The sequence below is a fragment of the Dipodomys spectabilis genome, unplaced genomic scaffold (genome assembly GCF_019054845.1).
Source record: "Dipodomys spectabilis isolate Male_0828 unplaced genomic scaffold, ASM1905484v1 ptg000043l, whole genome shotgun sequence".
In the NCBI taxonomy this organism is placed as follows: Eukaryota; Metazoa; Chordata; class Mammalia; order Rodentia; family Heteromyidae; genus Dipodomys; species Dipodomys spectabilis.
In genome coordinates this window covers 28,973,206-29,045,294 of record NW_024870720.1, presented here as the reverse complement: position 1 = coordinate 29,045,294, position 72,089 = coordinate 28,973,206, and the positions used below count along the sequence as shown (strand labels likewise).

The window sequence follows — 72,089 nt, the reverse complement described above, 5'->3', positions numbered from 1 at the left end:
TTCCTTAAAAATTTGTTCTACTTTTGTTTGATGTTCTCTGCCAGAGGTTTTCATCTATCTCCAAAGCATCTCAGAAACTGCCAACTCTTCTCCACTCTGCCTGGATGGATAAATGGACCAATACTTTTGAGAGTCCACTTTACATAATGCTATTTAACCATCTTGCATTAAGCAGGACAAAATACTGCCAGTTGTCTATCTACCCATGGTCTGACCCAGCTGCATTCTTGACTCTCCTTAAGATTATTTTCTCCCATAGCTAAAATAAGCAGAGTAGCAAGTGTTCTCTCTTCTTATAGTTTGGAGTTCAGGCACATCAGGTACATCAGGAAACAGCTCAGTGCAACCAGAGAGGAAAATCACCCAAGGGATGGGGCCATCATTAAGGTGACTTCATGCCTGTAAAGTGAAGACTAGCCAGTTGATCCAGCACCTCGGGTGTGTGTCAGTTGGAGTTCCCAGGGAACAATGGCCTTCACTGTTCAGGCTAAACATGGGAAACAGATTTGTTTTTGTTTTTCCTTATGTCATTTGGGGGTATAAACTATTGTGGCTCTTTTCTTTATTGGAAGACCACAAAGATGGCAGGGAAATCTACGATCCTAAACCCAAATACAGACTCAGACTCTGAACTTCAGTGACATTTTTGTAGTTCTGTTACTATGTTGGTGGCTTTTTTTTTTTTCCCCAAGGAGAGGAGGAGCAGGTTTTCTCTAAGAAGAGGAGGTAGATTTCAGGAAGTTCCCAGAGAGTCATTTGACATTTCTCCCTGGAATGGGGAGGAGGGATGAGATAAGGGAAGGGTGTATGGAATGAAGTACTTAAGACAGCATACACACCCCAAGCATTTGAAACCTTCAATGAGAGTCAGAAAACTGCAGATTTGTCTGCACCAGTCAAAGGCACATACATAATAAAAGTTTCCCAGCATTATATATATGGAATTTTCTCACAATCTGCTCTAACACCATAATGTTCTGAGGCCAAGTAAAAATTAGATTTAATCTGCATAGGCTTTAAATGGCTAACCATTCACCAGTTATGAAAATAGCTACTTGTTGAAACAGAATTTCAAATTAGGATTTATATAATTTGTTCTAGAAATTTAGTAAATATAGGTTTCTTTGTTAGATTAGGGGGTCCTACCCTTTAGTTTATTGCTTAGGAGATCCTGACATAATATTAGATGATTAATGTGATTTAGAATATAAATATGTAGGAAGTATTTGCTTTCCTAATTACTTTTTAATGGCTTCTAATCATTGTTCTGTAAGCTTGTAACCATATTAGTGGGCATAATTTAAATAAAAAAACCCCACATAGTTGGCAATAAAAGAAGCTACAACTTTATCACAGTTTATATAAGTGTTAATATTTTGGAAATGAAAAATGAAAGACACATAGCATTCTTGTTTAATAAAATATAGTTGAATTCCTTAACGTGAGAGAAATTTTGTTTGTTTTGGTATTAAATAGAGTATCTTAGTAAAGTATATTTCCCATTTGTAGTCATAAAATGCCAATTTCAGACAAAGGAAGCATCTAGCTTCTGCCTTTTTTTTTCCATCAGAGATCACAACGGGACAAAAATATCTCAGTAAAAATACAAATATCCCAAGTTCTGGGTGTTCAGAAAATCATTCTATTTAACTTTTTTTTTTCTTTTTTCTTTTTTTTTTAGTATGAAAATACTGAACAGAGGGGTTACAATTACATGGGCAAGATAATGAGTACATTTCTTATCAAGCATTGTAGCCTCCTCCTTTGTTTCCCCTTCCCATCCTTTCCCATTCTCCCCCCACCCCCATCCCCCAACTCAATCCTCCCCCTTCCCCCACACCAAAGTTTTAAAGTTTGTTTTCAACATAATGACTTGTACATCTCATTGTTGCGATGGGTCCACCTGTATCCTTATTTAAATGATTTGTTAAACTCTCATTAAAAAGATGTTAATGCAAGGACTAGTGAATCACAAAAAAGGAAGTCAGAAAACACCATGACAGAGGAAGGCAGGGAAGACATAATGAATACAGATTCTATGTTCTATATTCTCCTCCCACAGTTCTCTTAGACTTTAAGTATGTGCTGCTGCCCATATTCTCATGATTTATGTTTTCTCTCCTTTGTGTAGGTAGAAATGAAGGATTTCATGGTGAGAGTCATCTACCTGTCTCAGTGAGCACTTGGAGGATTGTGCAGGACAGTTACCCAGTCTTTATTGGGCTATGGGATGAGTAATAGGCAAATTATGTTAAGATATTGAGATTAAATATTTGGAATTAGAATGGACTTTGTCACTTGGTTTTAGAAAGTCAATTCTAATTCTTTTACTAGTAATAGATCCAATTGCTATCTTAGAGACAATAAAGTTTTAGTTCTATTGCCATATAACAAATCCAGTCATTAATATAAAAATGTTTAAAATACTAGATTTAGAAACTTAAGGGCATTTACATACTATGTGTAGTATATACACTCCTAAGTTTTCCAGCCTGGTTTTACCCATATTCTTGGTTGAATTCTGAGGGTTAATCAGAATCTTTACTGCAAAATAGTAGGGGTTTAATGTGGAGGAATTTTTTTTGTTTTTTTTTGGGGTGATCCTGGGGCTTGAACTCAGGGGTACTGTCCCTCAGCTTTTTTGTGTTCAAACCTAGTGCTCTACCATTTGAGCCACAATTCCACTTCTGGCTTTTAGGTGGTTAATTGGAGATGATCATTATTGCTCATGATCTTTATTGCTCACACTGACTTTGAACTGTGATGCTCAGATCTTAGCCTCCTGAGATAGCTAGACTTATAGTTATGAACCATTGGTATCTGCTTGGAGGAAATGTTTTAATTGTAATCTTTGGCATGGTAGTAAAAGGAAAAAGTGGAAGCTACAAAACTATCAGAAAGGCAATTTACTAACATATACTTAAGGTTTGGCTAAGGAGAATTTAGAAAAATTATTTCATATATAAAGACAATAATTATTAAGAATATTGGTTAAGAAAGTTCTTCCTGGGCTGGGAAGGTGGCTCAGTGGTAGAGCGCTGGCCTTGCATGCCTGAGGCCCTGGGTTCAATTCCCCAGCACCACATAAGCAAGAAAAAAGCCAGAAGTGGCGCTATGGCTCAAGTGGTAGAGTGCTAGCTTTGAGCTGAAGAGCTGAGGGACAGCACCCAGACCCAGAGTTCAGGCCCCACGACTGGACCCCCAAAAAAAAAGAAAAAAAAAAGAAAGTTCTTCCTAGTTTGTTATAGATGTTTCATACTATAATTGGAGCTACTCAAGAGGCTTAGATCTGAGGTTCATACTTTAAAGCCATCCCAGGCAGGAAAATTCAGGGGACTCTTTAAGTAAAAATGCCTGGGATGCAAGCTCTGGTACTGACACCACAAAGGGAAAAATAAGGCAAGGAAGGAAGGAAGGAAGGAAGGAAGGAAGGAAGGAAGGAAGGAAGGAAGGAAGGAAGGAAGGAAAGAAGGAAGGAGGAAGGAAAAGGAACAGAAAGAGAGACAAGGAAAGAAGGAAGGAAGGATAGAAATAGAAGGAAAAATCAATGAATATTCCTCACCTCAAAATAGAAAAATCCTCACAACATCTACGTTACAAGATTTCTGAATTACGATAGACCAGTGATTGCAGTAACACCATTTGTTTGAATTAGGTTATTTCAGTTATTCATCCTTATTGTACAACAAATGTAGGTTTGGCTATACTGCAGAAGGGACAGATAACTTCCTAGGTTTCCTAATCAATGAGGAGACATATTTGAAACTCTTGGAGGGACCTGCCTGTAGACATACTCAGAGATGCTAAAATTCAGGCTTAGTATGTGACTTAGGGCTTTGATTTTTCCCTCTTGAAGTGAAGCTGTAGATCCACTGTGCTATTAAGTGAGCATAGTGGCAGTCTGTCATACAGAGCATCAGTGCTCAACAAGTATTTCATATGCCTTCTTTATTTCTCAACTTCCATTGAAGTTGAGTTGGAAATTTGAAGCTCAGTTCAGTGGACAGTCAGTGGAAGTGTCCTATGTTAATTGCAGTTGGATGCAGTTAAGATTAAGGAGACCTATCGCTGCTAATGAATGCCCAGGATAGAAAGGAAAGACAGAAGGGAGGCTGGAGCAAGTAGAGGAGTCACCCAAAAAATGTTGATTGACCAACACAGTGTTGTGACATGAGCAAGAGATCTACTGAGATTTTAAAACATTAATCTGAAAACCTGGTCTTAATTACCTGATTAATCAGTGACCTATTATAATCACTAGCTGATGCCTCAAACCAAGGAAAATAGTCATTTTCTTTCAAGGAGAACTCCTACAGAATATAGCATTCATTTAACCACATAGGTTTTTGAACCAGGTGTTATAACACACACACACACACACACACACACACACACACACAAAGGAGTCTAGGGCATGTTCTCTGCTCTACTCTGTAAAATTTCACCATTCAGTTTTCTTACTTGACTTCTTACAAGACCAAAGATGATCACTCTGCTGATCAGACTTTTTGAGGTTGTACCCAGTAGCTTTCGATGACTAAAGAGAATATAGTCAGGGCAGCTTGACTGAACAAAAAAATATGTTAAGTGTTATAAATTCTTCTGTCTTTATCAGAAAATTTATTCTTCCCTACAACTATAATTCTATCCATTGCTAAAATTAGTGGATAAAACTATGTTAGTTCTGATTTTGCTTGAATCTATGCAACAATTAATTGTTCTTTCTGAGGCTTTTTTGTTGTTGTTTGTTCGTATGATCACCCAGTCTTGTGGTTTCCTTGGACTTTTCTAAACATTATCTCAAAGAGTTAGAGATGCTGAAATTTTCATGACAGGGCTGAAGAGAACAACAGCAAAAACTTTCAAGTTTGAGAATTATCTATTTTGTCAGAGACAAATAGACTTTCTGCATATTCTTTTCTCACATGGCACTATATAGCTAATAGCAGTACCATGATATATCAAAATAAGCATCAATTTCCATGCAAAAACTTCTTAGTGTGATGCAATCTATTTATCAACTCTTTCTTTGATTTGCTGTGTTTCTAAATCTTTACTCAGAATGTTCCTGCCTGTGTTAAGGAGTCCTAATATTTCTTCTAATCCTTCCTGTAATAACTATAGTTTCAGGTCTTACACTGGAGTCTTTGATCCATTTTGAATTGATACTGGAGCAAGGTGATAGGATCCCATTTCAGTTTTCTGTATGTGGATATCCAGTTTTCACAGCACCAATTGTTGAAAAGGCTGTCTTCCTTCTAGCCTACGTTCATCTAATATTATGGAATATTAGATGAACTGCAAGTGTATTGGTTTTTCTGGATCTTCTATTCTATTACATTGGTCCTCAGGCCTGTTTTTTTAAATATGCTTTTTATTGTAAAGATACTGAATAGAGGGGTTACAGTTACATCAGTAAGGTAATGAGTAAATTCCTATTGAGCATTGTTACCCCTCCTTTGTCTTCCCCTACCATTCCTTCCTTACCCATCTTCCCAACTCCTCCCTTCCCACCACCAAGTTGTAAAGTTCATTTTCAACATAGGTCTTGTAGATCTCATTGTTACAATGGGTCAACCTGTATCCTTGTAGATCTCACACACACACATATATCACATTTTCTTGATCTCAGGCCTGTTTTTGTGACAGTACCAAGTTGTTTTCATTACTATTCCTCTGTAGTAGAATTTGAAATCTGCAATTGTTATACCTCTGACACTTTTTTCTGGTTAGAATTGTTTTTTTGATTCAGGGATTTTTGTGGTTCCACATAAATTTTTTAGATTGTTTACTCTATCTAGCTGAAGTAGGATATTGGGATTTTGATGAATATTGAATTGAATTTATAGATTGCTTTGGGCAGTATTGCCATTTTCACAATATTAATTTTTCCAATCCAGAAGCATGACAGGTCTTCTTACTTCTTATATCTTCTTTGACTTCCTTCTTCAAATTTTTATAGTTTTCATGGTAGAGATCCTTCACAATCTTGGTTAGTTTAATTCCTAATACTATTCCTAATACTATTGCAAATGGAATTGCTTTCCTGATTTCAGTTTTAATCTTCTCATTGTTGACATACAGAAAAGCTACTGATTTTTGTAGCTTGATTTTATACCCTGATACTTTGCCAAAGTTTTAAGCTTAGGGGTGAAGTCTCTAGGATTCTAACTCTTCTTTTACTATTTAGATTCTCTGTATGTCTTTCTCTTACCTTATTGTTCTTGCTAGAAATTCGAGTACTATATTGAAGAGAAGTGGACAAAGTGACACTTTTGATTGCTGATTTTATACAATATGATTTTAGCTTTTCACCATTAAGTCTAATGTTGGCAATAAGATTGTTATAAACAGCCTTTATTAAGTTGAAAAAACAGCTTACAGTTGGCAGAACATTTTTGCCAGCTATACAACAAACAAGGGCCAATAACCACAGTATAGAGAGAGCTAAAATAATTGAAACCTCAAAGAATCAAATCAATGAATACATGGTAAAAAGAGCTAAAAAGAGACTTCTCAGTAGAAGAAAAATTAGCCACCAGACCCATGAAGAGATGCTTGACATCTCTGGCCATGAAATAAATACAAAATATGGTTAAAAATAACCTGTCATTAAGAATACAAACAATAACAGATGTTGGCATGGATGTGGACAGAAAAAGAACCCTAATACCCTGTTGATGAGAATGTAAACTTGTTCAACCTCTCTGAAAAACAATATGAAGTTTGCTCAAAAAACTTAACATAGAATTACCCTACGGTTATTTATCTAAAAGAACACAAACTACAATACTCTGAAGCCACCTGCACAACCATGTTCATTGCAGCACTATTCACCATAGCGAAAATATGGGATCAGCCCAGATGCCTCTCAATGGACTAACGGATCAAGAAAATGTGATACACAAACACACGTGTGCACACACACACACACACACCCAAGTAGAATTTTTACTCACTTATTGGAAGAACCATGCTGCATCATTTGCAAGTGGAAAAAATTATGGCAAGTGAAATAAGTCAGTTCCAGAAAGACAAAGGGTGCGTGTTTTCTCTCATATGTGGAAGTTAGAATTAACATACAAACATATAAATAAACACTTAAGGGTCATATGCAAATGTACATAAATATACTAACTGAAATATGGCACATTCTAGGAAAAATTCAAATGTTGTAATTTCTTAGAAAGGCTAACTCACAGTTAATATAAACATCAGGAAATGCTGACAAAAGCTGGAGTGGGGTCAAAAGGAGGAGGTCAAATGAATGAAGAGAGAAAAGGGGAGAATACAGTAATAAAATCCAAAGCATATCCCATATAACTAAGAAAATTGAAGAAAGGGTAGGATTGGAAGGGATGAATGAAAATGTTGAAAGGGGTGACATTGATCAACTTCTATAAACTGCTTTATTAAACATCATATATATATATATATATATATATATATAACATTTTAAAAATTAAATACTGACAATGGTATCTGACCTTCTTAGAAACATGTAACAAGAAGTTCCAATATATATACATATTCATTTTAGAAAAGTAAAAAGTTAAATAATTATGCAAATTTGAAGTAGAATATCCAAAGTTCTCTCTAATTTATGGACTGAAAAGTGAACATTTCAATTAAAAATCTATTTAATTTCCTAAGGGACGGAAGTGATCAGAAGTATTCTTGTTCATATTCATGACTATCACAATAAAGGAACCAATTTATCTGGTAGGTATTAAAATTTATGAAGAACACTTGTTTACAATTTTTACCAAGTTAAAAGTACTAGTGACAGGTGCCTTTCTTGTTTTACAGTCCTAAGGGATAAATTAAAGAAAGGATTGGGAAAAGAGGTCCCTACTAACTAGAAAGGTTGTACCATAAGTTAGAGGGTCTCACAGATGCTCAAATTCATTCTGAATTCTCAGGGCTTAAATAGGATTAAATAACCATTAGAAGAAGCTCATATGACAATAATCCTTAAATATGAACAATGTTCAGAGCATTTCTTTGTCTTTTCTCCATCTGTTCTTCACTGTAGGCCACAGAAGAAATTGTCACAACCTTTTCATAGCAAAAGAGCTGCAGAGATGTCTGTTTGTCAGGTAATACAGGCAAAACATTATGCGGATTTGTGTTTTAAACTCAATTTCAGTTCCAGTTCTCTTTCCAAGAGAGGAATTTGTCTTCTGGTACTAGTTAGCATCACCATTTTAGTATTTGAAATGACTTAATTGATTGAAATTGATCACTGCCAAGTCACTAAAACACATTGCTTAATGTTTGGTACATGCAGCAAATGGACACTGACAGGACATTTTGAGACCTAGGATGAACTGAAACCAAGTTTTCATAACTATACTGACACATCTCTGAAATTTCATTAGACACTCTTCCAAAATTCCTGTTAAGTGTGGTGATGGGTGGAATTATTGACCAGAATTCATTACTTGATTTCCTCAGTTCAAATGATCAGAACACAGTACAGAATCCACAGAATTCATGTGGACAAGTGAATTTACTTTAACTTTGAACAATTACATTCAACAATGGCCACAGGAAGTATTGTTCCTCCTAAAATAAAGCAAACATCTCACGGGGAAATCAAGACTAATTCATTATCTCCATAAAGAAAATCAATATAAAGTTTCTGTCCCTTTTATGGTTAGGCAGTAGCATTGTGCTCTCAGAGAACAGTACATTACTGTCATTACTCAAAAGTTCCTTATCAACACTACCTTATGCCCAGTATACAGTATGGCTTATCTGAAACAAATATTTAAATGATCCAACAGCTATAAATGGGTTGAAATAGCTGTAGGAGAATTAAAGATTTAATATGGATTTTAAAACCTATTCTTGAAATAGTATGTTTTAAAACCTTCTCTTTCTATAACTGCCTTGGTACCTGCATAAGTTTATTAAACTCCAAAGGATTGTTTAAGTTAGTTGAGGGTTTTTTTCTTCTCTGTACTGTGTTCTTAACTGGGTTAAGTAACCAGTACAAAGACATACAGTTAGATCCAGGTGCTGGTGGCTCATGCCTATAATTCTAGCTACTCCAGAGCTTGAGATCTAAGGATTGAGGTTCATAGTTAACCTGGGAGTAAAGTCTGAGAGGCTCTTATCTTCAGTGAACCACAAAAGAGCTGTGGCTCAAGTGTAAGAATTCTAGCCTTGAGCAAAAACAAACCCCAGGGACAGCACTGAGGTCCTGAGCTCAAACCCTGGGAACAGCAGAAAAATTAAAGTCATGGTATTAGTAACTCCATCTACAGTTTATTCCGTGGAATTTCACAAAAAATTCTAATTTCAGATTTGTGAAGTTTGGTCCCATCTGCCTTTGAATTCATAGGGAGAATCTTCCAATGCCTGTTTGATCCATTACACAATACCATAATACCAAAGCTTGTTTTAAAGATGTAATGTGTTGAAAAGAGCTAACTGATGTCAGCAGGTTTTCAGATTCCAAGACAGTGAAGTCTAACACATGATCTTAACTACTTAATCATAGAAAAAGAATGTACAACTTTACTTCTGGGGCTATCTTGGTTCACACCATATAAGTCTTTGGGATTTTGGTGAATATTACACAGACTTAGAACTCAGAACTATTTAGTATCTGATTAATGGGAGCAATAAGAAAGAATAAGTTAAGAAAAGTTATGAATATCCTAATGACTAGTACATGATGAAAATGATATGAAATGAGTTTCTGTGGCCACGAAGTAGATTCCATCACAGGATTATTAAATTTTTTAGTGATGTGATTCAGGAGTCTCCCTAAAGGAATACAGTCTTGGGTTGGGGACAATGTGCTTGGGGAAGATACTAAAATTGGAGATTAGATGCTAGGCTATAGGAATCACAATCTAGATTCAGGTGATTGTCCAAACGTGGGCATATCAGATACATGCTGTTTGATTTTGCTTATGTGATAATTTATGTTAATTACTTCCACGAAATCCTTTGGCCCATGTTCCAAAGGTATTGAGCATGAGCTAGATGTAAGCAAGCCTGCCATCTTCTAGAGCATGAAGCTACTATGGAATCTGCCTCAGGATGGTAGCATCTTCAGTTGTACACAGCAGACTTATTCATCACTCAAGCTGGGCAAAGAAGGAAGGACAGACACTGTAGAAGGAAGTAAAAGAGGTTGATATCATCACTAAATATCACAGTAATCCACTTGACTGTCTCAGCCCTACAGGTTGAAGTCATTTACCAGGAAGTGGCTGACTGAGTAGCTTGACCCATTTTTTGGAAAGGCTTTACAAGGATGAAGTTGCAGGTTGTGCTTTTAGCTCTACTATTTCCAATGTTTCAGCATGAAAATGCAACCACCTGGCTATTCTCTAATTCATATCTAGCAATGATAGCAATGATGGTGCTAGCCATGGTAGAAGTTTGGAATTTTGTTAGTTTAGGGTAGATATTATGCTTTTTCCCCCTAGACATATGTATCCATGGTAAAAATTAACAACAATTAATAAAACCTGAATAATTATTAGAATATCTTTTTAATGAAAGTTATTTACACATGTTAATTGTTTATTTCCAGTGTATCTGTTGAATATTTTTAGCCCTTGTGGATTATGAATGACAGACACTGAAGAAAATGAACTGCAAATAACAAGGAGATGACTCTGTTAAAGAAGTGGCCTAGTCTTCCATTTCCTAACAAATGGGGTGGTGTCATTCTTCCTGATGGAAGCAGAGAATTCCATCATATATCTATATCTATATGTATATGTCTATATCTATATATGTCTATATATTTATTTATGTCTATCTAGATATAGATATAGATCATGGAAAAATCATATAAAATGAAGTAAGCCAGACCCAAAGATATATAAGTTCCATGGCTTCCATCATTTGCAATAATTAGTATATTATTATGGATAATTTTATCAGATGAGCAGAAAAGCTCAAAAGCTATGAACATAGGACCATATAAGATGATGCTAAGTGAAATGAACCCCCAAGATATGGGCACAAGAGGTCTTTCTTTGTTGTTGTTGTTTTTAATGTATTATGTGATTTTTTTTTGGTTTCCTTTGTATGTTCTTCCCCCTAAAGCATATCCCCTGTTGTCACTGTACTTGATTTTGGTACCCTGCATCTTGTATATACGTTTGTCTAATTTGGGGATGGGAAGGGGAATAACAAAACGCTGAAAGAAGGACACAGGATGCAACAATGCAACAATGATCCCCACAAGACAGCATATTGGAAAAGAACCTCAGGTTCTTTTTCGGGGGGGGAGGGAGGGATGTGGGAGAGGGAAGGGATAGCGGGAGAACAACAAGGGAAGGGGTAACAATGCTCAACAAGAAATGTGCTCATTGCCTTACTCATATAACAGTAACTCCTCTGTACAGCATCTTTACAATAAAAATTTAAAAATTAAAAAAATATTTTTTAAAAAAAATGGCCTGATTTATGTATTGAATGAGTGTTTATTCCAAGATTCTCTCGTTTCCTTTGGAATGAACCTAACCCGTCACTCACCATTTATTCCATACCAAGAAGGTGACTGAGTACCTTCATTTAACCCTAGGTCACATTGTTTACTATCACTCAGCTTTATAAGCCAATTTGCTTTTCCTGTGGTAGCAAACAACGCCAATGTATCTGCAAATAACTAACCACAAATATTTATTTCTTGTCCATGTCACAGAAGAGCTACAGGCAACCATACTTTTGTTTTACTAGGAAGATCAAACATGTTTTCATATTTATGAGCTCCTTAAGGTTCCTATTGAGCTTCCTGTTCATTCTTTCTACCTATTCTCTAATTTTTTCTTATTAATTTTTGTGTGCTTACAAGTCAACGTTTTTCATTAAGTACATAATAAATTCTTTTAGGTTAAGACTTAACTTTATCCTTCTTTTAAAGTGGTAACTTTGTTACATTATACCTACAAACTGACATGTTGAATTGAAACTCCTTTGTGCAATTACTTAAAGATAATAGTCTTATAAGCTAATGAAAATTAATTAAAAATGTCTTTGAAATACATAATATTTTCTTTTAATGTAACTTAAATTTTTTTGCATGATTTTTATTAGGATTTATTACTTGTACAGAGGCGTGTATAATGTTATTTCTATACATGCATATAATAGTTTGTTCACATTTACCACCTGTATTACTGCATTACTGTTTCTTTCCTCTTCTTTGTTTTACAATTTATAATGGATTTAATTATATTTTCTTGTATAATATTTATTATTATCTTTAAGTAGTTGTATAACCATGTTCATTGCAACCTTATTTACTGCAGCTAAGATTTGGAATCAGCACAGATGCCCATCAATGGACAAATGGATCAAGGAAATGTGGTATGTATATACAATGGAATTCCATTCATCCATCAGAAATAATGATATTGTACCACTAATGAGGAAATGGAAAAAATTGGAAAAATATTAAATGAAGTAAACTAGACCTAAAGGCACACAGGTTGCATGATTTCCCTCATTTGTAGTAACTAGAATGTGCCTATAAATCTATAAGTAAATACAATGGGTGGTAAAAAAGGGGTTACCAATGAATTAAGCAAGTGTAATTGACTTTATGGAGAGCTCAAATAGCATAATTCTTGGGAAAGACTAAGCCAAACCCCAATGAAATAAATACTAGGAAATGGTACTTACAAAAGGGGAAGGGAGGGATAAAAGACGAGAGGTAGAAGAATGAAAAGGGGAAGGGAGGAGAACGCAAAGAGCAATTCACAAACACCACATTGTCACATATTCACAATATCACAAAATTGACTTTTAAAAGTAAGGGAAGGGGCAGGCTGAAGGAGGGTTAAGATGTCGAAGGGATGACACGAATCATGCATACAAATTATGTATACATAAACTGCTTTTTAAATTACAAAACTTCAATATATAACCTAAAAATTAAGAAAAGTGAAGGAACGGGTGGGTTGAGAGGGGTAGGTGAGAATATTGAAAAAAGAGACATCCATCAAGATGGATTCATAAACTGCTTTACCAAATTGTAACTTCTTTGCTTAAAAATAATAAAAGTATTCAAAAAATGAAATCAGGATCTTATACTATCTGGAGGGTTATAGTCTGAAAATAAAGACAAATATACACAGTTAATTTTGTTACTATGACAATTATAGTGAAAGTAATTAACTGCATAAGTCTTTTTAGATAGCAAACATTACTTGGAAAAGAAAGAAAATAAGATAAATTTTGCATTATTAAAGGAATTGATGACATGAAAAAAATAGAAGCATGGGCAAATTGTGCATTCATTCATGGAGCTACACAGTGCAGAGTTTCTAAAATACCAAAGTTGTGTGACTTTATTCATACATACAGTAGGAATTAAGCATGGTAGAAATGAATAGAAAGACAACTCTTTACATGAAAGAAGTGAATGCATCCGATCATATTGTTCATTGTAGCTACTCTTCTGTGTCCCATGAATAACAATGAAATAATGAACATTAAGTGTTCTTCTAGAATTTTCTGTCAGAGAGGATGGTAGGACCAGTATTCCTACAGGAATCTTCCCATGCACCATCTAAGTCTTGGTTCATTGAAAGAAACTGTCTCAACACCTTTCCCAAAGTATCACCTCATGTAGTCAACAGAAGGAGCACACAGAATAAAATCTGAAAAAAAGTAAAGGAAGCTTTGCTTGGGAGATTAAAGGGAAGGCAGTGTGAGATTGGGTGATCAGAAGAATTGGTAAAGCTTCATATAATAGAAGGGAATGCAGACTGGTTTAGTTAGGAATTTTCAGCAGGGCAGACCAATCAGTGGAAATCTGAAATGAGAGTAAGTAGAAAATCCAGATACAAAATGGGAGCAGAGAAGCTAGAAGTGGTTGTTAGGTTACATTGATGTCCTAGTTGGATAGCTGTTAAAGGAACAGATAGCACAATGTTAAACTTTGGAGTGACATCTTGCTTCAATAATTCTTTATTCCTACTTATGACATATAGACAAAAGGACCTATGGTCGAATGATTATATTCCTCATCTGACTGATCGATGCTCCGGCCCCGTCCTGATGCTTCCAGGCTTCATGGTCCAGATGAAAGGAATGCTCACTTTGTGTGTGTCTCCATCTGATACATCTCTTGGAAATGGGGCTGAGATCCTTGTTAATCTCCATACATTGTACTGTGTCAGGTAGCTATAGACAATTATACTATGGCAAGAGCAAGTGAAGAACTTTGAAAGTAAATGTATTAATTGGTAAATTTGTCATTTTATTCATATTAAGTAGAAAGAGGAGGAACTAGTAATGTACAAAAAGTGCAAAATGCACATTTTGGATTCAAATAGTACTAAGTTGAGATCACAAACCTGTCATTAGGGAGGATGTGTCCCATACTTCAATTCCCTAGTTACAGCTATAAATGTTACCTCTTTTGTTACCATGTAACTTAAATAAGATGTTCTACATACAATGACAATGCTTGGGCATTCAAGAGAGTAAATGCTCAAGACCACATGGATATTAAGAGTAATGATAATGAGGAGGTGGATTCTAATGTTTTATGTATGGTAGAATTTGTTTGTGATTGAAATTGATATTCCAATGAAGAAGTATCTGAGCAAATTGTTGAAAGCATGGCTTGGTTTATCTTGACAACTATAATAAAATGTAGGGAAAAAAGAGAAATCATTTTGAAGCAGAATTATTCATAAAAAGGGCAACAAAACCTACAGCCTATAGGCAAAGCTAAGGAAACCTATTTGGGAAGAACATGAATACAGCCTGGTGTCTACCAGATAGAGAAATGAGCACTGGTTAGTAATGCTAGAGAAGACAGGTGCTGTTCATCAAAACAATAGGGAAATTAATCATATGTCTAAGCAATGGAAGATTCCAACAGCATTTTGGAAATTCTCAGGGGCTAGCTTTTCTACCCAGAGTTCAGGAGCCTTGGGGACAGAAAAATTCTAAAGGAAGGACCACCTCATATCTTTGAGTTTTCCCACTTTATCCAGATGCATTCCTTGGCTAGTTCACATCTAACTCCAGTGATCCATTTCTCAGTGTTCACTGGACCTTGCAAAGCTGTAGCAAAGTAGCTGCCTGAACTTAGATATCAAAGGGCAGACCCAGAGAGCCAGAGTGTTCAGAGAGGCAGTCAAAGAAGGAACAGGGTCGTGGCCTAAAGCCATCACTAGAGCAAGGATCAGCTGACCCTTGGCAATGGGATTCTTTTCATGATTCCAAGCCAGTAGAGCCACCAGCATGTGATTTCTGCTGGGGAGTGCCACAGGACATGGCTCCAACTCAAGAACGTTGAAGTAGGCAGCAAAACTTATGGGAATGGGGTTTCTCAAAGGCTGGGGAACCCAACTCAGCACGACAAAGCTGCAGAAGCACCACCCTAGGGAGATGAAATACATTGGACCCAGTGAGTCTGAAAGACAAGTCCCAGGTTAAAGAGATTTCTCAAAATGTGAGATTTAATATTGTTTGCCATGTGGTTTAAGCCTGCTCAAGACCTGTCTTTGTTTCTTCATTCCTATTTCACCCTTTTAGAATGGGAATGTCTGTCCTGTGGGTGTCTCTGTAATGCATTTTGGAAATACATAATATGTCCAGTTTCAAAGGTTTACAGCCAGAGGACAATTTCCCTCAGGCTAAAGTATATCTTCAATCTCATCCATATCTGGTTTAGGTGAAAGTCTACTTTGTACATGAAAGGAAATGACTGTTTGGGAGATGGGAGAAAAATGTTATGGTCTCAGTGCTTGTGTCCTTCTGAAACTTCTATATTGAAATCCTAATTCCCAAGTGAAGTTATTTGGACCTTAAGAAGATGATTGGATCATGAAATAGCCCTCAGGAATGAGATTGGTAGAAGGGATCAAAGATAAACCACTACTTCTCCCTTCTTATGAAAGTGCCAACTGTGACCCAGCAAATCAGAGCCTCCTGAATTTGCCAAAACCTTGATTTTGAACTTCACAGCCTCCAACTCTATGAGAAAAATATTTCCGTTATTCATAAGGCACACTTGCTACATTTGCTAACGTGCCAGAATGGAAAAATACTTTAATTAATAAGATCCAACCCGTTACCTATTTGCTGCAAATTATTTCCTTGTTTTGAATATGACGGTGGGCTGTTTTTGTCAGTGTGCTAGTTTTCTATTACTGTGACCAAATAACTGAGGCAATCAATTTAAAAGGAGACAAGGTTTGTTTTGACTCATGTTTTCAGAGTTTCAGCCCATTATCACTTGGTCTTACTGCTTTGGTGACATAGTATGTCATAACAGCCATGCATGTGTCAGAAAAGGTCTATTCACCCTGTCAGGGCCAAGAGAAGAGGGATGGTGAAGGGTGGGTCTCTATAATCCCTTCAAGGGTAGCCCACAACCCCCTAATACCTATGACAATGTCTTCAACCTAGGCTTCACTTCTTTTATTTTGGGGAGGGGGGGTGTCCAGTCGTGGGCCTGAACTCTGGGCCTGGGCGGTGTCCCTCAGCTCAGCTCAAGGCTAGCACTCTACCACTTGAGCCACAGTGCCACTTCCGCCTTTTTTCTGCTTATGTGGTGCTGAGGAATGGAACCCAGAGCCTCATGCATGCAAGGCAAGCAAGCACTCTACCACTGAGCCACCTTCTCAGCCCCTATTTTGGGCCATATCTCTTCAAACTAAACAAATACAGTGCCTCAAGCCCTAGGAAATCAGAGCCCTTGGTGAGCCATGCCACTCCACCCTCCAGGTCAAATAGTCCTATCACCTGTCTACCTGGAGCTGGAGTAGACTTGTGTACTCTGAGCTACTGAGGCACCTCCCACCACCACCACCTTTCTAGGGGGCAGAGTCATTGCTGAGCTGCTTCCTGACTCAGCAGCATCCTACCACACTTAGGTTTCTGCTGCTATTCACCTCACTTCATTTATCCTGAGATCCTGCCTTCTTACCATCCCAGGGTTGAGACTCACCCATCCATGCTTTCCACCTCATTCCCTAGTGCCTAAGTTGCAGCTTTGAGGTTCTAAATTGTGCTGTGCTATTTTCCCTGAGGCCTAAGCCTCCATATTACCCTGAGCTATGTCCGAACTGTGCTTTGCCCAGCAGAGTCAAAACCACAGCTACATTCTAGACCCCTGGCCCAAACTGCTAAATTAAGACATTCCTCTGGGCAACAGACTCCAGCTTGATGAAAGAACTAAAGTCTATGAATAACCTTGTAGAATGAACCTGAACTTCAAGTTCCTGGTCTTATAGTATTGTTGCAAGCACTCAGCTCCACAGGCACTCTTAACACCTGTAACCCAGATCCTGGAGTCATTGTGGCTGCCTGTGAGCCATGTTAGGCAGGACACCCAAAAGAAATCCCTTTACCTAAGTTCCCTACTCTGAATAAGTCAATGGATCCCTAAAGCCTCTGTCCTAATAACCTATGCAACCAGTGTCACTTCCAGAAACTTCTTCAGCCTACACTATTGAGGCAACTGCTGTCATTGCTTCACTGATTACAATGGAAGAAGACTGTACCATGTGATCACCTGGAATCAAAGCCACAGGAGCACCCTAAGGCCCCTCTGCAGGCACAAGCCCTCTATAAAAGCAAATCTGCAAGGTTGGGAAGGTGTGGTTGTACTAACAGATGTGCAGATGTCAATGTGAGGACATAACAAACAAGAAGAAAAGATGAAAAGATGAAGAATCTACAGGGCTATCCTTCCTGAGTGGAGAGATGTACATTTTCTTATTTCCTTGTTTAATTTCAATTTAATGGACATATCTATGACCAAAATGATCTTCATAAGGGATCGTTCTAAATTCATATACACCTATGTCTATGGCAAACATAGGCACAATGAATTGAAAAAAAAATCTGTTCTAAAAAATAAGCATCTTCAGGAGATGAAGTGCTTGTTTACAATTCGGTTGACATAAACCATTCAGTCATACTGAGTCTTCCAGGAATTCTCATTGTATGCTACAAGCCAATACTTTTTAGAATACTGTACTTATTCCCTGAAAGCAATCATATACTTAATTATGGAAATAAATCACATATAAGTGCTTGGCTATTTGAGAAATCAAATCAAAATAGGTTGGAGACCCATTCATTAATACAGAATAGATATTAATAAATGTGGCAATGTAGTTGTGTATATGTGGTCAGTAGAACTTTAACATTCAATAAAGAACTTTAATGTTCAATAAAACATGAGTTGATGATGCTATTTGCAGGCTCTTGTTTCCATGATTATGTAGAAATAAATAATACTGGATACCTAAGGTGCTATAAGTTTGCATATACTGACGGATAAAATACAGCAATTGAATTTTATGGACATAATTGAATTGTTCACATCTATAGATGCCAAGAGTATGGGGTAAAGGTTTACAAGAGTTGTTTTTTTTTAATGGCTCAGATTTTTATATCCTGTTTGGCCAAAAGAGCCATGCAACACAATCAATGGAAAGTTGACTTAATACTTGTCAACTTACAAGTTGACTTAATAAGAAAAACTACAGAGGAACATATTTGCAACACAAGGATTTGGACATTCTTTATATAATCCTTTGTTGGTTTAGGACCAGCGGTTGGCATTTATAACGTGTGCTAACAATGAATGTTTTCTGCTTATATTATGAAGGAAAGTAAAGGCCAAGGGAAGCAGAGAAAGAGCACCAAGTTCATAAGGAAGAGAAGAATCAAAAGGATTAGCAAAACATTGCAAAGAGTACTTATGACAATGCACACAATTTGCCACTGCACCTGTGGGTACATGCTTTTATAATTCTATGATGTTCATCATCCTGATACTTTAGTCCAACACAACAGGTATGAACTTTATAGTTGCTCTTAGTAGAAAGACAATACTACTATAAATAAGAGCAATAATCAGCCATTAATCTGCTCCACATAAAATTTTCCTTAGGTCTACATTCCCAAAAACTTACATCCATTCTCTCCAGATGCTTGATGTTTAACTCAATAGTATATTCTTCTTGGGTAAACAGTACATGTCTTCTATTCTTTTTTCCGCAACATCCTTCTTCATACTCTATTTCATGTTATGACTACTTCATATTCAGCTTACTACTAAATATTTGGTTTGCTTCATGGCAGATAAGTATTTGTACATGAATCAAATGAACAAATGAATAAACTGTTAAACTATCAATTCCTTTGAAGGTGCTAAGCTTTATCTACTCCTAATCTCCATCTCAAGCCAATATTAAATGTCTATCTCAGTCACAAACCACTTCCAAATTAATTCTAAGTGGCCTCTGTATTGCGCCTCCTCTAATACATAGTAGATTCTCAGCAAACACTATCTTCTATCATTGTTTATTTTTAAAATATACCAAGATGCAGAGAAAAAAATGAGACAGATGCAGGAATGCAATATTATGGTTTAACAACAAAAACTCATATAAAGAATTATATACCTATCACTTTAAGCAGAAACACTGCAAGAGCCTTTATTTCATACTCTAATCCTTTGCTTGCACAGGTACTAAGCACAATGGTGCATGCCTTTTAGCAATTATCCAGGTAAACAGTAACCAAATAACTCAGGTCAGGTGACATATTTAGCCAGCTTGCCTGCCATATCCCCAACACACTGCCTCTGAGAATCCTGGGTGTGAAGCAGAAAGTGGAGCTAGGGAAGCAGAAGACATTTCCACTTGTACTTCTGAGGGATTTAGGTAGAAATCAGTCTTCTGGGTGACAATGCGTATCTAAAATTTCCTTTCCCCTAGGAATAGAATATTTCTCTGAATAAGGCAATACATTTTTATTTCGTATTTGGAGCTAATGGGTATTTGTAGCTCAAATGACAACCTTAACTGAACATGGCATCCTGATTGTGGTTTTGCCAAAGGTTAACTAGAAATGTCAAAGTGTTACAACCTTGTCTATGTTCCTGAATCTTAAGAGAAGTGTGGTGCATCTGAAACAGCATGTATTATTAATATAAGTTGAACTACAACTAAGTGAGTGTATGGATAAATCAGTTTATCAACTTACACAAATACAGAAAACATTTAAATCAGGATCATGGAAACTGGGGATTTCCACATCAGAAACAGAAAGAAAGACCTTCTTCAAATAAGCACTAGTCTTTGTTTTTAGCATCATTATTCAGGAATATTAATATTAATTAGTATATTGCATGATAATTGTTAGAATCCCTGTTTTCTTTTTGCTAGACCTTCAATCACAGGTCATCAATCTTAGACTTTTTTTTTTTCTTTTCCAGTATCTAGAATTGTGATTGGAACCTCTTGGAAATAGTTGAAATCTTCCACTCATATTTCATCTGCAAATATATTTCTATTCTCCAAAGCTTTCCTTCTACATAGATTAGAAGCTCAATGTCAATCCAGGTGTTGTAGTAATGTATAAGTTCTTGGTGCAACAGGTTATAATTGCATACAAGTATGGGCGAAGGAATAAGAATGATTTGTTTTGTTTTCAGATATGCTGGCAAGATAAAGAAATTTGCTGGATTCATTTGAATATTTCTTTTTTGTTGCTTTTTTAGGAGAGTCAGAGAGTTCATAGGTCTATGAAACAATACAGACCAAGGATGGAATGCTTCCCATGCTTGGGAGAAATGCAGTTTCTCTTATCGGTGCTGACTTAGAAATTTTCCTGTTAAAACTGGAAAGGAATCTCATCTTCACTTTGTAGATACTTAGGGAACCCAAGCCAGAGAAAGGAAAGTGCCATTGGAGAAATCCTTGCTCAGGTTCCATTTTGTTTGGAGCATTCTGTTTTTGTTACTGAGCTTTGGTATATTGTGGAAGAGTTTTCACTTTTTCTGTTTTCCTGATACTTGAGGGTGGGGCAGAACCTGCTCCTCATCTCAGTCTAGATGCTTATCCCCAACACTATCTCTTATTTGTGTTGGGCCACAATTGACTTCAAAGGAGACGAGATACAGCCTGGTAGGAAACCAGTAGTTTGTTGCATGCCTTGTGCTGTAGAAATCCCTCAATTTTTACCCTAACAACAAAAATTTCTATGTGATTTTGTAGTGAAACTGGCTTTGAGTTATTCAGTTATATTAATAAGATATCCCTTCCTTTCCTCACCAAGAAAATACATTTCTCCAAATCAGAAATATTGTTCTAATTTTAAATTATATATATGCTTTAATCTCTTATCGTTAATTCACACTGGCATGCACATACATATAATGTGTGCCCAAGAATCAATGACTTCTAACAGATATTGAATTTAATAATTAATTCGGGAAAACAGAGGAAGGAAAAGACGGATTCTTTTTTGCTTTCTAGTACTTAATGGATAATGTAAGCCACAGACAAACTAGTTGTATTCATGGACAGTCAATTGATTTTCTGTATTAATAGGAAACAATTATAAGACATCCACTTCATAGTTACCTGTAGCTAGGATATGCTTTCCTCTGTGTGTGTGTGTGTGTGTGTGTGTGTGTGTGTGTGTGTGTTTGTGTGTGTGTGTATGTGTTCCAATAGTTCAAATCCAAACCCTAGCAGCATAACTAATTACATGAAGTGGTGATATGTGCAGCAAGCTATGTCACTTTATTTGACTAGATGTCCAAAGTTTTTACTTTCTTTTTTCTATTCTTTAGTTGGTGTTACTGATAATTTCCATATATGTTTCACTAAACCACTGTTCAGGGTTTTCTTATTAGTTAAGGCTGTACATTATCCAGGGTGAAACTGCATTATGAATAGTGCACATTGGCATTCCTATGTAACAACAGATGATACTGTTTGGCAAAGGACCACATGTGCTTGGTAAACAATGGTTTGGTCTCTAGAGAGTGTTTCTCCTTCTTTGGGCAATGTCAAACTTCCAGAAACCATTCCAATGCATTCCTCCCTTGTGAGGTTAATTGGTGAACACAGTTTACAATGTTTCAGGGGAATGCTAAGAAACGCAGTTATTTCTCTTTCTCTCTCCACATATTGGCAACCACTTTTACAAAGTATAAAGGAGAAGTCACATGTACAAGAGGAGCAATGATTGAAAGTAACAACCTGGCCAACTTGTCTTTGTGAAGGGTGCCTGAGAGAATCTGATCTATTCTTTGACCAAGAAGGTTATGTAGCCATGTTGTTTCTGCAGCTGTTTGTATCAAGACCTCTACTGATGCTGTATCTAATACAGACCCGATAGTGAAATCATTCCAAATCATTGAAGACTTATATCTGACTCGAGACAGGGCACATGAACTTTAGAAAAGAAAGTATGGGGAAAATAACATGCCATATTAGAAAACATCACTTGGAGAAAAGCTAAATGTGTAGGATCAGCAATGGGCTCTCAGAATTAAAGATCTCCATCTTCCATAAAAAGGACATAAAAGATTCTTTTTGTGTCCTCTTGACCCTTTTTTAATATCTTTTTTTGTGTACCTAGAATTTCTAGATACCTTGGTCTTTGGATGGATCAAATCTTATAACATGTTTTATGACAAACTGGTAACATTTGAAGATTGATACTAGTGTTGAGAAGAAGCATACTTTCCAGTTGGAGTTCCATATGGTTCAACCTTGGGAGCCAGGAGCAATTTGACACTGAAGATTAAAATGTATAATGTGCATATCTCAGATATGGCCTTGGAAACACTCTCAAATAGCAGGGCTAGTGTGAAACTCGCCAGAGTAGATTCTTCACATTTTGATTCACTTTGAGGTATAATGAGCTATCAACTACCACGAGTATGAAAGATACATGTTCTAGTAGCCAGCACTTAGCACTTTTTTGGTATTAGTATTGTTACAAGCATATATATTAACACACTCTGATCTTCAGGATAAATTAGGTACTACTATAACCATTTTCAATATGCAGATAATGATATTGACATTAAGTGACATATGGACAGTGGTTGACCAGAGTTGGAACACAAATAATGCCTTTTACTGTAACCACTTACTTTTTCTTTATGAAGTTTTGTATCCTTTTTGTTCCAGTAAATTTATAATATGGTGAGAAAATGAAACTAGTTGACTAGTGTAACTTCTATGCTATTACTTTGGAATTTAGGCACCTACTAAAATTAACTAAATAAACTAACTAGTGAAACTAAATGAACTAATTAAAGAATTCCTAAACCCAGCCCTAAACTACATATGTCACTTTTGTGTAGTCATCAAAACAAGAAAAATTTAAAGATGCAGGAAAGCCAGGCATGGAGACTCAAGCCTGTCATCCTAGCTATTCTGGAGGTATAGATGGAGGATTATAATTTTTTCTTTGTCATGGGGCTTGAACTCTGGGCCTGGGCACTGTCCCTCAGCTCTTCAGCTCAAGGCAAGCACTCTACCACTTGAGCCACGGTGCCACTTCTAGTTTTCTGGTGGTTTATTGGAGATAATAGTCTCACGGACTTTCCTTGCCTGGGCTGGCTTTGAACCATGATCCTCAGATCTCAGCCTCTTGAGTAGCTAGGATTACAGACTTGAGCCACCAATGCCCGGCTTGTAGGATTATACTATGAGGCCAGACAAGACATAAGAGTTTGTAAGACTCCATCTTACTCAATAGTTGGGTTTGGTGATATATGTCTCTTGTCCCAGCTATGAGAGAAGCACAATGGCTGGGCAGAGTGACATGTATCCTGGACAGAGTGACATGTATTCCTCATGGCCTAGAGAACACAAGTACAAAAATGACATCGTAGGCTGGCTCAGCAGGAAGTAAGATCCTATTTCACAAATAACCCAAACAGAAAAGGGCTGGAGGGTCAAGTGGTATAGTGAATCAAGTCATATAGTGTCTGCCTTGTAAGCATGAAGCCCTGAATTAAATCCTTAATATTACCCAAGTAAATATATAAAAGATGTTCCACATTTGTGTTTGAATAAAAATAGGAATAAGCTTGGACTAGTATACGTGACAAATTGCTAATGGAAGTTAATTCTGGTATAGGTGAATTGGAGATGAGGAATGGAACATTGCTTCAATAGAGTAGATCTCTATGTTATTTAATTTTCCCTCCATGAGCATTTACTTAAAGGAACAATAAAAGATAAAAACATGCCCCCAAGACAATCAATGCATGATATTTTCCAAAAACTGACCTTCTGATGCCACGTGTGTGGCAATAAAATGCAAACGGATATTCCTGAATCTCAATTACTTCTTTGGAGTCCACCTTAAAGAACCTGTACCTTTATTGATGATTGCTTAGAACTCTTCCCAAGACTCTCAACTTCACAACACTGACTAAAGATGCGGCCTGTTCTCTCTCCATACCCATGTTGAACTCCATCCTTCTGAGTAATTTTATAGCAGGGTAAAATCAGCAATTGCCCATACCAGCAGTGACAAAAACGAAAAGGAAACAATAAATCTGCCTCTAGTTAATTTTGGTCAGATGTCTCTCCAAATCTCAGCTTTCAACTAAGTGACTGAACCAGCCCTTCGACAATGGCGTGCTCAGGCAGCAAGGGCTGGTTTGTTGCAGCTCTTTGTACTCTTGTCTTTCTAACTCTGAGTCAAGCGCTCTCATAGGGGTAACTTGAAATCTGCTATTGCAGGGGTACCAGGAAAATCACTACATGCTATCAGTCATGCTCCTCTAGCCAGTCATTAAGTATTTATCTGTACCTTGAAGGTATTCTAAAGCGTTAGTGTGGAAACTTGACCTATATCCAAAGGCATCAAGATCACACCAATTCTCTCAAGAAATTCTTAAGACTTGACCTGGCTCTCTCCCTTTTTATGAAGATGTGATCAGAGGGAAAATGTATCACCCATGAAGATATCTAGGGAAACATATTTTCCAGAATGTGTGGAGATGCTCACCAGAAGACTCTCTAGCCTAATTCTTTTTTTTTTTTTGCCAGTCATGGTGCCTGAGCTCTGGGCCTGGGCACTGTACCTCAGCTCTTCAGCTCAAGGCTAGTGCTCTACCACTTGAGCCACAGCACCATTTCCAGCTTTTTTCTGCTTATGTGGTGCTGAGTAATCGAACTCAGGGCCTCATGCATGCAAGGCAAGCGCTCTACCACTGAGCCACCTTCCTACCCCCTAGCCTAATTCTTATGTTGCAGTTTCCCCTACCACTCCCTAAGAGTCTCTACCTTTAGGGTGACAGAAGGAAGAAAAACATTCATTACCATAATCTACCCAGTAAATGAACTTGTGGGAGAAGAATACCAAAGTATTTAAATTGTCATTAGATTCATCGCTGTGTAATTCAGCACTATCTCTTTTGAGGTTACCAGGGTAGAAGTCTCTTTCAGAGTATTTCTTTCTCCAGCTTTCCATTGTTTTTTGTTCAATATCAAAGAAGCCTGAGGAAATCTGTTTTCTTTTTTTTTTCTTTTTCTTTTTTTTTTGTCGGTCGTGGGGCTTAAATTCTGGGCCTGGGCACTGTCCCTCAGCTCTTCATCTCAAAGCTAGTGCTCTACCACTTGAGTCACAGCACCACTTCCAGTTTTCTGGTGGTTTATTGGAGATAAGTGTTTCTTGGACTTTCCTGCTCAGGCTGGCTTTGAACCGTGATCCTCAGATCTCAGGCTCCTGAGTAGCTAGGATTACAGGCATGAGCCACCTGCTCCCAGCTTAGGAACTCAGTTTTCTAAGAGAAAAAGGTATGAAGTAGGACCATCAACAGACTCTGCTTCTTTTCCTTACTGTGAGTATTTACTGAGAAGTAAACAACTTTGAAACCAGCAATGACAGCCACTATGCCAGCAGTACTTCTTGTCAAACCTGTCTGGGAGCTCAGCCTGAGGGGGTTCCAGCCTCAATGCACCTCTCCACCTAGCACACAGCTGTCATTGACAGCAGTACTCAAATTTTACTCTTCATCCACTTAGTCTGAAAAACCAGAAGGCCTTACTCTAGATTCCTGTGGTGGATAAAGGCAAGGTAATGAAGTTTTTGAGTAAAAACAACTTTTAATTACCTTGCCAGACATGTTCTTTTTATTTTGTATGTTTTTTTATTGTGAAAATACTGTAGAGAGGGGTTACAGTTACATGAGCAATATAATGAGTCCATTTCCTATCAAGCATTACTTTTATAGACAAAGTAACACAGAAATGTTAGGGACCTTAGCCCAGATCAGATACTGAGATTGCAGAGTGATGGCCAGAATCTAGGATTTTCTTACCACAGAGCCTGAGCTGCTTCTCATGACTTAGGTTGGACTTGTTGAAATTTCCATCATCTGTCAATCCCCAGCTTAGAATTCTCTTTGGACCCCAGTTCCTCATTTTCTCCTTATTCCTTGGACCCCCTAGCTGGGTACCACCCTTACCTGTGGTGAGTCATCAACATGCTCTACATAGGTTCAACATACATGTCCTAAAATCACCTGGTATCTTATTCTCTTTTTACTTCCCATTGTAATATGTATTTCTTTAGCTGAATCGATGTCTTCTTTTGCTCTTTTTCCTAGTAGCAGTTAACCTAGTGCTTTATAATTATAGTTATTTCATGAGTATTGACTAAGTACAGTTGAATGAACCAGAGAGAGCTTTTGAGTCAATTTTTAACTCAATGGTTTTCAATTGCATGTCCATAAGACAAACCTAGAAAGCTCATTAACAATATACATGGCCAAAATTCTGGCTCAGTAATTTTAGAGATGGTGACAGGAACTTATGTTTTCAACAAGTGATTCTGAAGCATGAATTAATTCATAATGTCTTTTTCAACCTCTCTGGTGGCAAAATATAGTTGGAGACAATGGAAAAAGATTAAGGGTGTCATTGAACTCAGAGAGCATGGCAAAAAATACTTGGTCCCACCAAGCTGGACCCTTGTTCCATTAACTAAAGTTAGGTTTCAACAACTCAGAGTTCTCAAAAGTACTCAAATTGATGGTAAGGGGAAGGGGTCCAATTTTTCTGTCGAAACTCATTCTCATCAAAAACTCTTTGAGTCCCAGAGTTGAGCTCGAGCTCTCTAGGAGTGAAGGAGGAACAAATAATAGCTTTTTGTTCATTGAATTCAAAGACTAGACAGGCATTTTAGAAAGAAATAGAGTTTACACAGACTTACTATTGCACAGACAATCTGCCACATGGTATGCTCAATTAGTTAATGTTTGTAAAGTGCTTTGATCTTATAAGGCAGTGAGATTATCCCAGGTCTTGTTTACCCAGGGCTTCTCTTCCAAGGGCTCAAAGTGATACATAGGCAGTGAGCCCAGTTCTTTGCTTGCCAATTTAGAGGAGAACACAGATTAATTGGGAAGTACTGGCTGCCTTGGAGCCATGCCAGAAGAGGGTATGGGGTGGGTGGGCTGGTCCTGGAGGTGATCATGTAGATCTTTCTGAAGTTTCAGGAGGCACGATGACCCTCTCTGATCACTTATCAGCTATGTGAGATGCTCTCATATCCATAGTAAACATTTGTTTGTGTCTGTCTCCTGGACTTAACTATGTGTTAGCGAGGCAGAGAAATTGGGTCTTTTAAGGATGAATGACGTGGCCCTTTGCCAACATCTCATATACAACTTAACTCAGCTACCTTTCCCTCTCCCTCATCAACCTCTAGCCAAACTGGTCTTTCTGTTTCTCGTAGTATTCATCATTTTCTTTCTTTTATTTGTATTCGATTTTTGGAGTCTACAAACTTTTTTAGAATAGGGACCTTATTAATCTTTATTTTCCATTGTAACCTGGTTCTTAAACCATTTTAAGTAGATAATACAAGATTATTGACGGAAATTTTTATTGTTTTTGTATCTTATACAGTATTTAATTGATGCTTGTCAAATGAATAAATGTGCAGATGCAAAGCTTACAACATGTTGTTGGTGATTCAGATAAATTCTTTATTCCACTAAATTGTTGTTTGTTCTTGTTCTGTTCACAAAGAGACATGGGATTGAATTAATATACTTAATAATATGTATGTACTAATAACTTACAAAACACATTCTCATATATTACTAAATCTTTTCAACAAAATATTCCTATGTCAAAATGGATATTATTAACTCAGATATCCCTGATAGAGAAGGGTAGATAATTAAAAAAAAACTATTGTATTGCACTCATTAGGATTCTAAAGTTTTTGAAGAACAAGAACTAACTAAAAGGGGACTCAGGATGACAGCTACCACAGGAAATGAAGACTCATCAAAGCTCTAACTGAAAGCAAATTTTCTATTTTACATAAAATTTCTTACTTTTTAAGTGTTAGTACCCTATACTCAACCCTATAGATAAAAAGTTCTATAAATCAAAATTGGCAAGTTGTCTATAATTTTACAACAAAAAACTAACACTTTTGATTTATTGTCGAAGTAGACTTCAAACATAATCTGCTTTTTCTCTTGTACTTTTTCTTACAGTTTTCTCTTCCTCTTACTACAGAGAAAAAGAAATATTTTACATTTTAGTTCGATTAGTGGGAAAACATCGCTGGTTTTTGAACAAATAGCACCTCATTTCCATTTTGCATTGAACCCCACAAAATATGTGATTACCTTTGAGAAGAATTACGGCTAATATAGCTTTATCTGCAACTTAATATTTTGTTTACATCTGCATTTTGTATTTTTACACCTGTGAAGTGTTCATTTTTATGTCTATACAAAGAAAGGAGGTAAACTTCAAAGAAATCTTTGCTACATGTGCTTGATCCTAGCAGATAAAGGATTTGAAATGGAATTTCTGTTTCCTTATGTTCAGAAAAAGAAAGGTTTTAATTATCCCTTTTTTGTCTTATGAATGTTCAAGAGTTTATTGCATTCATCCCACTCTCATTGCAACAACTATTTTGCCGTTTCGCCGACAGAGTTCAAGCCAGGACTGTATGTTCTTCTCAAATGGTGATGGGACCACAGACAAAATTGCTGGAATTGGATGACGCTTGGTCTAGAGTGCCAGCTGATCTAACATACATGAATATGTGTACACATAGAACTGACTGCTCACAGAGCCTCTGATCTGTTTCATTTCTCTCCTCTCTTGCAGCTTCATGAACCTCATAGTATTCATAGAGACAGTGCATCCCACCTGTCTGTGCCAGGCTCGACTTATTGTGTCATGCCCCATAGCCCAGCCCTTTAAATGCCATCTACTCAATAACTCCCAGACTGTGAACTTGATGCACTCCTTAAAAACCACAACTTCTAGCAAAGCCAGGGATATGGGTCCCTAAGCAAAAACAAGCTGAGGCTAGTTAGAAGAGGGCACATTCCCCTGCTTCAACATGTCAATAACTTAAGGGGAATTGCAGAAAAGTTTAGTTAGCAAGGTATAGAGATCAACCTAAACTGTCAAGTTGCCCACAGACTGAAGGGAGACTTAATCATATATTAACATTATAAAGGTCCATCTGCCCACCTGCACACCCTCTTTTTGTCCTCCCACTGCAGGTATACATTTGCATTTATAGCAATTCACTAATTTCAAATACAAAAATCAATATAATAAATGGTTAAAAACCAATGTTAGTAGGCTTCAGTGTATGCACAAAGCCCCAGGATAAGCAGCTACTGAAAAAAAAAGTACTTACAAAAAATTCCTTTTATGATTTATTCCCTGACAGTGTGAGAATATTTCATCAGGGTTGGTAGAAACCACCCTGACAGCATTTCTTGGGGAGGTATGAAGAACATTTTGTGGATCCAGATTAGAAAGGTTTCTGGATAGACAGGTTACGGTTAATTTCTCACACTAATGCAGTATTACTCTTCTAGCTCAGATTTTTCTTGGTAAGCCATTGTCTAAGAGAAGAGTTTCCAGGAGACTTTAAATGCTGATTAAGGAACAGCATTTTGCATCTAGGAAACAGGTTATCCTAATAACACACAGGTAGCTGAAGATGGAAAGCTTAGTTTTGATGTAAAAATGTAATATCTTCCCTGCTGGACAGAAGTTACAGTGCAGCAGAGGGGTGGAGTATAGAGACTAGGGACCTTACCCATGGGAAAATAAGAGGGTGGGTCCCCAAAAGTGATCTTGGGTGGACCTATATCTCTCTCCACATTAGGTTTCAGACATATAATGAGTATGTAAGAATGATTAAGCATCCGTTAATGATGACATTGAGTCTTTAAGAAGGAAAATGATACGATCAGAGGTTTGTTCTAGTAATATTAATCAGGCAATTCTATAAAAGATTAATGAGGAAGAGGAGAAATGAACTGTTGAGATATAGGAAATGCTGGAATTGAAATGTTGCTTAAGCAAGGAATAATTAGGGCTCAACAGTGGCAGTTAGAATTTTTTAAAAAGGAAATCAACCAATTTAATAAATGTCACGTGAGCAGATTCAACTTGATTTCATTCTGTGAAATGCACAGCAATGAGGAACACAACAGTTTCAGGAATAAAGATGATGTGTACTCTTTGGGAAATCCTTGCTGAGATGCCAGCCCAGCACTGAGGTGTCAAAAAGAGGTTGTCAGAATGAGAGGCCATGAGAGTGACGGCGTGATTTCTAAGAGGAGACAGAAGTCCAAGTCTGTGAGGTAAGGTGGGTCACCAGAGAGGATAGGCTGCCCTAAAAAGAGAAAGGATGAAGAGAGGAAGAAAGAGAGACAGAGAGCACAAAGGAGACGTTGTGGAATAAAGAGGTTTTTTCAAAGATGGCTTATGTTCTGAGAGAAAAAAATGAAATAAACCTACACAGGGAAATGATTCCCCAAGAAAGCCTAGACTTAAGGACAAGCAAGTGAGAAAGGAAAGCAGAAGCTTTTTAGAGGTATTCAGCAATATCCTGCTAGTTTCAAAGTACAAAGGAGAGAAGCCAAGGTGTTGCATGTAGAATCAAATGAAGGCTGATCAGAGGCCTTCTTGGGACTAAAACCAAAAGCAAAAACAACAACAAAAGAACTAGTCAGTCTTGGCTTGCTGTCAGTCTTATTCTACTTAGAAACTCGGAGTCATCCAGGCTTTCAAAATAAGTAGTGGTTCTGTTTCTTTTTTCCTTTATAATGTTCGGAGACTGACTGATGGATGCTGTTCTCTCTTGGTCACTATTGGGCAAGCACCTTTTCTCTTTGATCATGTTCTTCTGTAGTTAATTTGATTTTTTGTCCAGATACCCCATCCCTAGCTCACCACAGCAAGTGGGGGCCAGCTGGAACCCATTATCTCTCCTTCTGATGTTTCTACGGTCTTCTCTACCAACCGCTTCCCAGCTTAACCAGTCAAAATCGCACCTAATGCCCCTTCATCTATTTCTAGAGTGACATGGACAGAAATATGGAGAACAAACCTAAAGCTACAAAGCAAGCTTCACCTAAGACCAGCTTCCTACAATCAATACTTAGCTTCTTCATACCCCTATAGCTACTTCAGTTCATCTGATTTTCTCCTCCTTGCCTAAGCTGTAGCATGCCTTAGTCAATAGGACTGACCATAAAAGATCTGACGTAACTATGAGTAGTACAACTTGATTTCAGGGACCAAAGTATGCCTCTTGTGTTTCTCAGAGGAAGTTGTGCCTATTTTGTAAAAGGCCTAAGAGCATTAGTACTAAGTATTCTCAAATGCTGGTGATAGAGTATTCTATGATGGGAAAGAAGTCAAAAGTAGTGCCTGGAAAAGGTACTTGGTAAACTACTTGTGCAGCATGAGATTATGCAACATGATGTACTGGGATTCCATCAGGGATGGTAACTTGCAGGCTACACACCATCTGCTCGAGGACACAGCGTGTAACTGAAAGTGGGGAGAAGGTCACTAAGTCATCTGGAAGCAAGGTCATCTCTGGAGAAGAGATGCCTGCAGCTATCCCATTAACACTTCAGAAGACACCAGACTAATATTTTCAGAGGAAAGCTGTGAAGAGTGCTGGGAGCCAGGGAGATCTATTTCAACATATACTCTTGAAGACAACACAAGTAGATAAATACAAGGGACCACACCTCTAAGAAATTTAACTAGAATGTTGCTACAAAAGCTCTGCGGTGTTACCAGTGAGCCTTTAAGACTTAGCACTCTGTGTGGTCTTTGAGAACATTCTTGTGAACTAAATTCTTTTCCACCTCCACCAACAACTGCAATTTACCACCATGAGCTCTGGAATTAGACTGTCAGAGGCAATGCCTTACTTTGCCATTACTCTTAGCCATAGCATCTTGCCTAAATCACTTAAGTTTTTCATAGCCAAATGTTTCTTTTCTCAAGAGAGGCATAATCACATCTATCCATGAAATTCTAATGACTATTAAATAAGATAATATATGTGTAACCTTTAGAAAAATAGTGCCTGGCAAATGTGTTTATTTTCCACCAATGGAGTCATTTTATTATTCAAATCTGTGAGAAAATAATTAAGTATTGCATTCTGATTTAAACTGACTTCCTTGAGAACCAGCTCAATTCGGTTTTATAATATGTATTGATTATTGCTTACATATATTAATGCATGAAATACCACCTCCTATTGTGATGATTTTCATGTTGTTTCTCAAAATTTTCACCAAATTTTAATCTATGCCTAACCTAGTATGGGACCATAAGAAGGAAGGATGTGTGTTTTATATGATATAACACTTTTATTTGCATGCTTTCAAACCATGTTACTTTTCTTTTTTACTTTACATAGTTACTAATCTCAGAATGTAGGTTCAAATTTCAGTGTTGAGTAATCTTGATAAAATTTCTAACCTTCCCTGGGCCTTACATTTTCGCATTTTACTTCAGGAATAGTATTTATTTCATTGAGTCAATGTAAGAATTAATAAGCTAGTAATGTATGGGGAAGCTGAGAACTGTCCCTAACCTGTGAAGGACCTCAAAAAGTATTTCCTATTGTCATACTATGAAATTGTGTTGTAAACCTTCTAGTTTAGGACTTGGGTGTAGCTGTCAAAATCAGAATCCCTGTTGTCTCTTTGCTGACACCTTCCCTCAATCCTATATTACAACATCCTGTATTCTACCTGAGAGACTGAGAAATCATTCATGTGTATATTAGGAAAACACGAGGAAGTACTACATTATTAGCATCAAGATGCTTTTCATTCAGAATTCACAAAACCCAGTGGATGGGGAATTGGCCTGAGAATCATACCAATAAAACCCTTCTTAAGTCACAACCCAGGTTTTGTATGATCAATAAATTTTTATAAAAGTCATTATGTTAAATCAAGTACTAAACCAATTCCTCCACAACTAAAGTGGAAGAGTTCTGCTTCCTTCACTTTGCCAACGCATGTTACATTGAAATGACTTGTCTCTATGTATGGAGTAGCTTACAACTAAGTAGTTCTGGACATCGGAGGAGAAACACTTATAGAATTTTTCTGTGACGATCTAAATTATGCAAATAGTCATGAGTACTTATACATTTACTAACAAAAAGAAACAACAAGCAGGTTATTCAAGACCACAGTGAGCAAGTACAATAAGTACCAATAAGTGCATGGATCTATGTGCTGAAAATCTGAAGATACGAGTGTAATTCTTTTTCTTTTCTTTTTTTTTTTTTTTTTACCAACTTCTATTATTATATTGGTTAATATATCTGTCAATACTAAAAGTAACACACCTGTCTAAATGCTGCCAAGCTATTTACTCATAAGAAGGGACAAGTTGATGTATGTAAGTGTCTCACATTGCAAGCTGCCTTGTGGACCTTGAGGCAGAGTGCTGGTAATTCTTACTTAAGATATTGGTTTCTTACTTGTAATGCCCATTATCCCTAGTTCATGTTCATCTGTGAACAAAATGTGAACTTGAATCCTCTGGGGTTTTTTTTTGACACAGGTTCAGATGGAGTAGTCAGGGGTGGAGCCTGAGATTCTGTGTTCCAGATGAGTCCCTGGTTCACAGCTACAGGTTGAGTCATCAGTGTTGTAGTTTACAGTTTTTGTTTCACTTGGGTTGGTCAGATTTTCTCTTAACCCATTCCTCCCTCCTAGTCTAGCACTTTACTTTTGTTTCTCCTTCTTCTACTCTGCGACATTCTCCCTGTAGCTCTCTCTACCCAATTCTAGCTCCCTAACTTCAGCCTAATCCTCTAGCATCAGTCCAATTTTTTTTTCTTGTTAATTTAAGACTAGGGTGTGCCCCTATGCCACAGGCAATGTCTATATGTAAATAGGAAGCTTAACTCAGAGACTGCTGTTCTACCTGGAAGAGCTTTTGTTGCCAGTGCAAGGTAATCTCACTAACCAGTGGGGCACTCCCAGAACCAGTTCAAACAGTCCATTTCCATGGAAAGCCATGCTAGATCCCCTAACTACCTCCGGCAGCTCTCCCTTGGAGGAGATGGACAGTGATCCCCAAGAAATCAGTTCCATAAACTTTCCAAAGGGGGATAGCCCCTGGAACATCATTCCTAGGGGAGAATTCATTTTTCCCCCCAATTGAGAAGATAAGAAGCTTCCAATAGGATGGTTTTTATTCACTTTTCTTTTATAGTATTCCATCCTTTCTCTTTAAAAGAGGTTAAAAATGTCAATGTCAAACAGGACCTTATATGTTGTGACCAATAGTGTGTGCTTAGAATGTGTTTGCGCTTAAAACCCTTAATTAACTCAATTAACCCTTAATTAACTCTTCTTCCAAGCAGTTTTTATGGTACTTACTGATTTTTTTTTTGTCCTCTCCCTCTACAAATGAAAACCATATATTGATTAATCATACAGGATACCTGACAAAGATACAGTTTATCCATTTTGCAGTTAATAATGCACATCTGTAACTTAATTAGGTGAAATGATAGACTTTTTGTTTTTTATTCATTTTGGGAACTAGTCATAAAAATACTAAATTCTTTTAGTGGTCTTGAATTAATTTGGAATTGTGGAAGCATTTATTCAAATGAGGAATTTCTTTGAAGTCCATTTCCACACACAAATGGAAGCAGAAATCCCTTGGTGGAATTGGGAGCAAGGGCTATTAAATAAAATCACAGGAGGCCATGGGGAGTAGGGGAATGGGGGGGGGGGGGCACTAAGCTTTGGCACTAAGTCCTAACAGACCAGACTAAAAGTCAAAATGGAGTGAATCAGACTAGAGACCTCATTACTCCACAGAAACCACGTTGTTATCTTATCTTCTAAGACGTCAGGAGGAGGAATTAATAGCCCAGGTTCTCTGGCAGGTCAGTTTTACTAGACATCTTAATCCTGTTTGTCTCTTTTAATTCATACCAAGGGGAAAAGTAAAGTAACCTGTTATTAACAAATCAGGTACTTTTCTGTTGTTCTATCACCCTGTTCTTTTCAAGGAAAGTAACTTTGACACGACCTATCCTTTCTTGGTTCTTTGTTTCTGCTTTCTTCATCCCTTTGCTGCCAATAAAACCAATCTCTTCTGTTCTGTTCACTGAAACATTTAATCTACCTATAGAATGAAATGTGACCTGATTCTAGAATCAAAATTAAGATGAAATTTGTTGTGTTTTTGTCTTTTGCTAGGGCACAGAATCCTACTAAGTTGTTCACATTTCAACTTAGAAGACATTTGGATGCATCTCCTCTTTTTGTGCTTAAAAGTCACTACAATAAAATATTTAAGAAATGGTGCAGATAAATGCTGTCATATCAACATAAGGAACAATAATTCACATACCAAATTTTTGTCTGATAGAAAGCTCTGCCACATAATGACATGAAATATGTGTTGAAATGTTCAAGGAAGCTTTATTTAAGCTAATTTAAGAATGCCAATGGGAGTTGGAAACTGAATGTATAGAAATCCAACCCTCCTTTTATGAAATAGAAATTTAAACTCTAATTACTTCTGCATTTTATTCTCTATCAGGGCATCTGGCATATAGTAGCTACTTAGTGTGTGCTTTTAAATTGAACTACATTTTTTTTTCCCATCTTGGGGCCCAAACTCTGGGCCTGGACACTGTCCCTCGCTCTTCAGTTCAAGGCTAGCGCTCTGCCACTTGAACACAGCACCACTTTTGGCTTTTTCTGCCTATTGTGGTGCTGAGGAATCGAACCCAGGGCCTTATGCATGCAAGGCAAGTACTCTACCACTGAGCCACCTTCCCAGCCCCTGAATTGCACTTTTTACATGGACAACATATAATGTATTCTTAAAAAATTATACTAACTATGAGAAATATCTACTGTCACTTCATGTGAGATTAGGCTGGCAAACAAACAAAAAGGGACACATTTTCTCCAGTCTTTTGTGGAGAGCAGGGAGTCTGACCACAGCAGTGATGTCTTACATTTCTTCACTGTAAATCCCTCTATGCCTCAAGAGGAGCCTAAGAGCCTTAAAGTGACAAACATGGGGAGTGGAAGGACAGGAGGCTTACATACTCAGTTAACTGTGCATTATTTAGCTTTGGTTGGGATCAAGTCTATCAAGCATATAAATAAAACCACCATGGAAAAAGTGTTGTCTAGAATAAAGAGTACCATGATCCCACATCCTTTCCCATCCCACTGTATTTGTTCTTATTTTGCAGTTAGTTTTTGATAGTACTTGGGGTTGAACTAGGCCTCTAGGCCTCACATTTGCTACCATATCAATGGAGTCATGCCTCCAAACCATTTTTCACTGAGTACATTTGATGAAGGGTTTCATTTTATGTCAGGCTGCATTGAGGTATGATTTTTCTAATCATACTATCCTATGTTGCTGAGGATGACATGAATGCATGATTGCACCCAATCGTTGATTGAGCTGGAATCTCAAGAACATTTTTTGGCTTATGCTGTCCTCAAACTAGATTCCCCATCTCCTCCTCCCAAATAGCTAAGATTACAGAATTGAACTATGGTACCTAGCATGATATTTTGCTCTTGTAATATCTATCAATGAAGATTATCTACTGTGAAAAAAAATCTACCACTGGCTATCTATCCCAAAGAAAACTGGTTGTCAAAGAAATGTCTACATTCCCTTACCCATGCAGTATTATCTACAATAGCCAAGGAACAGAATCAATCAAAGTGTCCATCAACAGTTGAATGAATAAAGAAATTATGATGTGCATACATAATGTAGCAGCATTAAACATTATAAAAAAAAGAAAGCCTGCCATTTTAATAATGATTTGTCTCAGAATCTTATGGGGCAAATGCCACAGGAGTTATTACCAGTCTCAATTTTCAAATGAGAAAACTAAAATGTAGGAAAGTGGTATTTAAATTAAATTTGTTTTGTTTTTGTCTTTTGCCAGGGCACAGAATCCTACTAAATTGTTCACATTTCAACTTAGAAGACACTTGGATGCACCTCCTATTTTTATGCTTAAAAATCCTACAATAATATATTTCAGAAATGGTATAGATAAATGCTGTCATATCAAAATAAAGAACAATAATTCACATATCAAATTCTTGGTTGACAAAAAGCTCTGCCACATAATGACATGAAATGTGTGAGGATACATGCAGTCAAAGGCTATTCAGGTGTCATAAGCATGACTTTTCTCAGGAAAACCAGTACATATTTTACTATATTTCTCTAAAGCAACATAGTTGTAGCATACTACATACATACTTTCAAGAAAGCATTCTTTGCTTTACCTGGGCTCAGGAGCCTTCATTCATTTGTGCATTGAAAAATTTATGTATTGGGTGAATACCAAAAGTTCTTTGTGTCCTTGAAAAGACTGTAGGGAAGAATCACAGGTACTTTTCAGGTAAAATAAGGAATTCTAACAGCATACATGGCTTATCAGGAATTGTTATTATTGTTTTGGAAAAGAGTAGAAGAACTTTTACCTCCAGCTTCCTAGAATATGTATCCACAGTTCTAACATCTTTTTTTTTTTTTTTTGCTCAGTCCTGGGGCTTGAACTCTGGGCCTGGGCACTGTCTCTCAGCTCTTCAGCTCAAGGCTAGCGCTCTACCACTTGAGCCACAGTGCCACTTCCAGGTTTTCTGGTAGTTTATTGGAGATAAGAATCTCTTAGACTTTCCTGCCCGGGCTGGCTTTGAACCGTGATCCTCAGTTCTCAGCCTCCTGAGTAGCTAGGATTATAGGTGTGACCCACAAGCATCGGGCCAAGTTCTAACATAAGGCTCCTTACTGTGTAATGGGGTTGACAGATAGTGAGACCATTCAGTCCTCAGTAAAAATGTAAAAGATTTTATTGAGCGAAAAGTACTGATGCACCAGGACTGCACCTGGAGTTGGGATCCCAGGAGGACATCCCTGAGCACCAGTCCACGTTGGTTTTTAAGCATTTTTGGCTAGGGCGTGGAGAGGGGGAGGTTGGGAGTATGCTCAGTAAGGCTGTGGGCTGGTTTTATAAGAAATTCACACCTTCAGTTTAAATTTCCCGCTCAAGGGCAGTGTCAGAATTGGGGGGTGGGAGAGGACTTGGAAGAAAGGACAAAGGGACAAAGCAGAAGCATGGTTACAAAAGCTTAAAATAGCTGGTTAATCTTAAAACTAAGTGTAAATTCCTTTTATGGGATTCAAATTAAACATTGCATTTTCTCCTTATTTTATACACCACATCAAGTGGAAATAAGTAAGCTCATCTTCTACCCAAACGATAATTTCAGTATTAGAAGAAAGCTTACGATCATCCATTTTAAGCCTCTTCATTCTCAGGTGAGGGCCAGGTTAAGTGACACAGGACAGATCAGGAAAGGCAGACAGTGAACAGTGGTCCTGATTCAGCTTTCGTTCCTCGGTCGTTCTAGCATTCCTTTTTGTGATTTTCATCACATTCTTGAGATAGCATTCTTTCCTCTCAGGAAGGGCTCGATCCCTAACAAATAAGTGAAAATTTCACACAGAACAGAGGATACAGAATCACACAGAAAATCTTGGCCTGATCAAGAAGGAACACAAGTTCCTTAAAACTTTTTGTTGACATACTAGCCTTTCCAGTAAGCAAAGACAGAGATGAACTGGGGTTGGTTGGGCACTTTAGCACTCTGTGGTGGTAGTGGTTCAAACCAGGTAGGTCCTGTGAAGTCCTTAGAGAACTTCAGTAAGACAGCCAGCTCATGGAGATTGAACTTGTTTTGCTTCTACATCTATGATTCATCTCTACTTGAATTCTAGGTGATGACCGTTCACCCTACTCGCTTAAAAAACATTATTTATTGTTATGGTAAAGGTATTATACAGAGAAGTTACAGTCCTACTGACTTTTAATTGAAACTTCCTCAGTGAGCCACATCTCTCTAGACTTTGTCCCTAGCACAGACGTGTTGGCTCTAAAAGCCTTGATGGAATGAGTCAGGTTCTTGAAATGATCCTTGGGGGAAGCCCCGCAGGCAAGCTGCCAGGTTACCTAAGTGGCGGATGAACTTCCACTAAGAAAAGCACCTGGAAATTAAATGGATCACTGGTTTCAGGCTATGCTTAGAATCCCACACCACTTTTACTTCATTTACCCTTCCAAACCTGATTTTTGGGAATTTTCAGAGATTTATGCTGACATGCAGAGCACAATGAAGTCATTAGGAGCTAGTAGCCCAGAATAAGGCCCTTGATAATGTCTCTTCCTCCTTATAGGTAGGGGGTCATGGGAGGGTGCACAATAGTATGTGCCACAGCCTACTCAATAATAGATCTGTAATCAGTGAGTGTTTGTTTTTATTAACTGGGATGTATGAATGTTAAATTTATATAAAATGCTTTCCAAGAAAGAGTATATCTATCTAGATAACAAGGTTATTCTTGACTTTACTGTTACAATTATGAAGTGTGATTTTCACCTAATCCTTAGCCCACAAATTGAAGAACCTGTTTGAAAAAAGAAAGAATTAAGGGATTCTTCTGATCTGGGACAAAGGTGTATGAGATAAACTGAGGAGAAATAAGAAAAAAGAGCCCAGTCAAAAGTGTTATATGGCAGTAATTTCTTCTATTTGGGAGGCATTGAACTGAAAGGTTCTTAAGTTGAGGCTAGCCATGACAAAAAGTTGGTGAAACCTCCATTTCAAGAAATTAACTTTTTTTTTTCTGGTAATAGGGCTTGAACTCTGGGCCTGAGTGCTGTCCATACACTTCATAGCACTACTTCTGGCTTTTTTTTTTAAAGTAATTTATTAGAGGTAAGAGTCTCATGGAGTTTCCTATCCAGGTTGACTTCAAACTGTGATCCTCAGATTTTAGCCTCCTGACTACCTAGGATTACCAACAAGAGCCACCTGCACCTGGCAAGAAATAACTTTAGAGTTATATACGTCTATAATCCCAGCTGTGGGAGGCATGAATAGTAGAATCTTGGTTGGAGACCACCCTGGGATAGAGGGGGTAGAACAGAGTACCCTATATGAAAACTAAATCCTAAAGGGTTGGAGGTGTTGCTTAAGTGGTAAAGCACCTATCTACCAAGGCCCTTGAGTTATAACCCTAGGATTGAAAGAAATAAAAAAGAATGGAGAAAGACATTAATGTATATAGAATTTCACAGGCCTTTGTTTTAGGACTCTTATGCTTTGAATTATTTACTCATGCCAGTAACTTTACACAACTTATTGGCATGATTTCAACAACACAGGGAGAAGCTCCTTTATTCTTCTGGAATCCTGCCTATTCTTATCTTACCTGAGTTTCTGCACTATTTCCTCCTTTCCACACAGTACTCTAAACTGCTGAATTGATTCCTATGCTTAGCAGAAGGGTTTTACTATGTTCAAAGGTGTTTTTGTTTATCTACAAACCCAGAGAATTGGAGCAGTCTTTGAGAAGACTAAATCATTTTTGAGATACTTAAGACCATCTAGGGTATTTTAACTCAATCCTGATGCCTAGACTGTTGTGTGATTGATGAGTACATTTCTTTTCTTTTTTTACTTATTTTTATTTTTTATTTTTGTCAGTTGTGGGGATTGGACTCAGGACCTGGGCACTGTCCCTGAGCCTCTTTGTGCTCAAGGCTAGTGCTCTATCACTTGAGCAACAGTATCCCTTCTGGTTTTTGAGTGGTTAATTGGAGATGAGTGTCTCACAGGGACTTTTCTGCCTGGGCTAACTTTGAACCATGATCCTCAGATCTCTCCCTCCTGAGTAGCAAGGATTACAGATATGAGCCACCAGTGCCTTGTGATGAGTACATTTTAAGACATCCCTGGGTACAGTGTAATTATAAACCAAACAGTATGCGTAAATGAGGGATGACTTCATTTATTTTAAAGGGAATTTGTGATTCTAAAGGATTCCACAGTTAAAGATAAAAATCAGAAAACTAGAATGACTAGAAATCACTCTTTTCTCCTCTCTTCAGACCATAACTAAGAATGGGAAAAAGTTACCAACTTACACCAAAGGATTCATTCATTGACAAAAATAGGTTAACCTGGGCTGGAAAAGAGTGGTGGGATTTTAACTTTGTCAGCACTTCTACTTTCTGCCTTCTCAGTTGAAGAAAGGCAAGACTAAAGGTAGATTCAACTGACCCACGCTCCTAGGTAGAAAAATACAAGTTCAGTCTTCTGTCTCACCCTTGTCAAAGAATGAAGCAAGGGCTGTCTAAGCAGCCTTATCTTTCCTGGTCAGTGTCCCCAGTTGCTGGTGATAATGACCCAGTGGATTTTCACCTATTATTAATATATTAGGTAAGTGACTGATTTTACTTTAGAGAGAATCAAGTAAGAGAAGTATCTTCCTTGGATTACTATGGCAAAACACCATGGACAGGGTGATTTAAACAGTAGTCATTAATTTTTCATTGTTCTAGAAGCTGGGAAATTCAAGATCCAGGCACTAGCAGTTGCGTGAGGTCCCAATCCCTAGCCTGAAGACAATTAATGACCACCTTTGCATTGTATCCTCAGCTGGCAGACAGAGAAACCTCTGGTGTTTCTTCCTCTTCTCAGGGCACTAATCTCACCATGAGAACTCCGTTGTCATCTAAATCTAATTATCCCTATCACTTACAATACTGAGGCATATAACATCAACCTGTGAATTTGGACATGTGCACACGCTGTCCAGAAGAAGCCAGAAGCCCAAACCCAGGGGAGAGTCCCTTTACCTCCTTTAAAATGTGGGTGGTGAGTAAGCATTCCTGGCTAACAGGAAGCATGCCCTGCACCACTTACAACCTCCTTTACATTTAGCCAGGTGGCAGTCAAATCAGTACCAACACACCTGGAAACTTCACCTTTGCACTGGCTGTTAATGTCTGTCCTTTATCCTGTGATCTTGTGCCTAAGATAACACCCTGTGCTGCTTTAGGGGCCAGGACTGAGCCAGATTCCTGCATTCCATTTCTAGAACCATTACTTGTAACCTTTTACAAAGTTTTAAAGCTCTGTGTTTTAGTACTTCTGTTTGTGACAGGGAAAGCTAATATTTAGTAGAGTTGTACAGAATAAATGGATTTATGGATAGAAGCTACTTGAAGCTCTTTGGGCACATGACAAGTAAGCTTACTTGAAGTCATTTATTTGCTGAGGCATCTTGGATTCTTTTACTCAGTTTTATGATATATTCCCTAAGTTTTATTTAGAAAGTCCCACATTACATCTCATCGTATTTCTTTCACAATTATCTACAAAATATTTCAGAATTAGTCTTACAATGAGATGCTCTACAACATTAAAAGTTACAGGATAGTAATTCATGACAAGGGAAAGATATATTTATATATAGAGAGATAGATACATATATGAATATGGGTAATTTTTACATGAAGTAAGATGCTTTAAAGCAGTGTGAAAAGTATGATTACATTTTTCTTTGATACCAGATGCATGTCAATAAAATATTTAGGATCATATATTTCAAAATATTGAATGTATGATTTTTTTTCCATTGGCTCAATTGGGAGTAATGTTGACTTTCTTCTTAAATTTCAAAACTGAATATGGTGATGGTTTAGACAAGTATTTCCCAAAGGTGAATGTAATAAAAGCTTGGTCTTTAGCCTGGCACTACTGGTAGGAGGTGAGACTTCAGGAAGTGGTCCTAGGTCATTGGGGGTTGATTCTCCAAGAGGATAATGACAATTAGTTCCTCCTTTTCTCTCTCATTGCTTTCCTGTTGCTGTGGGCAAATGGCTGCCTCTGCCATGGAGTCTCCATCCCGAAGTGACTTGGTACTTGGTCATTGACGCACCTTGGCCCTTGGACATGGAAGCCACAAAAGTCATGCTGTTCTTACATTGGTCCCTCTCACCTTCCAATAACAACCAAATCCCATTTTCTCTGTGAAGCCTTCCTTCTGGTCTGTATTTGGTGGTGACATGCAGAGGACTGAATTTGGTATCCTTTCCATTCATAACACACTATGAATTTGAACTCAGGAAGGGATTTCTGGTGTTGTATTCAGCTATTTGTCACCTTTTCTTTATTACTCAGCAACTATTTTGATGTACTCTGTGTACACTGTTGGGATCTTGTAATGACTAGTTAATATAAGTATATATGACTTGTATTGGTTTACTTCTTACATTTGAGTCAGTAGCACCTTGCCAATTGAACATTTTGAACATCTACCCTTGTTACTCTGAATACATCTCCTTTGTCTCTGTCAGCGGTTTAGTATTTCCCAGTGCACATCCACACTTTGGAAGTTTGCATTATCCAGTGAGAGACAATTAGCAATGCGGAGCTGACTACTGTCACCAGAGTCCCTGTTTAGGGCTACATGTCTCTGTGATGTATTTGTTCTGGGTAAGAGTCTGTTTATTATACTCACTGCCACTACAGTACTGTTTTATTAGGAATTTAGAATCCTTAGTTTGAAGCCCATCATTGGGGTAAGGTTAGTATTCTTCCACAAAAGTATTACAGCAGAAGCAGAAGTGTATCCTGGAGTCTTTGGATAGCAACCAGGCAGCATGCTTTCAGTCATGTGGAACCCTGTCCATGTCCCCAAATGCCACCATACTCTGGGCTGTCCTTTATCATTCAGATTCCCAGGACTCCTGCCCTAGCCAGCCTACCCTCTTGTTCCTAGGGTCTACTCATTTAAAAGCAGCGTCAGGCTAATCTGTAATCAGTTTAAGGATCCCAGTGTTCAAAATCTGTTAACATCCGACCTTATCCAATCTCAACTTTATTTTTCACAAATCTTATAGTCATAAAGTGATATCCTACAGTTGTTTTGATTTCTATTCTCTTCATTCCAAAAAGTGTGAGCATCTTTACATACAGGGCTATCCTGTGTGGATAGGTTTTCTGTACTCACAGAACAACAGTCAGTTGAGAAAATGAATCAGACCTGAAATTGGTCTGTACTCTGCATGCATGTTTGGAGCTTTAGCTATCTGGAAGAATGGCTTTCTTTTCTTTCTTTCTTTTTTTGTTGGTTGTGGGGCTTGAACTGTGGACCTGAGTGCTGTCCCTCAGCACTTCAGCTCAGGGCTAGTTCTCTACCACTTGAGCCACAGTATCACTTCCAGTTTTCTGGTGGTTTATTGGAGATAAGAATCTCACAGACTTTCCTGACCCAGCTGGCTTTGAACCGAGATCCTGAGATCTCAGCCTCCTGAGTAGCTAGGATTCCAGGTGTGAGCCACTGCCGACTGGCCTTGAATGGCTATTTATAATTTTCACTAAAGCAACATATAATCTACCACTAGTTCTAAAAGCATACTTATTACACACTTGTGTTTCAAATTCTGAGAACCCCTTATGCACCTCCTTTCTCTACTTGTGGAAGGTCCTAGATTTTTTTTTGTGTGTTGACTTCTTAGTCACACATTAAACATTATGATTCCTTGTGGTTTTAGATATTACAGATTTCTCTCATTCTATCAAGTGTCTAATTTGTTAATGACATTCTTTTAGCAGAACTTGCTGATTTTGACATAAATTTAAAATGGCCATTTTTCTTTTCTGTTTTTTAAACTATGGGGGTTTGCTTTAATCCTTTCCCACTCCTAATTCCAAGATGACTTCTGTAGGTTATGGTTTCACATTTCACATTTAGATATTTAAACCTTGTGAAATATATCTTTGGATATTTGCATAAGAAAGTCATCTGATTTTACTTTTCTCTACCTTCTAAGACCTTTCTTTGACATATCGACTAAAACTTCATTGTTTTACATTATTTTGTATGTAACTGATTAGTAGAGTATAGATTTTTATGTGATAATGGCAGTCCAGGATGATTTTCAACCAATAATGCTTAAGGCTCAATAAATCAAGAATCCTTATCCACCTTTCAAAATGAGTGTTTCACATGCTATTATTTTCCCACACAAATCTTAGATATTGGTTTTGTGATTTCTGAAAATACTCAGAATTTTTGTTGTCATTTTTTATCGTTAAAAGTAAGGCTTGCTAGAGACCAGAAGCACAACTGTAATCCTAGCTACTTAGGAGACTGAGATCTGAGGATTGTGGTTTTAAGTCAGCCCAGGCAGGGAATCCTGTGAGACTCATCTCCAATTAACCACCAAAAGAACCCAGAAGTGGGGCTCAAGTGGAAGAGTACTAGCCTTGAGCAAAAAAGCTCAAGGACAGTGTCCAGGCCCTGAGTTCAGGCCCCAGGACCAGCACGCACGCACATGTGCGCACACACACACACACACACACACACACACACACACACACACACACACACACACAGAGGATTATTTGGAATAAAAATAATATCTTTACCAGAGTATGAAAGAGAGAAATGCCTCTCTTCATGAGGGATTTCTTTGCTTCTTTTTAAGAAGAGGTCAAAATGTCTCTCCCAATGAAATCTTATATATTTGTCAGTCCCTGTATGTCTTATAGTCGTGTGGTTGACAATTATGATTGTTGTTTTGTTTCTTATATTGATGTTGGGGCAAATTGTTAGAGTTGGTATATTAATTCTATTGGCTTTTCTACATAGACTATTACATTGTCTGAAAACAAAGGCACATTTCGTTCTTTACTACAACACCTTACATATTTTCTGTTAATTTTCTTTCCTAAAAGCTTTGGTCTGAATTTTAACACTTTATGACACTGTAGTATTGACAATAACTATTCTTGCTGTAATCTTGAGAGAAAAATACCAATTAATTAGATACTAAGTTTAAATTTTTCCACAAGTCCTGGGAACAGTTTTTGTTTTCAATTTTGGGAAGCACGCTATCATTTCTGTTTTTAATTCTATTTCAGATTATAAGCGGGTTTGCACATAAATGCTTTTTCTGCCTTTAATATGAAATTTTTTGTGGTCTATTTTATGACATTGTACATTTTGGTGAAGTCCAGAGCTGGTAAGAATGGTAACCATGCTTCATGGAGACTAATTAATTCCTCTTGAATCATCTTCGTGGGTTAGAACTTTTTGATTGTTCTTATTCCAGCTCACCTGGATCAATATTCTTCCTGCAGTTAACAAGAGCTGTTGAATAAAAGGAAAGTGCAGAGCCAGCATGCAATCTAGCAGAGCCAATTTTATATAGAAGAAACGTTACCTGAATAGAATAACTACTCAAGCCCATATTAATTGATTGAAAATTGTGTGTAATTTTATATATTCTTAGCTTCCTTGAGAAGTTATCAATCCATGAGACAGAGCAATGACATTATTGAGTATTTCAAAACCACACAAGTCTCTCCAGTGGCAAAATGCTTTCTATAACAATGATGGTTAAAGAAGAATTGGTATTGCTTGTCTTAAATGCAAGCAATGGATTAGTAGGACTTGACTCCAAGAAGGAATGCTATTATTCCAGGCTAATTCAACTAGCTCTTCACAACCCGTCTTTCTCTTGAGCAACACTTATATGTAGATATTATTTAATTAACTGAACAGCAGCTTTTTCATAAAGTGGAGTTACTATGTCAGCTAAAGAGCGGCATTTAGCCTTATTGTGTATCTGTAAGGTTTATCTGTCTGATATGTCTCCATCTCTGTTTATCATTCACTGAGAGCACACCATAAATTACAGATCAGTCATATTTTGAGAGATAATAAAGTAGGAAACACACTGGAAAATTTTGTGGAAGTAACACAGATATATTGAAAGTGTCATCTTATTTGAGTTTTCAAGATATATACAATATCTTATAAATAAATAGCAGTTAAAACCATGGTAAATTGGTAAGCAAAGTGAACTCTCCAAACCCAACAAACACCTTGACTTTATGAAGTAGAGGAGAGGATAGTTTAAGAGGGACAGCTCTGTAGTCAGAGAACAAACACTGCAATTTACTAGCTGTGTGACATTAGTTAGACAAGATACTTCATCTCCCTCTGGCTATCACTTTACTTATGAAATGTATTACCTTCTAAGGAGATATTTAAGTTTCTATATATAAAACACTTAGGTGAGTCCACAGGATATCAAAGTATTCAATAAACTTTGTTACTATTGTTAAAGTAACTTTTTTTCTCTTTCTGGCAACCTCCAATTACATCATAAACTTTGATTTTAGGGCTAGGCAAGTATGTGGGATAACAAGAAAGTGCCTATAGTCTTCATACTGGTTGTAGGAAGCTCTAATTGTTTAGTGACCACTAGAGAGACATTCTTCAGACTCATTATAACTTTCTTTGATAGTCTTGTGTATTTGTGCAGCTTCATTACCAAATACATTTGGCTAATTCTCAATGTACAATGAATTCTTTCTCTCTCTGAACTTCAGACTTATTGTATCTTTTATTGCATGCATTCAGCACTTCAAACTCAACAGATCTCTAGCTGAACTCAACACACTAACAATGTGATTTTCTTCTTTATGTTCTATCTCAGATGTGAGGTGAGGGCCATATTTTGTTCCATTAACTAGTTGATGGAACTGGTACTTACTGTTTAAATATATATATATATATATATATATATATATATATATATATCTTACAAATTAGAAAAGATAACTTCCCAAAAGAGAGAAGATTATTCTTCAGTTAAGGAAAAGGAAAGTTGTACTTCTCTTATAAAACATTTAATAAGCCATTCCAAAGGATTCTCTATCTTAAATCATGATATCATCAGTCATTTAGCTTTATCAGTCAGGACCTTAAGGATCAATCTAGAGTCATTTCTTATTTCCTATCTCATCATTCTCACTCTTGTTTTTACAATAAAACATCATGGACTGAGTTTTTAATCTGTTGTCTCATTTTTCAGCTTCAGGTACTCATTTTTTCTCTTGGCGTATTTTAACTGCCAGTCATCTGACCTAAATCCCTCCACAACATGCTGGCCTAATGACTTGTCTGGAATGTGAATCTACTCAAGTTTCTGCTCCTGTTGCCTATCTCTAATTGTTTCAGCTATGCTAGAGTATAAGTTAAAGGCCTTGTGACTCTGTCTTCACCACCCCAGATTCCTTAAAGACTCTCTTGACTTAACACTTTAGTTCAATAATTCAATAATACTGAACTAGTTCACTGATGCTTCTCAGGCCTCATCTCTCCAGGAAGTGATCCCTAAATCCTTTAGCTTGCGCAGGGTGAGTTCCCAGGGTCCCAGGATCCCTACTTAACACTTCAAGCTAGTTGCTATGGTTCTGTACTGACAAGATATTCCCCTCATGCCAATAGGTAGTAAATTTCTTCAAGGGATTTTCTGTCCTTTATCCCCAGGACTATACATATATCTTCGGAAACAAAAATGTAGTGAATTCGGCTGAGGAAATTGTATTCCAAAGATGTTTAAACTGAAGTAAATCAAAGGCTCTCAATGTTGGCTTTTTACAGGAAACATGTATGGACTTATTTTAAAATAGAAATATAAGCAGTTCTTCCAGTGAGAAACTTGGGAGTGTGGTTGTCGGGACCACCAATACTCAAGTGAGGGCTTGTGCAGCTGAGGCTGAGAGCCAAGTGGTTGGATGATCACGAGGAAGGGATTTGGTGAGTGGTGTGCCATTCACCAAAAGGTTCTTTAGGCACCTTTCTTTATTAAGATCTGTGGAAGGGTTGTTGATATTATGCCTTTTGTCAAAATATTCTCCTGGATATTATAAAGTGTATGCTGTCTTATACTCAGCTAACCTGACAGTCACCCAGGCAGCAGCCTGTATGGGACCTCACAATTTTAATGGTTTTGAAAGAATACCCACCAAATAACGTATATAGTGTAAAAGAATAGTGGTAGCAAGGGAAAGGAAGACGTGGGTTATAGGTCCTCAGGCACTCATGTCGAGAATCTCAAATGTAAATACTTTCTAGTTCTCTAAAAGTCCAAGTTTAGTAACACTTAAGCCATTCTTGTCAATTTATCTATGGTGATATTGGGTCTTTGATAACAGAGGTCACACCTCATCTTGAATCCAGATGCTTTTCATAACTAACTAGACTGGATAGGAGTCCTATATGGAATAAGAAAGGCTAGTTTGCAGTTATTAATGTAAGTGAGGGTTGTCAGATACTATAACTTTCCCATTAAGAGTCCTTTCTAAAGATGGGTATGGTGCTGCATGCCTATAATCCTAACACTCATGAAGCTGAGGAAGATCAAAAGTTCAAGACCAACCAAGGCTGCAAAGTGAGATCTTATCTCAGTAAACTAACAGAAACTGAGTGCTTCCTAAGGAATATTTTAGAAAGCAATTTCTGTTAAAACGTGGGAGACAGCCATCTTTTCAAATGATCAACCACGTGTTAGCGGAAAAATATCCTGGAGTATCAACATTAATATTCAAACTCTCAGTCTGTTTGATTAAAAAAAGTTTAATGAGCTATAAAATAAATAAAACTTCCATTAAATATTAAATAAATTATTTACAAATTGAAAAAATACTTTTCATCTCCATGCATCTCTTTATGTACGCAAATATGACTTAGCATAAAAGTGACAAAGTTTAACACGATGAGGACTAAACAATGCTGTTTTCTTAAATGGACTGATGTTTGGCTCTTTCGTGGTGGTAACTCAGCTCTGACTCTGTCCTGATACCCTGTGAGGAGACAAAATGTTAGCGGTAAGCACAATTCCAGCATAGCCTTAAGAAAATTCTAAAGAAAACCCAAGAATCAAAGTGTCTATCATCTTTTCTAAGTAACTGAGGAAGTGAAGTTCTTCTTTCTGAATAACTCTCAGTGTGTCCTTCATTTTTTACTTCATTCATTCTTCTTTCCTCTGCAAATTTTCCCCATTCACTCTTTACTTTCATTATCAATGAAATACAATCCACTGGCACCTTACTTACAATATTTATTTTACTCCTTCTAGTATTCTGATTACTTACAATATTTCCTATTAAGCATTAAGTTCCTTGAGGATGGAACTGCTATCTCTATTTCCTTTTAAATACGGAATAATCCATAGCCCATTCTCAAAATTAAACTCAATTTCATACCTAAATAAACTCTAATCAAGTCAGTGTTCATAGAATATTCATCATTAATGACATATTACTCATTTTTATTGAGGTAAGAGTGTACCTTTCAATATTATAGGATATGATCTATCTTTTAAAAGCCATACCTGAATTATATTCATTTATGCTAGTGCTTGTGAATTTCCATTTTCCTGTCGAAGTTTCTTTCGTTCTTCTGCTTCCCCTTCATATTCTCTGGCATATCGTTTTCGAAACCTTAAGAGAACAAGATATTCTACTGTCATCAAAGTTTTATTCACTGATACAGTGATAAAGCTTTTCACAAGTACATAGTGTTTTCTGTGAGTTCCTATACTAATTAAGCCCTCTGTACTTCACAATAAATCAAGACCTAAGCCCAAATATAAAATATTCCTGGTAATCTTTTTTTTGTTACAGGAGCATTATACTAACACATTTCCAGAACACAGATTTAAACATGTATTTAAGATGTAAAATTTCAGGGCTGGGAAGGTGGCTCAGTGGTAGAGTGCTTGCCTTGCATGCATGAGGCCCTGGGTTCAATTCCTCAGTACCACATAAGCAGAAAAAGCTGGAAGTGGCACTTTAGCTCAAGTGGCAGAGCTCTAGGCTTCAGCTGAAGAGCTGAGGGACAGCACCCAGGCCCAGACAGAGTTCAGGCCTCATGACTGACTGGAAGGCCTCAGGCATATCAATATGTATTTTTTCCCTACAGAATTTAATACAGCTTCCATGGACAAATGGAGGAGAAGACAATGGCATATAGTTTTACAATAGAAGTGCTTTGTACTTACAAAAATTGAATTTAAGTGACTAGAACTGTTAAAAACCAGATTACACATTATTTGAACTTCTTTGCTAGTTTTATTTATTGCAGTTTTCTACTTTTCAAATGCAAAAGTTTAAAATAATCTTTTGGTGTTGTAAAGGCAATTCTAATTTTAGGCATTTAGTTATTCTACTAAACATTACCACTAAGAATTTTTCTTGTGATCTCTAGGAAAACAATTTACTTTGGTTGTGAAAATTAATGTGGCTCACACTTTGTGTTTTGATTCAAGAATAAGAATTTGGGGGAAAATGTTCTAAAGAGTTCCGACAGAAATTCCATGTTTTTTGCAAAGGATTAGTTATCTCAAAGTTGAACAGTTAGAAGTTTAACTAGAATGTGTGTCTGTCTCTTAATGTTAAAGGATCATGGTTTTTCTGAGATCTTAAAACCATTTGCATGTCTGGCTTGACCTGTGAGAAGATTGGAATAAATTCTAGAGCAAGCAAAACAAATTTAAACTGAATGTCAAGCTTTTTGTGCCCAAGAAAACAGTATTTATGTACCCTTCTATCATTTGCTGATCTGAATGTAATATAATAGGCAACAATGACAGAAGATAACCCTTGTTTCCTGATGGGCAGTAATGGCAGATCATGTGCACAATCCGGTTGTTAAAATACTTTACCAAGACCTAAAATTAGAATAATGATTCCATTACTTTTCCCAAGCTCTAGTAGCACATGAGTCACCCTAGAGCCATTCATGTCCTCCCCCAACTTCCTTTATTCAGTAACTGCTATTTGACAGACAATGCCATTTTGATGGTAGTAATGCCTACCACCTAGAACAATCTAGTTCTTGCATTCTTTGTTCGTGAAGTGCAATGTGATGTGTTGTTGGGAGCGTAGGGAAGGCACTACAGGAATGAACAATAATAGAGTTGTCTTGGCTTCCTACACCATGCCATTATGGAGGAAATGTTTTGATTTTTAGTAAGTTCCCACACTATAATATTTGCTGATGACAAAATCAGCATAAGCTGTAGCTAAATTAGAACCATGCTAAGAAATTACTAACTCGGAATTTTGCATTATAAAATGAGCACAGACCTATCTGCTTTGACCTGCCCATCTTAAGCTCTTTGTGATTTTTAGTATCAAAGCAGTGCATTTGATACTATGAACCTATTAAGAAGAAAAGCTTAATTTCTGCGTAGCTGGTTAAAGCTTAAAAAACTCACAGAAGGTACCAACACATTGGAGATTCAGCCCTAACAATAAGCAAAAATCACCAATAAATCATCAGTACTTAAATTTTAAAAAGCTTGTTCCAAACAGGTTTTGCATACTATATTTCAATGGTAACCAACGCAAAGTAAATTTTGACTATGTGCTCTTCAAAGACTACAAAGCACCACCACAAGACCACAGGAACTCATCTGAGATACCACATTAGCATGTAATCGAAATTCTAAAACAAAACAAGCTGCCATTATTTTACGGGAAGTAAGTGGCAGCATACTCACTGGACTGTAATGACAACAGCAATGGCAGTAAAGCTCACGGCAGAGATGAAGGCAGCTATGGCTGCAAGTGCGATTTTTGACAAATCACTGTCAACAATGCTCTGAGTCTTCATGGACTTTTCTCCACACCGCTCGCCAAAGTAATCATGATGGCACCTGCAAACAACCCACATTTAAAAATTACAGTTACTGAGAAACAGTCTATGCACTTTAAGGTTATGACTAGAAGTCAGTTAATTCCAACCCTTTCTAAAAAAGTTATGTCATATATTTGTCTTTCAAATTCCGAGACATAGAAGGCATTCTAGTTAAAGATCTATTAGTGTAAGAACAAGTTGAGATTAGTTTGGGTGTGATAGTCCAAGAAGACACACCTTGTCATTCTTTGTGCTTCGTTTATGACAGCTGAGGACTTCAATGACTTGTTAGTCAGTCAGTGGATTGTACTACCATTTACTGTGGTTTTGCAGGGATGGGGGAAGGGATGAGGGAAATTCTATATTTTTTAATGGTTCTATTTTAACTGGTTACATAAGTACATATACAGTCTTGGCCCATAAAGCCTAAGTATTTACCATATGTTCCTTTAATAAAAAATGTGCTAGCACTTGGCTTTCACCTTGAAGATAGGAGGTTTCAGATATGGCAGAGGAAATATGGGAATTTTATTAAACTTTTCAAAACTTACTTGCATGTTACTGCATCCAAGTTCTCTATATATTTGCATTCTCCATGAATGCAGAAATTTTGAAATTCTGCATCACATGGATTTTTCTTCTTTTTGTTTCTTCTATTTTTTCCGTTTTTGCCTCCTTTTTTCTTTCTTTTTGGTTTATGTGAAGACTTTTCACTTTCTGTCTTGTTTTTCTTGGGTTTAACAACCTGTTCAACTGGAGAAAAAAAAGACACAAGATTTACTGTCAATAGTCTCTCTTCATCTTAAAAATCCTGTATATACATGAGACAAAGAAATCATGAGAGTCAGAGCTCATGGGAATAACACTATGCTTGTCTCATTATTGAACAAAACACACACAATCAACTTACATAGAGCATATCTAGGCTGTATCTGAACAACTTCATTATTTTATTGGTTTATGCTCATATTTTGAATTAATTTGTATTATTATTAGTTATTGCTAATAGTAGTTTCATGTCTATGAAAAACCATTAAACATTTCTAATAATTCCTTTTTTTGTGGTGTACCAGTACTGCTCAAGGCTGGCACTCTACCACTTTAGCTACACATTTATTCCCAGAACATTGTTGGTTAATTGGAGATAAGAATCATTCAGATTTGTCTGCTCCGGCTCCTTTCAAACCATGATCTTCAGTGGAGAGCCTCCGGAGTAGCTAGGATTACAAGCATGAGGTACTGGCTCCTAGTGAATTTCTAAGGCAAGCCAACTTTTTGGTAGTGAACTTAATCCAAATCATGGCATTATTATCCATAATGTATGGATGAAGGAACTGAAATTCAGTGAAGATAAGTAATTTGTACCAGAACAAGCAGCTAGAAAATGAAAGTGCAGGGATATCAAAACCTATTGCATTTCCACTAAACTGTCTTTTCTCTTAGATAAGGAAATGTCATCAGTTAAAATGGAAGCTGAGGTATATTTTTTTATTTTATTTATTCATACTGGTCTTGTGTTCACTCTGATAGTTAAGACTTAGTAGATAATACTTGAAGAAGCAAAAAACTAATCTGTAATTTTCAATTTTTTCCAGTCCTTAGTTACAATAAATCATAAATGATATTTTCCTTGGGCTGGTTCTTTGTTGTGGTCTATTTGAGAATAGGTCACCAATATTTATGTTCCATATCTCAGTTTTACTTTGAATGATCAAGCCTACAAAACTTTGTCAAGTTTGCTCACACACTAAAAATGTGAAAGTTTCCATTTAGTGCTGTGCACCAGTCTTTTCATAGGTTTATATATTCAAGTATTTAGCAAACAGAGAACCCAGTGAGAAGAGGGGGAAAAAAATCATAAAGATCATGTGATACCCATTAAATTGAAAGACAGTGAAAGTTAACAAGGGTATCAAAGATAGAACCTCTGTGATCAAGGGAATGACTAACAAATATTATGCATATTTAGAGAGGTTATAATAACAGATATCAAGTTAAAGGTAATGTTGAATAAGTAGACCTAAGATTTTTACATTGTATCTTCTCTGATGAATACACAAAAAGAATAAGTCCTCCAAGAGAAACATTTTAAAATGAATATTTCTGCCCTTCATTGGGTAGATTACAAATCTCAGAGGAAATAAGTCACTACGCTGAAGTGTGGCAGATGTTATATTCACAGATATTTAAAGGAACAGCATGTGTTAAGAATTCAACAAGGATTAGAAAAGATGGGGGCAAATGATAGAAGGAGTGACACATTGATACACTGATAGAGATGACTTGTTATCATAATCTGACTTACTAAACTGTAACCTCTGTACAACTACTTTAAATATATATGTATATTATATATATATATATTTTTTTTTAAGTTCAACAAGTAGTCTCATTATGCTTTATAATGCAATGTTGAGCACTTGCCATTTGCCCAATTGTTAATTTATTGGCCTTCAGAATGATTAATTTTAAAACATCTGTTGTGTGTGTGTGTGTGTTTGTGTGTGTGTGTGTGTGTGTGTGTGTGTGTGTGTTGTGGGTGCTTGGGTGCTGTATCTGAGCAGTTTTTGCTCAAGGCTAGAGCTCTACCTACCACTTAATTGAAGATAAGAATCTCATGGACTTTCCTGACCTCTTCCTTCAAACTTCAACATAATAGAAGAAAAAGAGTGTTATCTTTCTTTGGTATTCTCATTTAAGGAAAATGTCTTTTTTTTTTAAAAGACAAGTAAAGCAAATGTAAAGGAAATGATAAGTACCCTGACAAATGGTAGAGGGAGGGGAGATTTTAAAAAAAAATTAAGATTTTAGCAACATAAAAATCTATAGGCCGAGTCCAGTGCTGGCAGTTCACACCTGTAATCCTAGCTACTCAGGAGGCTGAGATCTGAGGCTCTGAGGCTCAAAGTTCAAAACCATCCTGGACAGGAAAGCTTGTGAGACTGTTATCTCCAATAAGCTACCAGAAAATGGGAAATGACACTGTGGTAGAGCACTAGCCTTGAGCTGAGGAGCAGAGGGACAGCACCCAGGCCCAGAGATCAAGACTCACAATCAAAACCATTAAAAAATCTATAGTATTTTTTTTCTTTAACATTCCTAGAAGGCATGATTAATAGTTTCCCAAGGTTTGGCAATTGAAGGCTAAAGTTCAATTGTGTCCTGACTCATTTTTTCTTTCTGTTTCCTTCTTTGTGTTAAAATGCAGTTGTTTGGGGAAGAGGGAACAAATGCTAAGTTAAACAAGGAGCAGATTGTGACAGTTAATGACTACCTGTGCAGCCAGAATGGAGGTCATGTGGCACAATGGGGAAGAATATAGTATCGGAAATCAACATACTGGAGTTTTAAATCTGTCTTAGCTGCTGCTACCTGTGTGCTACTTTGGGAAGTACCATCTTTTTCAGCATTTATCTTTTACAGTTATAAAAGGAGAACAACTAAGTTGTTAGGAAGATTAGACATAGTGCACCTATTAATGCTCTGGATATAGAGGAACTCTTTAGAACTTATGGTATGTAATTGACATGCATGCAGAAAAACCACTAGAAACATCCATTGGAAGCAGCTTTCAGATAAACCCATATCACAGAGACTCCATTTTCCCTCTGTGGTCTACTCACCTCTGACTGAGTCATCTACAATATAGCCAGATACTTGTGGTTCATTGTCATACTCTTCTGAGTAGTCATCGTCGCTCCCAGAGGACAGTTCACTACCGGAAGGCTTTTCACTCACAGGAGAAATCTCCCTTTCTGAGGACATGTCATGTCTTGAGGAAACCTCAAGTCCATCAGCACTGTGGAAAAACAGTTCCCCTTTCCCAGAGGAGGTCTCGTTGAGGTCCAGTCCAGCAGCATAATGGCCTTCAGAGAAAGAAGAGGCAAGGAAGGTGAACTGTGGTACTTTTCTCAAAGCCAACTAGCTGTGTGAGGTACAAGTGTTTATGTTCTGATATCCAAGCGCTTATTGAACATGTGCCATTGTGTGTGCTTGAGTCATTTATGATAGCAACTTTACATTCTGCCAAGAGTCTTTTACCCAGCTTTCCTTTTCCAGATAGCCTATACTAGTTTCCACATTTAAAAAAGAGAAACAACAAGAACAAAAGACTTGCCTGATGAATCCAACATAATCACTTATCTGGGAATGGCTAAATTTTGCCATCACTTCACATTCAGATTATTTTTGTTCTATCCGGTCCCATCTTGATAAGTTCTACCTATGAGTGACAGATTCTTACCAGGTGTATGTGTTTTAAAAGCTTATGTACATGCAAAGTAAATTGTGGCTGATAATAACAATTACTACAGTAATAACCAGTGATCTTCCACTATTGTTTCTACACAGTTAAGCTGAGCACTATGTAAGACTTTTTGAGTTTCAAGCCCCTACTATCTCTTGATCAACATGGGGAGCGCAACAGGTGGGGTTTTAGTCCGTTGGGACAACTGTGAGTCCTAGTAGAAAGGTAAAAATAAAATCATCTGACCTAGGAGATAGAGAAGTCGAGGCAGCAGGGCACACTGGACCCAGAAACGAGTCACTGATCCTGTGTTTTGTGTGCCTCTGTGTGTGTGTGTGTGTGTGTGTGTGTGTGTGTGTGTGTGAATCTGTCACACTTAAGGCTGAGCTCAAATGCTCCCTGTGGTCCCCATCAGCTAAAAGTACAGGATTCTCGTCTAGTCCCCTGTCTGATCCTCTCTCCCCCCGGGGGAGTCACCGGGCGGCCCGGGGACACACGGTTTGTGTGCAGGTTTTGGCAGAAGCCGCCGCGCCATCCCCAGCAGGTCCTCACCTGAGCAGTGGATCAGGAGCCACAGCACCACGGGCGCCTGAGGCGGCAGCGAACTTCTCATTGGTCCTCCGGATGGCGGTGTCTGGGTCCCTGGAGCCACTCGGACGGACGCAAGCCACAGATGGGAAGAGGAGGGTGATGCGATGCAACCGAGGGGAGAAGAGGGAGCGGGCGCCGGCGTGGAAGCCAAGCCCGGCCCGGCTCGCAGGAGTGGGGCAGCCGGCGCCCTGGGCCACCAGCCTGTGGATCTCGGGTGGTGGCTCGGCTGCAGCCAGCGAGGTGCGCGGAACGTTCCCCAGGCGCGGCGCGCACCTGCCGCTTTATAGACCGGCCCGGGAGGGAGTCACCGCCCGGGACGTCACACTGTGCGGGCCCAGGGCGGAGGCGGGAGTCCCTACCCCAGCCCCACGCGGGGCCCCACCCCCCTCCCTCCCGCCCTCCCTCCTGCCCGCCCTCCTTCCCTCTCTCCTGCATCCACTGCGCCGAGAGGAAATGGAAAGCAGTCTCTGGCTGGGAGGAGAAACCTTGTCCCATTAGAATAGCAGGTTGTGGGAGCCGGGAGCCGACAGCCAAATGCCCCCATTCCACAGCATCGTAAAAGCAACAGACACAGCGCACACCTTTGTGTTTAATTTGGTCGATCTTGGGTTGATTTTAGATTTGCCACAGACAGGGATTAAATTGAAATGTTCTATACTTGAAGAGCAAGAATGGTGTCGCAATGTGACAGTATTTATTTACTTATTTATTCTCTCCCTGTCCTTCTCTGTGTCTCTCTGTCTCTATTCTCCTGTCTCTGTGTCTGTCTCTTGTCTTTCTGTATCTTATTTATTCTCTCTGTCTCTGTGTCTGTCTTTCTCTGTCTGTCTCTTTCCTCTGTTTCTCTCAACACCCAGCCAGTACTGGGGTTTAAACTCAGGGCCTGGATGCTATTCCTTTTTTTTTCTCTAAGGCTGGCATTCTACCACTTGAACCACAGCTCCACTTCTGGCTTTTTTTGTGTGGTAAGTTGGAGGTAAGAATGTCAGGGCGTTTCCTGCTCAGGCTGGCTTCTGATCTCAGCCTCCTGAGTAGCTAGGATTTTAGGTATGAGCCACCAGTGCCATTGTCGCCTGAAGGCTTGAAAGAGAATAAATAATCAAAGTTCCTTAAATGAGGAGAGAGGCTTGTGTGGAGGAGCTGCTTCTGGTAGGATGGGTAGTCTCAGTTAAGGTTCCTTCCCCATCCACTATTGTAAATTGCCAGAATTTCTAACCATCTCCCTCCCATTAATATGGTTGGCCTTCCATCATTGCCATGTTCTGTACTTAGTTTTCTATACACCATCTCAATAATCTAAGGGTCAAACATAAGGCCCCAGCAGACACAAAACCAAGGGAAGCAATTCATAAGTATGATACATCCCAGACGGATTTGATTGATATTTATTTGGCTCTGAAATCTTTCCCCTGCCCTTCTAATAAAGGAATTTGAAAAGAGGGTAGACACCTCATTTCCTGATTGTGCCAGACAAACAGCCTTTTAAGGAATGTTGGTTACAACGCTTTTCTGAGAAAAGCACTGTAGACGCTTATGTTTTCATGGTTTTATCACTGTGAGTAGGCTACATCATTCTATACACTTAGTAGGATGAAGTAAATTAGCCATCAATCGCACCTCTTCTTCGATTAATACTTGCCGCAAGCGAATTATGTATATTTGTAAGGAGTGAGTGTGGTGAAAGAGATTAAATGACGATCACCAGCAGGCAAGTATGTCACACTTGGTATGGGCCAGATACATAGAAAAACTGCTCTAATGCATTAGTTAAGAAGGCCTCAGAGTGCCACCAAACACAGGTTCTGATTAATTTGCCTGTAGGTGTCATGGAGAGTTGCTGGGAAGACAGGTCCCTTGAAGGCTTTCCTAGTAGCAAGATGGAAAGATGGAAAGAACACATGACTCAAGGTGTGAGACAGGTGGGAGCAAAGCTCGGGATGGTGCACCGCCCATTCCAGGGTGAGGTAGGGGCCTGCACTGTCATCTCTTTGTGGCAGATGAAGTGGTTGTGATTCAGAAAGATTCAGAGACTTGCCCACAGATTTTTTTAAGGTGATGGTGGAGATTTCATTTAAGGTACAGGCAGCTGAACTACACTGCTGGGCACTGGTGTGTTCTTTTAGTTGGACAGTAAATAGTGCTTGTATTTATGATGTACAATGTGAGAGTTTGATAATGTGTTTCTATCGTGGCTAACTCAAACTTTTTATTATATGCATTGCCTTCCATTTCACTTTTTATGGAGACATATGTAGGTTGTGCATATTCAGTAATTGCTTAGAATTGTTAGAAATGGCTCCGTTTTCCAATTGTCAATTCAGGAGGAGATAGTCTACATTTTGCAGCACAGAAATTCACAAATGGGGACCCAAGAACATAATTATTAGAATGGGTTTAAAAATCAATCTCCAATTTCTGTTATACACATTTCACCAAATGCCAAATTACTGACTCCAAGACTCTTCTGAGAGTAGGAATAAAAATGCCTAAATTAAATGGGTCACATGAGATAAGCTATGTAAGCAAGTAGCACAAACCCTACCACCTGTGAATGTGCGGTAAATGGTAGCTAGGACGGTGAACCGTGACTCTGCACTGAGCATGTTAAAGAACTGAGTGACTCCTCTAATTGGAGCTACTCGCATAGCAAGTGAAGTAATCTTTCAATATTTTCAATCCATGAACTCTGTACACAATTCACATGAAGACTAGCCATTTAGGGAACTTTAGGGTGCATCATAGAGTGGTATCATCATATGCATCACAGTGCAGCACCCATTTATGTGTCATGGCATTCTGGAATATGGGCATGAGTAGGAAATCAAATCTATATAAATGTAGGACTATATTCTGCTTTGTGAGGCTGAGACAAAGGAACAATTTAAACAAATTTAAATAGCAAAGCTGCTTCCTTCTGACACATTGATAGTTTCTTCATCTACTCTGAAGTTAAGGGAAGCCCTAACCAATCCTTCATGTTAGGGTCTAGTTGGTGTCCTATTTAAAATGTATAGGAAAAAACTCTTTTTTTGCTAAAAGGTATGCTATAGAACAAAAAGTGTTATAATGCATGTGTTCATATACTGTTCTTAAAGTTTTACAAATATGTTTGGGTATTACATCATGATCATTTTTATGTCAATACACAAATCTCTCACTAAACCACTATTAAGGAATTCTTCAATGTATACATAACATTTCCTTCTATTGTTAAATACATTTTAATACATTAGCTGATTTTAGAAATCTATAATATTCTACTTTTCAACGTGATATTTATCCATGTTAAAGAATATTTGTTTTGTTATCATTTATTTTTAAATGGGAGGCCTTAATTGACTGGCAGTTGGGTCACTTGTTACACAAATACACTATTATGTTAATATGGCTAATGCAGACCAAAGACAGGGGTAAGAAATGCAGAAGTTATGATACCACAGAAATAATATGAACTACATTTACACAAAAATGTGAACCTTCTAGGTATTTCATTTTCCCATCAGATGTATTTTGAGAACTAGGCACTAATCTTCACATTGAAGGTAGAACTTTACACTATTTTTAAGAGCCTTATTTTTAAGGGGAAACATAAGATACAGGGAGCTGATAATGGTGGAAGGGTTTGATGTACAGTCAAAGACAGCTCCTACACATAAGGCATTCTTTGTCACTCTAGAAAATAGCAACTGCTGGATAAAATGAAAGTGGGGGAGAATCATCTTATTGAACAACATAGTGTGGTTCCGAGAGAGAGAGAGAGAGAGAGAGAGACAGACAGACAGACAGACAGAGAGAGAGACAGAGAGAGAGAAATGGACATGGAATGAGGTACCGACCAGATGAAGCTCTTCAATTGGATATCAAAAACTGTGTAGGATTTTAAGATATTGTATTTAGAAATTTATTTTACGTGTCATCTTTTGTATACCTCTCTATGCACTACTAGCAAAGAGTTTCCTTGAGCTCTCCGAGGACAAGAATTGGTGGATCAGCATTGCTAGAGGGCATTCCCTAATGTGAATTCCATTCTCCTCCATTGATTCATCAGATTAGGGTGGGGTCCAGACCTGTGTATGTTTTTGTGAGAACTCTCAAGAAAATCTGATGAGCACGCATGATGTGATAAAGAATTACTCCCTTAGGGGATACATAAGTGAGAAAAAAATGAATTTCTGCATTCAGAGAGATAACAAACTAGCGGCCCGAAACACTTTCGTATTTGGAAATTTTGCTGGAACTCCACAGAAAACTTAAATGTGCTGAGCAGGAAAGTGAGCTAAATGAGGTGACACCTATCTTATATTAAAAAAAGAACCTAATGTTACGAAATGATTCAAACACAATTCCTGTTGATGGGGATTGAGTCTATTCATACAAATGTGAATAGGTGAAAAAATTCATGTACTTGTTGAAGAACCAATTTTGTTGTCCATGCAGTATTGCATATCTGTAATCCCAGCATTTAGGAGACAGAGACAAGATCCAGAGTTTAAAGCCTGCCTGGGATACATAATGAAGCTGTCTCAAAAAACAAGGATAAAAATCTAGAACCAGTTTACCACATACATGCACTGAATCTAGAGAAAATCATTGTAAGTTCTTACCAATTTGCTTCTGAAAGCAAAGCCACTGAAGTAGATATCTTCTTACTCTCATACACTGAATTAGGAGGCATATAAATTTTGGTATGCCATTAATTAACTATAGGATATTTTCCATTTCATAAAAAAATCAAAATTCAAAAATAGTTTTTAATCATCAACCAACATAGTAATGAAACAATTGCACCCACATTTTCTGTTCTGTCCAAAAGATAGCTTACTTTCTATTTTACTCCAATTATAACATAATCGATACTGTGTGATGGCCAATTTTTCACGGTTGCCGAACTCTCCTCTATTGCCTCTCTTATTAGTTAAAAAAATCAATAACTGACATATACCAATAAGAATTGTAACAGTGTTAATGATCCATACTTGCTGCCTTTTCTGCATTACAAGTATAAATAATCTCAGTAAACATGCATTTTGGCAGTACTGAGATTTGAACTCAGGGCTTTACATTCACTAAGCAGACTATATTTAAAGCTTTCCATCTGTCCCTTTGTGTTAGTTGTTTCCTAGATAGAATTTTGCTTTATGCCTGGGCCTGCCTTGACTATGAATCCTCCCATTTGTGCTTTCTTACAGCATTGCGAGAATAGGTACACATCATCAAGCCCAGTCATCCGTTGAGTGGGAGTCATATGAACTTCTTTTGTTCCAGTTGGCCTCAAATCACGATCCTCTGATCTCTGCCTGCCAAGTGGCTACATTCATTATAAGCTTAAGCCACCTTGTTTAGCAGTGCTCATGTGGTTTCGGAAAAGCTAAGTTAACGTATATATTTTAATGTACTTTTCCATGAACAAAAGAAGCTTTTGTTTCATAGCTCAATAAGAATAGGAATTTCAAGTTTAAGTTAAAAAAAAAACTACTAATGTGTTCCATGGGCCACTTTCTCTATGGTCTGTCCTAGATTTCCACAGAGGACATTGCCTCTGTATGTCAAACTTTCTAAAGCTTTCTGAACATGTGCAAACCATGAGGCTCAAAGAAGAGAAAGCAGCTGTTAATATGAAAATATGAAGCCATGCGTTGAATTCATGGAAAAGGGGGAAATTAAAAATTATCAGTATGTCTTTTTTTTTTTTTGGTCGGTTGTGGGGCTTAAACTCTAGGCTTGGGCTCTTCAGCTCAAGGTGAGCGCTCTACCACTTGAACCACAGCGCCACTTCCAGTTTTCTAGTTGTTTATTGGAGATAAGAGTCTCACGGACTTTCCTGCCTGGGCTGGCTTTGAACTGTGATCCTCAGATCTCAACTTTCTGAAGAGTTAGGATTATAGGTGTGAGCCACTGGTGCCCAGCTCAGTATGTCTTTTTGAGATCCTAATTTTAATAACTATTTTCTTAAGCTTAGATTTTTGTGATAAAAATGTTAGATATAACTTCAGTTCTATATTTTTTTACTTCTAATGGAATCACAAACTCATTATTTTGGTCACTTTTCAAGATATATGAGACATTTTTTTAAAGTATCAAGTTGCTAGACATTTGGAAATAGTCAAACACTGTTTCTGGTGAATTAAAGGAAATAATAGACTTTTTAACAGCACCATTAGCCCAAGCTAATCCTGATAAGGGTGATAGATAATCCTACTTCTCTAATGTGCCAAACTTTTAAAACTATAAATTTGATCAAATATTACATTTTAAAATGACATTCAGTAGAATTCTTATAAAAATACAAAAATTAGAAACTTTGAAGATATGTATTACCTAAAATTGTATGTTGGAAAAAATTGTACAATAGGCACTTTATAAAGCCATAAGAACTGCCAGAAAGCTAAGGACATTACTGTGTTATGTGTTAAAAGCTGGGCACTAATCTCAACTACCTGGAAGGCTAAGATGGGACAAATCAAAATTTGAGGCCACCTGTAGCCAAAACTTAGCATGATCTCATATCAACCAATAAGCTGAGTATGTTGGTACTCACTAGAATTCCAAGCTACACAGAAAACATAGGAAGATTTCAATCTAAAGTTAGCCCAGGCAAAAAGAAAAAAAATCGACATGAAACTATATCCAAAAAATAAATTTAGGGGCTGGGAAGGTGGCTCAGTGGTAGAGCGCTTGCCTTGCATGCTCGAGGCCCTGGGTTCGATTCCTCAGCACCACATAAGCAAAAAGAAAAAAGCTGGAAGTGGTGCTGTGGCTCAAGTGGTAGAGCGCTAGCCTTGAGCTGAAGAGCTGAGGGACAACGCCCAGGCCCAGAGTTCAGGCCCTATGACAGGACCCCCCCCCCCCAAAAAATAAAAAAATAAATAAATTTAGTAAGATCTGGGACTGTGGCCCAAATGACAGAGCATTTGTTCAGCAAGCATGGTTCAAACCTAGTTCAAACCTAGTACCACCAAAAAAATTCCTATGTTAAATTTTGTTTATAAATCAACCCAATTTGAAAGTCTCTGGAAATACAACTATGCAAAAATTTGCAGATATAATTTTGTAAGATGTAATTTTGTAATTGCAGGTGCAAATTACAAGATACCTTTTTTTTTGTTTATTTTCCAGGTGACAATAGTTCAGTTTGTATAAAAGTGTAGTTTCACTGTTATTTTCTAGGAAGAACCTAAAATTATATGAATATTTCTATATTCACTAATTTTGAGGAGTGACACACAGGATAAAAAGAAAAGGAAGCAATAAAATGAAGAAGAACCTATGAAAGAATGATGACAGTCAACAAAATCCCACTCTTTAAAAGAAAGAAACAAGAAAGTTGTACAGAGATACATTTATTGTTATTAATGAAATTTATATTTATTATATAAAAGTTAAAATCATGTATAAATGGTATGAACATAATGCATTTACAAATATTTATGTACAAATACTATGTACATATGAAGATATATACATAGGAAATTCAGAAAGGGCGTAAAATACTAACAATACTTATCTATTTGTTAAAGAATTAATTGCTTCTCTGTCAATATCAATAAACAAATCATGTATTAGTTGCACTTGGTAAGGTTAAAAAAAAACACTATACAAGAAGATGGTCTCCAAAGTGAACTAATTTCAATGTGGTTTCCTAATTGAATACACCAGCTCTCTTAGTGAAACATCCGTCAGTTCTGTGGAGGAAATAAATCTACTTAGCTCTTGACTTTTTCCACTATTTTTGTGGGGGGGAGGAGGGGAGTACACGTGTACACACATGCACACCAGTCCAAGTGCTTGAACTCAGGACTTGGGCGCTGTCCCTGAGCTGTTTTGCTCAAGGCTAGCACTCTACCACTTGAGCTACAGCTCCACTTCTGGCATATTTTGGTGGTTAATTTGAGATAAGAGTCTCATAGACTTTTCCTGGCTGGGGTTATCTTCAAACCTTAATCCTCAGAAGTCAGCCTGCAGGGTAGCTAGGATTATTTACAGGTGTGAGCCACGGATCGGCAACAGCTGTACTTATATCACAACAATGCTTATGTCATAGATTTTACTCAGTATCTATTTTTAATCTCCTTTTCTAGTAACAAACTCCTGATTTCACTAAGACAGGCAGTGAGCCCAACTAATACAAGATGTCTCAGAATTGATGTTGGCCTTGTGGCTAAATACTGCCAGTTAGTATGATCAGCTGAAAAAAGTAATGGATATAACTTCCCAGATGTCTTCTTGAAAGAAATCCTTGAAGGTTCACTCCTATTATTCTTCCCTCTTGAGTTCTTTGCAATTTCCTGGAGTCAAGACATGTAAGAAAAAGAGAAAAGCTTTCATCTATTTTAGCTTTTATTATTTTAGTTCTTCTCCTATATACTGCTGAGCCCAATGTCAAATTGTTCATCAGAAAACTATGTTGTATTCATTGTCAGTCCTTTCTATGGCAATGTCCTGCAGCTAGAAACTACTGGTAGCAACTACTGAGAACATACCCACCCATGGGTGTCTTGTGAGGATGAGTTAGAGAAGATTCCCAGGATTTGGGATTGTGTTCAGACACTTGGAGGAGAAGTTCAGAAAATAAAACTTTGCTTTGGATTGGATGCTGTCAGTGAGTTGGTATACTTCTGTGATTTGATTTTCTAAGTAAATCAACTGTGGAAGGAGAGAAACTAAAGCCCTAATGATGTTAGCAATCAGTTGTCACCTGTACTAGCCAGGATACTGGGGTGTTTTGCATGGTTGTGGCTTGGACAATGTTCATGTTTTGTCAATGGTCAGTCATAATTATAGATGGTCTTGCCTTGCCTTAATCTGTCATGACGTTAAATATCCTTGTATAACGAGTTAATGGTGAGAGAACTTGTTGTGTTCAGTAAAGCACAAAGGCTTTGGTGATAATACCAGACCACTCCTGAATGTCAGGAGTTGCTATTTCATTCCACCTGTAATGGTGCCCAGAACATGATAGAAGCTCAATTAATGTTCAGTGAACAAAATGAAATAAATTAACAAGTATTTAGGAAACAAATCAGGAACATGGGCTTGTTATCTTTATTTCATAGTTAACAAGGTAACATTTATAGCAACTTATATTACTTCTAAAAATATTTATTTTTTAAAATTATCTTTACATAGTTGTATAAAGGAGTTGCCACTTAATAAAGCAATTTATGAATACAATGCATCTTGATCAGTGTCACTCCTTTCAACATTCTCATCCTTCTCACCCAATCCTTCCCTTCTTTTTCTTAATTTTGTAGAATGTAAAATTGAATTCTTGATTGCATTCTCCCCTCCCCTCTTGCTTCTCCTCTTCATTCATCTACCCCTCTCCTCTTGACCCTACCCTACTCCTTTCAACTATCCACTTCCTGGGGTTTAATTTGTTGAACTTTGACTTTGCTGAGGTTAATGTAACTACCAAAGCTAAATGAAAGAGGTACTTGAAAGACTATGGATAATTAATTGTGTCAAACATGGATAATTTCTGAAAATAGAAGAAGCAAAGATGCATTTTATTCATCTCTTTATTACCTTTAATTCCTACATTATTTAAAAGTATATCAGATGTTTTCAATAAATATTATTTACCACAGTATACAGGTTCTGAGGTGGGAATAGAAATGCATTGAGTATTATATTTTGTCAGAGGGAATTGAGGTTAAGGAACAGGAACAAATACAAAGAGGGGGGGTAAGGGAATATAATCCTAATATCTAATGTACATATGTGAAAATGGGAACAGGTAACATGAAGGAATGGGTGTGGTTGGGAGTGATTGTGGAGAATGATGAAATTCAAGTGACATTGATCCAGACGTATTGTATTAGCATTGTAACCAATTGCACTAATATTGTAACTAACATATTGAATTGAAAGCTTTGTACAACTACTTAAAGATAAAAAACAAATAGAGCCATATATAAAAATTAGCATTCATAATTATGAAGCCATTCGTTTGAGTTTATATTCACTTTATAGCAAGATGTTTCTGTGATGAAAAGAATACATTTCAATTATAAATTCATCCCATAATTGAGGTAACTTTTATTGAGAGTTTATACTCTAAGCAGTCTATAAATCTGGATCCTAAAATCCTCATAAAACTCTTATAAAGTGACTGTTTCCAGGCTCATGGAAGAGATGAGGAAATCAACTCTTCAATTAATTTGTTTAATGGTTACATATTTTCCCCAGAGGAAGGATCCAAATGCAGGTGTTTTTGACCAAGAGCCCATGCATTTAATTTCTATATGTTACAGCCAGCATAGCCTCGAGTGTTTTGAAGATGGAAATGAATAGTTGTGACAAACTGAAACACTATTGACATGAGGATATAACTGAAAGGAAGTCTAGGAATAAATTGACCTCTGATTCTATGAACAATTGAGCACAGCAAAAAGATCCAAACTGTTTGTAGGCCTGTAAGACGTTGTTTTAACTTAAAAGAAGAGTAGCCATAGTAGAAGGGGATTTAGGAAGGAAAAAGTTGATTCTGTACATGTATCTAAGAAGAGTCATCTGTGACACAAGGAAGCTGAAAGCTTCCTTGAAGTTCTCATATCCATCTCTTTCTACCTAATGCCATTAGGCTTTTCCAGTTAGAATTTGTCTTTTCTAGTTACCTAAGATAGGGGAGGCTAGATAGATTCTTGTATACAAATAGCAGTTGTAAATATAGATAATTAGTCTTCTAGATTTGTACCTCACATTGTGTACATATGAGTCCGCTTTACCCTTTGTTTTACCCTTGCAAAATATTTATTCTGGATTTCTGGGGCTGCAAATCATTTTTCCATTGGTCTATTCTGCACCAATTACATCTCAGGCCTTGTAGTAGCTACAGGGCTGTAATAATTAGTAAGATCATCATTTTATGCAGTTTCTACAGCAGATATAGATACAAATCAGATGAGTTAGATGAGGGTTGAGTGATCTTGTACATAAATTTAGTGGCTGTGAAGGAAGGAAGGAAGGATGGTAGTGTTCCTGGCAAAGAGAACAGCATTTGCCAAGGCATACAACTAGTTAAGAGCTAAAGAATTGCTACTGACAAAGTTTTAGCAATCAGCTAGTTGGGCACAAATTAGCAGTTTTGCAAATACAATGAAATAGATCTAACTCTTAAGACAGACTAGATGTCTCATCCTTACAACAACAAATCCTCTTCTTTCATGACATCTTTTTTTTTTTTTTATCATGGGCCACATAAACAGAGAGCAAATCCCAGGCAATTTGTGGCTTTTCTCTGGCTGACATCATCTGTGTCCTGATGTTTTGAGACAGATTGTTTCCTTCCAAGAACAGTTGGGCTAAAAGAGTCATTTCTGAGATCTGAACCTGTAGCACCCTTCTTGTAGTCAAGAGTTCTCCAGATGAGATACTGTTTGCAAATTACACAATTCAGGGGCTCTGGAGGTTGTTATTGTAAGCTTCTGGTGTAACTTTGTCTAATTCTTTACAAGGAATCAAAGAATGATTTCCCCAGAGCAAACTGAAGAGAAGATTCTCAAGCAGCTCAATATTAAAAGGATTGAAGTATGAAAAGAGTAATTTTGTATAGAGTAAAAAGACCCGGGGGGGGGGGGGGCGGCTGGGAAGGTGGCTCAGTGGTAGAGCGCTTGCCTTGCATGCCTGAGGCCCTGGGTTTGATTCCTCAGCACCACATAGGCAAAAAGAAAAAAAAAGCCAGAAGTGGTGCTGTGGCTCAAGTGGCAGAGCGCTAGCTTTGAGCTGAAGAGCTGAGGGAAAGCGCCCAGGCCCAGAGTTCAGGCCCCACGACCAGACCCCACCCCCCCCCCCCCCAAAAAAAAAGACCTGGGGATCTGAGACATATGAAGAGCATATCCCAAATAAAAGGGTACGTGTGTCATTTCATATGGATCTTTGCTCCAGTCAACTAAATCAAGGGCAGTGATGGAGCAGAAATATCGAGGGTATAACTGAAAGGAAGACATTATCAGTTCTTTTAATCATTGCTACAAGAAAATCCACATTTTTCTTTAGTAGTGAGGATCGAATCCAGGACCTCATACTTGCTTGAATGATGCTCCAAATATTTTTGTTCTTATTTTGGTTTTGAGGGAGGGTGTTGTGAACTTTTGGCTGGCTTTGAACTCCCAATTCTCTTGCTCTGTCTCCCAAGTAGCTGGGATTATAGACATATACCACCATGTTGGCTCAACTGGGTATTCGTTATGACATATTTTAGCTTCTTACTTACTCAAAATGTCCCAAGTGTGTCCTGGAAAAAAAATAAGAAAGCTTTATTTATAAAAGAAAAAAATTAATAACTATAAAACCAAAAGACTTTCATAGAAGTGAGACTTCTTTAATTGATTCTGAAACACCATTGAATACAAATAACTCACTAAATCTCAGAATGGAAACTGAGTTGGTTTATCAATTTAATTGTTACATTTTCAAATTAACCATTTGGTATGTTTAAATCAAAGGAAATCAAGAGGGAAACATGAATGAAATAATTCCCAAAGATTTCTGCCCAAAAGTTCACTTTCTCAGTGTTGCCACTGGTTTTCATTGGTTTTGGTTCTTCTGGTGAAACTGCACAACTTCATAGAGTACTAGATAGTATATGTACGCTAAAACTAGGATGGTTGTAGCCACCAAACATTTTTGGCTCACTATTTAGTCCTCTGTGACAAGAAGTAATGCCATCTATAATCCATCTCCAAAGACGGCTAATTTGTGATTTTTTTTTGTGACTTATCATTTCTCTTTACTCAGTAGCATTTATGACTCTAAATGATGCATTTACAATGCTGTTTTGGATTTATTGACTTTACTGAGAGAAACACTAAATCCCTTCAAAGAAAAAAATAGACATGAATGTATTTTGCTCTCTTGAGTTCCCACTTTTTATTTTTCATTTCCCAAGTTTTAATGGTTACTTCAGCATGGTAGGATTATTCTATTTTATAACTTGACAATCTATTTGAGTTATTTGAGTTACAATAATTAGCCTCATTTGAGTTTTCAATAATTTGAAAATTAATAGCTCACAAAATTATAGAAGCAAGCAATATTGTGCCTGTTGAGAGATGCTGTTGAAGATTTTTCATTCTTTCAAGCATTGCCCATCAAAATATTTCACAAGAAATGTCTGGCTAATTTCCTTTTCTTCTGGTAGGTCTTAGCCAGCTGGGAACATTTCCGGCATGCTATATTATTTTTCAGATTTTGCCTTTAGCTATTTTCATTGCCTAAGGTATCTTCTCTAGACTTTAATATGGGGTAAGTGATCTGTTATTTGTGTCCTTATATATTGAAAAGGTTTCTACTTTTATAGTTGGTAGAGAGGTTGGCTGTGTATCAAACTCCAGTTTTAGAATATTGTCACTTAGTATTATTGCCACTGCTTCTTGGCCTTCTCATGCCCCATTTGAGTGCCTAAAAGTCCAGCATCTTCAATCTGGCTCCCACCTTTTAGATCTCCTTCCATTTGCTATTTTGAAATGCATTTAAAATCCTAAAGGATGGTTTTCCCTTTTCCCTTTAAATGATTCCCTTAAGCATGATTTTAAAGTCTATCATATTTCTATTCCAGTTTAGTATGAATTATTACTATTAGCACTTTCAAGCACAAGTAAATCTAAATTTTATAATTGTAAATTATTTCTAATGAAATTCTAGTGAATTGATTACAAAAGGCTTACTGCAGATCATGGAACACAAAACACAGAATGAAAAATATCATGATGGACCTTTAAATGAGAAAAGCATTATGAGCTTTAACCATTTTTATTATAAAACATCTATATACAAATCATAGGTAATTGAAGTAATAATTCAAACAAAATTTTTTCTAAATGAACAATGTTTTACTGTGGCAGTACTCATAACAGCAAACTTTAGAATCAGCATATGTATCCATCAGTGGATGAATGAATAAAGAGAATGTGGACTGCACAGACAGTAGTGCACTTCAGCTGCGAAGAAGAATGGGATCATGTTACTTGTCAGATAATAGATGGAACTAGAGATAATTAGGTTAAGCAAAATATATCAGACTCGAAAAGGCAAATGTCACACTTTCTTCTTCATCCTCAAAATCACATTCTGAGAGAAGAAGAGGGGACCAGTATGAGGGAAAAGGGTCATATTAAACATATTCATAATCAAAGTATGTTCTGTACATAAATGGAAATGTCAAATTGATACTCATTTTGAATAATTAAAAACAATTATATTCAGGCACTGATGTCTAATATCTGTAATCCTAGTTAACCAGGAGGCTGAGATCTGAGGTTCAAAGCTAGTCCAGGCAGAAAAGTCCAAGTGAGACCTTTATCTCCAATTAACCACTCAAAAACTGGAAGTGGGAAGCTGGGAAGTTGGCTCAGTGGTAGAGTGCTTGCCTTGTACGCATGAGGCCCTGGGTTTGATTCCTCAGCACCACATAAGCAGAAAAAAAACGGAAGTGGCGCTGTGGCTCAAGTGGTAGGACGCTATCCTTGAGCTGAAGAGCTGAGGGACAGCGTCCAGGCCCAGAGTTCAGGCCCCACGACCAACAACAACAACAAGAAATACCTGGACATGGTGCTGTGGCTCAAGTAGTAGAGTGCTAGCCATGAACACAAAGAGGCGCAGGGACAGCCTCATAACTGAAAACAACAACAACAAAGACAATGATAAAGAGGAAAGAGCACTTGGGTATCCAGGCTCCAGTTTTACTGTAACTGATTGTTACCTGTTAGTAAATCCTTTGAGACAGATTTCTAATCAGATGTAATAATTTTCCACCTAACAGTTGTTATGTAAACCACAACATGGTG

The 72,089-nt window shown here is 37.5% G+C and overlaps 1 protein-coding gene across 1 annotated transcript; it reads right to left on the bottom strand.

The window, feature by feature from the left end:
- Nucleotides 1–49,489: 49,489 nt before the first annotated feature.
- Areg (amphiregulin) lies at nucleotides 49,490–57,342 on the bottom strand. Its single transcript, XM_042678445.1, has 6 exons — nucleotides 57,265–57,342; nucleotides 56,090–56,332; nucleotides 53,018–53,219; nucleotides 52,330–52,485; nucleotides 50,158–50,266; nucleotides 49,490–49,627 (listed from the first exon to the last, which is right to left on the bottom strand). The coding sequence occupies exons 1-5, from the start codon at nucleotides 57,323–57,325 to the stop codon at nucleotides 50,173–50,175; spliced, it is 756 nt and encodes a 251-aa protein (XP_042534379.1). The 5' UTR covers nucleotides 57,326–57,342; the 3' UTR covers nucleotides 49,490–49,627; nucleotides 50,158–50,172.
- Nucleotides 57,343–72,089: the final 14,747 nt, after the last annotated feature.

Coding starts and splice junctions, on each gene's coding strand:
- Areg (XM_042678445.1), bottom strand. CDS start 57,325: ATGAGAAGTTCGCTGCCGCCTCAGGCGCCCGTGGTGCTGTGGCTCCTG. Junction 53,220..56,089: donor TGTAGATGACTCAGTCAGAG/GTGAGTAGACCA, acceptor TTTTTTCTCCAG/TTGAACAGGTTGTTAAACCC. Junction 50,267..52,329: donor GCTGTTGTCATTACAGTCCA/GTGAGTATGCTG, acceptor TGTTCTCTTAAG/GTTTCGAAAACGATATGCCA.